The 72089-nt window shown below is 42.2% G+C and overlaps 1 protein-coding gene across 1 annotated transcript; it reads left to right on the top strand.

Annotated features, from left to right (window-relative positions):
• Positions 1-52036: 52036 nt before the first annotated feature.
• Positions 52037-54576, top strand: LOC18436499 (growth-regulating factor 7). Its single transcript, XM_006846517.4, has 4 exons — positions 52037-52551; positions 52733-52885; positions 53027-53462; positions 53543-54576. Exons 1-4 carry the CDS (start codon positions 52251-52253, stop codon positions 54333-54335), a joined length of 1683 nt encoding a protein of 560 aa, XP_006846580.1. The 5' UTR covers positions 52037-52250; the 3' UTR covers positions 54336-54576.
• Positions 54577-72089: the final 17513 nt, after the last annotated feature.

Genomic DNA, 72089 nt, shown 5'->3' with positions numbered 1-72089 from the left:
GATATAGGCGACATTGAGCATCACCGACTGTATTAGGAGAAGAGGAGAGAGAAGGATACAAGTGATGCTGAACATCATCGGCTGCATTAGGAAGAGAGAAGAGAGAAGGATACAGGCGGCGCTGAGCATCCCTAGTTAACATTAGGAAGAGAGGAGAGAGAAGAATACAAGTGGCACTGAGCATCACCGGCTATGTTAGGAAGAGAGGAGAGATATGGATGCAGGAGGTGCTGAGCATCGATGGATGTGTTAGGAAGAGAGGAGAGATAAGGATACAGGCAGTATTGAGCATCACCGGCTGCATTAGGATGAGAGGAGAGAGAGAGATAAAGACAAGAAGGGAAAAATAGATATGAGAGGAAGAGAGAGAAAGGGAGATGGAGATGAGAGAAAGAGAGATAGAGATGAGAAGAAGAGAGAGAAAGATAGAAGAAGAGAGAGAGATAGAGATGAGAAGAAGAGAGAGATAAATATGAGAAGAAGAGAGAGTGATAGAGATGAGAAGAAGAGAGAGAAAGAGAGATAGAGATGAGAAGAAGAGAGAGATGAAAAGAAGAGAGAGAAAGAGAGATAGAGACGAGAGAAAGAGGGGAGAGAGAAAGTTACTTTATCGAGGGATACCGGCCCTTTTCTTCTCTCTTCAAGACGCAACCACGAACTCAAGCAAAAATAGAAACTTTATTGATTGATTCAAGAAAATGAATCGAAGGCCCTTTTACAATGAAGGTTTGCATGTTTATATAGAATTGGGCCCAAACATGGGTGGACATCCAAAAACTACTTAGAATTGAAGATAATTACAATTTAATTGACTTAAAATAAATTCTAAAAATGGGTGCAAAAGGATTGTTTTGCCCCTGCCTAGCAATGTGTGGAATTTCACAACAGTCCTTGCTTTTGCCCAAGAACTTGCGTGACATGTCATGACTGATCCGAGGTTGCTCTGATGCCCGTTCGATCAAAAGATAATTTTTTTCTTGTAGGGCTCAGCATGGCGATCGATTTGATACCAATTTTGAGCCACGAATCATGTTTTTGAGCCATGATTATGAGACTTGAATTTTTTATTAATCTTGGAAACTTTGAATCTATAGTGCGCATGTTCCTCGATTTTTTCTTCTATTTTTTCATTGAACCACACTAAGTATGCTGTCACGATCATGTTGCAACAATCGCGGCTTGATTTCATGTCCAGATGAAGATTTTATCGTTTTGAAATCCGATGGCCATAATTTACAGCAGTTTCTATGCCTCTATGTGTGAAATCCATTCTCTCATTGTACGCGAGGTTTGGACCAGAGATAGCCTCAGGCCTTACGCACATAATGTAATTGGTTTCGTGTCGATCGGGTACGCGAGAGCCATGATTTGGCCGCTCGAGTGAGGCGTGCTGCTGCTGAATTTTTTGTAATTTTCTTCATAGATCAGCAACTTATTTCTAGTTTTTCTCCCTACTCAAGCATCATCAAGGTGCATACCACATATTAAAACACTCGTCTTGATGAGACAAACACGCTCACCAAATTTGAGAGTGATCTGACTCGAATCGAGTGAGATATAGGCCTCGAAAGTCACTATCCATGACTGTGAAAATGGCCACCTTTAATGGTGTTTTGGTGCAAGGTGGTCACACGGGAATAGTGTGTGGCCTATCCCTTTTCGGTATTTTACTCAACTTTATCCTGGAGTGCCTGATTAAGCCAAAACTTGACCCATGGGAGTTTTCAATCATTCTGGATCCAATGGCAATGCTCCCATAGCAATTTGACACACCAAAAATATAGCACTAGTTACAGGGTCCCTTTCAGGGTGCTAGATGCTAATGTTTTCGAAATTGTTTCTTTGTGTTCACTGCCTTAGATATGTCTGATTATGATGAAACTTGGTAGGTGCCTTTTGAAGTTATTATGAAGATCTTGACCTAGTCTAGGTCAATTCTGAGACGATTGAAATTTCCACTGTTTTGTATGCTTTATTGACCTGCTTCCTCCTTATTTCGCATCAGAGACCAAGGTGCCAAAAAATGCATTCATACAACTTGCCCCGCCGATTGTTGTGCTTTTAGAGAAGCGAGAAGGATGACATTCAAAAAATTTCCAACGGCTTTATTACTTTATTTCTTCCTAGCCACAAGACCACGTGAATGCCGGGGAGATTCATGCAATGGTGCAACCAGGATACTCAAACGTAGGGGATGCATTGTTCGCAGGTCCGTCCATGGAGACTTTAGGGGGAGAAGAAACACTTTTTAGGGATATTATCGAAGTCCTCACCCTCGTGTGTACTGTTTGCAATTCTGAAGCTGGGGATTTTGTACGGACCTCGTTAGTCAGAATCAGGCCCATCTGGCAATTGAGTGCCATGTTGAAAGGCATTGTTCCCATTTGGTCCAGGTTTCTTTGTCTTGGATAGACAAAAAAAGAGCATGTGGTTGATGCTCATCTGCGTCGTGCACCGGTTGTTCCTTGGCAGGTAGGGTACCTCAGTTTATCAAGGTGACCAACTTCGGGTATAACCCCTACCTACTGCTAGTAGGTCGTTACATAGCAGGTTCAAAGTCATGGATGACTTAGCCTTCTTGGGGTGTCTTTTGGTTTGTCGAAATGATTTCCTTGATGGTTTGTGTTTATATCATAGAATCAAGTGATCTAACAATGTAGATCTCTCATATCTAATGCTTTCAATTGATAAAAATAAATGAAAAAGTAATGGCAGAGAAAGTGGGAACAACCGAATTCAGATCTGAGATCAGATCTGCCTAGAAATGAGCAGATCTGCTCTCTAATCTGTAGCGGAGACAACATGATCCAAGGCATCAAAAACATGATTTTTTTAAGAAAACTAATCAAAATAAGACCAAAATAAAATTAAAAGCATGAAACAAAGGAAGAAAATGAGACCAAACTGGGCCGGATGGCCCGGGACTCCCGAGCCTTCGAGGGCTCGCCTGTATCAGCACCAGCATCCTCTTTACCTCTCTAATCCGGATGTTGAGTAGCATATTTGTGATGTCTAGGGTGGTTGTGCCCTAGAGATGGTTCAATAACTAGGGTTGTTGTGCCCTAGAGATTTAGGTTTACTCAGGCTTAAGATGAGGGTTAGGGTTTTCTCAGGGAAGGTCTCTCTACTCTCCAAGGGTTTCTCTTCCAGCCTAAAGTTTCTAAAAGTCTCGCCCCTCCTTTTTCTTTTTTCAACCCTCTCAGTTTTTATCCTTTTATAGTCACCCAAAGTGAGATGATCTGAACGAGGGATTTGTTGGGCAGAGTTATCCTGTAACCAACAAATCCCTTAGTCAAACCATTCTTTTATTTTTTATAATTCATATTTGACCAATGCGGATAGCATCACGTGGCCAAACCACCCAAAAGATAACCATAAAAACATGATAAAATGATAAAAACACAATTGGGGAAAAACGAGTCTGAGCGGCACGTCCCGTGTTTCCTGAGTAGCACGAGTTGTGTCGCCTGGGAAACATGTCCCGTGTTGCCAGGGCGGCACGAGTCGTGACGCCTAGGAGGCACGCCCCGTGTCGCTCAAGGCTGGGAGGCACGAGTCGTGTCTCCTGAGTAGCACACCCCATGTAGCACAAATACAAAATGCTCCAAATTGAAAATTTTATTTTTAGGTATGTTCCTTTGCCTCTTGTGAAGCTACCAAAAAACATTTGGGGTAAAACTGATTTTTTTTACTATTTTTAATGATTTATTTGATAAAATGGGGCATTTGCAATATGACTTCGGCGACACACCCCGTGTCGCCCAAACCAAAACTTGTCCAAATTGAGTTTTCCGATTTGGGTATCTTCCTTAGGCTCTTGTGAAGCTCTCAGAGAAACTTTGGGGAAAAATGGAGTCTTTTACTATTTTTAATGATTTTCTTTGTAAACAAGCACGTTTACTAGATTCCAAGTCAAAACAGGCATCTGCTTGGTTCTGGGCTAGCAGAATGGTTCCGGCTCATAGGGTAAATTGTGTGACCTATGGATTTTGGGTTTGCTAGGCCAATTTAATCCTAAGGATCTAAGAAAACCACATAACTTGCTAGATTTAAAGCGGGTGTCTGCAGTTGCCCCTCTTTAGCATTCCCTGTCCTACGAGGGACAGGAGAGTGGCAAAGAACTAGACACGCTGTCCTTCAAGGGGTAGGCGAGCGCACAATCCCTGTCCTTCGAGGGATAGGTAAGTAGCAAAAATAGACTCTCTGATGCTCCTTGTCCTTTGAGGGGCAGGAAAATGTCAAGGATGATTGTCATCCCGACGTCACCTGTGCAGATGGCACACCAACTATCCCTCCAAGTCATTGCACTCCCATGCTCACCCACCTAGGGAATTTTCATCCTAGGATTTTTTGCATGAGGTGCCGGCGAGTTACGCAAGCTTGAAACTCGAGGTGGATTTTACAGCCATGCCACTTGACCTTAGAGTTTTCTAAGTTTGAAAATTTTAACCCTGGCAATTTCTTTTATTTCCTTAGGAGTTTCCTAAGGTTATTTATAGGAAAAGGCTTTCTATAGGACAATAATTATCTGATCATTTCCTAATAGAGAGGCGAGGCAGCAACGTAGTAATCGGGGCAACATGGTGAAAATTTTGAAAGGCAAAGATATTTCGCAAAGCAATATTGGTTAGCAATTTCAACTCCTGCAACCATAAAGCCTTTTAAGCAGTTTAGCGTCATGCAGCGATGGATGATACACCCAACCTTTTACGTCATACGGGGATAGACAGTACCTGTCGCGGCTCTTTTACGTCGGTCGAGTTTGACGTTGAACTGGATAACTCAAACTTTTACGTCATACAGGGCTAGACGTTACCTGTCTCGGCACTTTTACGTCTCATGAATTTGATGTTGAACTGGATAACACGACCTTTTACGTCATACGGGGCTAGACATTACCTGTCTCAGATTTTTTATGTCGCACGAGTTTGACATATTAGCTAGGTTTTTTAACATTGCATGAGCTTGACGTGTTAGCTCAGCTTTTTAAGGTTGCACGAGTTTGACAATCTGAATCCTAGTTGGTAGTTTAGGCTCATGCCACCATGGAGCAAAATATTTTTCAGAAATTGGTTGCCAGTTTAGACTCATGTCACCGAGGAGTAAAAGATTTGGAAGCCGGTTGGCAGTTTAGGCTCATGCCACCGAGGAGAAAAAGATTTTGAAATCGGTTGGCAGTTTAGGTTCATGCCACCAAGGAATCTTTGGAAATCTTTGAATTTTTCTTGTTTTTTTATTTTGGAAATTGGTTGGCAGTTTAGGCTAATACCACCAAGGAGCGTAAAAAAATTTTCTTTTTATTTTTTTATTATTTTTTTGAAAAATTTGGAAAATTGGTCTGCAGTTTAGGCTCATGCCACCGAGGAGCAAATTATTCTTTTTTTTATTTTTTTCTCATTATTTTTTTGGAAATTTTATTTTTTTTGAAGAGTTGGTTTAGAAAAGGGGCATCTTAACCTTGCCCATATAATAGGGAGTTTGAAAACTTTCTTTTTTCTCTTTATTGCCCCTATTGGGGGGTTCTTGTTCAACTTGTACACGTGCAATTGATTAGTCAAAGTAGAGTAGAACACTTTCCTTGCATACAATTTTCAAACTGATTTTTTACAAATTCAGCTCCCTAATTGTAGGGTTTTTTTCTCAAATTTTTGGCTATTGGGTCATCATACGCATACATATGGATGAGCTTGCCTCATTTTGCCTCAAGGGATCCAATCGAGAGAAAAACACTCCCAGATTAGCCAATTTCGTCATTAGCGAGGTTCACCCATCTCCTATATGTGGTAGTTGGTAGTTATAGTCATACAACCATGGAGTGCCTGGCGTATTTCAAGCCTTCATAACAGGCGTAGGAAGTTGGCTTCGAGGACGAGGCCAGATGGACTAACAGTTTAACCTCTTTTAGTGATGGAGGAAGTCCCTTCTAAAAGAAGAAATCTTCTGAAAATGGATGATTTTAATAATCAAATTGAAACAATATTTTCAAAAGGGATGGTCCTTACAGTTTTGCCACATGTGACCCCCTTTGGTGGTCATTTTCTTTGTTATATGCTACCCAAAGATGATGAAAGGATTCCCTTGTGGGATCATGAGAACTCATAAATCACGAAGTTATCTTTTTACCATTGGAGCTTTCATCGTCTGCTTCGCGGATCCATGAAGAGTCCTCTGGATTCTTGTTGGGCTTTCATCTTGGAGGGTCTCGACGTTTTTCAGGGTTGATCGAAGTCACTTCGATTTTCCATTCATGTCACTCTCCTACATCTTTATGAGTTGGTTATGTTGGGAACCTACAGGGTTTAAGAGGAGTCTTCATCCTCAAGGTCTACTTGTACAGTATTATTGGAACTTGCAAGTACTTTTTTGTACTTGAGTGCTTTGCATCGAAAGCTCCTTCTTGGAGATCTATTTATTCCTTTTACCGGTGGTGCCTTTTCAGGTTTTCACCACGACCATTTTTTTGTTTTTTTTTATTTTTTTATTTTTCTTTGTGATGCCTTTTCATGTTTTCACCACGTTTTTAAGCCCGTTACAGGTAGTATTTTCTGAGATACATTGCCTTAATGCGGTCGTTGAGTTTGCATCCTTGATTTTTATCTTATAAGAATTGCCTGCATGCCCTTGGGTAACGACGAATGGTCCCTCCCAATTAGGTTTGAATTTGCTTAAAGGGTGTAGATTTGCAGGAGTGTGGAAGATTTTCTTGAGTACGATGTCTTCTTCTTTGAATTGTCGAGGACCAACTTTTCTTTGGTATGCCCTTTCATTTCTACGTTGGTAAGCAATGATGTGTTGTGTTGCTCGTAGTCATTTTTTGTCCAAAGCAACGAGGGCAGTGATTTGTGCTTTGAACTTTTGTTTCTCATATGCATTTTTGTGAATAAGCACTCGAAGGGACGGTATCTCAACCTCGATGGGTAGCACTGCTTCCATACCATACACCAATGAGTATGGGGTCATGTCAGTAGAAGTCTTCTCAATTGTCTAGTAGGCCCATAGGGTGTTGTTTAGCTTTTCGTGTCAATCTTCCCGCTTTCTATTATTTTGTCTATGATTCTGAGAAGTCCTTTATTTGTGGCTTCTGCATGCCCATTTCCTTGAGGGTAGTAAGGTGTGGAGAATTTCTGTGCTATCTCAAACCTTTTGCACACCTTAGTGACCTTTTCATTTTGAGATTGGATCCATTGTCAGTGATGATTGACTTAGGGACATTGAATCTGAATACGATATTATTCTTTATGAAACGGGCAACATGTTGGCCTTCAATTTTAACAAACGAGATGCGGCCTCTACCCATTTGGTGAAGTATTCTGTAGCCGTTAATATAAAACGGTGGTCGTTTGAGGCTTTTGGTGATATCATTCTGATGATATCAAGTCCCCACATGGCAAAGGGCCATACAGGTGGTGTTGAGTTGAGTGATACGGACGGTGCATGGATGAGGTCTCCATAGAGTTGACATTTGGGACACCTCTTAACCAAATTCCAGTAGTCTTCAACCATGGTGGTCCAGTAATAGCCTTGGCGCCTGATTTTCTAAGCTAAGGCTGCTGCCCCAGAATGACCTCCTTCATTATGCAACTCTGTTAGTTCTTAGTCAATTTCTGGCTGATCGAGGCACCGTAGAATGATGCCATCGAAGGACTTTTGGAATAGGAGATCACCTCATACTAAGAATCCCATAGAAAACCTTCAAAGGGCTTCTTTATCCCTTTTGGTGGCTGCTTCGGAGTATAACCCATCTTTTAGCAAGGACAGAACATCGTGGAATCGTGGTTTAGCCTTAACTAGCGCATCTAAAGCCACGAGAGACACTTCCCCATTGTTCTCAATCTCTTTCTCTATTTCTTTTTCATTCGTAGGTGGGGAAGGGTCATGTTTGTTCCTGATGTAGAACGGCAGCATGGTGATTTCAAGAGAAATATCAACCATTGAAGCAAGGGTTGCAAGGGTATTGGCGAACCAATTATTTTCCCTAATTACGTGCTGAAAGGTGATTTTCTTAAAATATGGAATCATCTTTTCCACCTTTCCTTGATAGGGTTTGATCTTTTCTTTTTTCACCCTCCAAATCCCTTGAACTTGGTTTATGACGAGTAAGGAGTCACCAATCACTTGTATTTGCCGAATTTAATTCCTATGGCATTCTCAAGCCTGCTATCAAGGCTTCGTATTCAGCAACGTTATTGGTACATGGGAAATTCAATCTGATGGCGGTTGGCATTAAAATCTTTTCGGGTGAGCATAGTATGACTCCTATACCTGACCCATATTCATTCTTCGCACTGTCGAAGTATATCTCCCAAATCGAGTCCTCAATTGTGAAGAGGTTCTCATCAGGGAGATCTGTGTTAACAGGAATATTGTCTGGTAGTGCGTGTTCAGCTAAGTGGTCAGCAATGGCTTGTCCTTTGACTGATTTTTGAGTGACATACTTGATCTCAAACTCTCTCAATAGTATTCTCTACTTCGCAAAACGTCCATTGAGGATTGGCCTCTCCAATAAGTTCTTGGGTGGGTCAATTTTTTATATGAGCTTGACTGAATGAGATAAGACATAATGTCTTAGTTTCTACATGGCCCACATAAGTGTTAAGCAGTGTTTCTCCACATCCGTGTATCTTGTCTCACAGTCGATCATGGTTTTGCTGATATAGTATATTGTTTGTTCTTTTTCATGGTCATTATATTGTCCTAACATGGTCGTTATACTGTCCTAACTTTGCCCCCATGGTCTTGTCTTTCACTGACATATATAGGAACAGGGGTTTATCTTGACTAGGAGGACTAAGGATGGGAGGTTTAGTGAGGTACTCCTTGATTTGATCGAACGCTTCTTGGTATTCATTGTCCCATATGAATGGGGTGTCCTTCTTAAGGAGTTTATTGAATGGTGTGTACTTATCCTCCAGTTGTGAAATGAAACGCCTTATGGCTTATATGCGACCTTGAAGCCCACGGATTTCTCTAATGTTCCAAGGAGGAGGAATTTCAGTGATAGCTCGTATTTTGGATGGGTTCACCTTGATGCCCCTTTGGCTCACTATAAAGCCTAGTAATTTGTCGGATTCAACTCCAAAGACACATATTTGTGGATTGAGTTTAAGTTGATTATTTCGAAGTCTTTTGAAAATGGTTCTCAGGTTGGTGAGATGATCAAACCTGGTCTTTGACCTGACCAAAATGTCATCGACATAGTCTTCCATAATGGTATAAATTAGATTATGGAAGATGCTAGTCATTGCCCATTGATACATTGCTCCTACATTTTTCAAGCCATAGGGCATGACTTTGTAGCAATAGGTTCCCCATTGCATTATGAATGACGTCTTAGTTTGGTTTTCTTCTGCCATGAGGATTTGGTTATAACTCGAGAAGCCGTCCATGAATGACAACATCTCGTGACCCGCAGTGTTATCGACTAAGGCATCTATGTTTGGTAATGGAAAAGTGTCTTTGGGACATGCCTTATTGAGGTCTCAATAGTCGACATACACTTCGATTCTCTCGTCTTTCTTGGGTACGATCACTATGTTAGCCAACCATTCCAAGTAATCGATGGGGGTGACGAACCTCGCCTTGAGTAGTTTGTCGATTTCTTCTTTGATTTTGAGCTCGAGGTGGGTCTTTTGAGGTTAGAGTTTCTATCTTACAGGCTTTGCCCATTTGTTGAATATTAGGTGATACCAATGTGGGATCTAGCCCTGGCAAATCATCGTATGACTAGGCGAAGACATCGTGATATTCCTTGAGAAAGGAAAACATATTTTCTTGCTCCTCAGAATATAAGGAGGTTCCAATCTTAGTTAACTTTGGGTCCTTCATCAATCGTCTCCTCGATGATAGCCGTTACGTCACCATCGAACCTCTTCTTGAATTGCTCAACATGGGAAGTAAGTTCCTCAGGTTTATAGATTTCTTCAAACTCTTTACTCTCTTGATTATCATCTTGGTCGTCCGATTCATCATCTTGGGTATTATGCACCGTTATTGGGCTATCTTGAGTGAGTGTTGTTTTTAAAATTATTTTTCATTACTATCAACTTTATCATGTTTTGAATTTTCACCGATTTTTGAAATGTCAGAAGAGGTGTCCCATATGGGACTCGCGAGAGAAATGTTGGGGACTGGATGCGCGTGGCGATTAGATGGCCACCCCACGCCAATCCACTTTTTGGCACCAGGACTTGGAGGTGCCACTGGTATGCTTCCAGCGATTCTTGAGATAGAGGAGTGATAGACCAATTCCGTTACTGAGTTTAGTAGTCGAATGAGCATGCTTGGTTGTGTTAGAGTCGATTGTGCATACTTTCAAATCCAGGTCAGTGAAAAGGTCTTCAATTCCCAGTTCTCGTGTGTGCTGAGATGTGGAAGAAGAGTTATTCCCTGTTGGAGAATCAAGGATCACCTTTGGCCGTTTTGAAGGACAGACATTGAGTGGATCGAGGCTTTGAATCCTCCAGATACAAAGCTCAGATAGCTTGAAGGATTCATCAGGCTTTGAAATAAAGTGAGAGACGAGTCCTCTTTTATCCCCTTTTCCAGTTTTGGTTTCAAGTGATGCAGAAATCACTTCCTTTACACCTTGCTCTTAACTTCCCAAATCATAGCCAGGTTGGAAGCCTTGGGAGAAGAAGAGCATGTGCTAGGCTTCGAGGGACTTAAAGCCATATCGATGTTGGCAATGGATGATCTCCTCCATCGATGCAGAATTTGCAAAATTTGAGGAACGAGGTCGCTAGCCTCTAGGTGTAAAGTAGCACAATCAGCTTGCTCGAAGCGAGCGAGAGGGATTTCTTCGAGCTCGACTACTACGGCCAATTTTCCGCTATGTATGCTAGAATTGGAATAGGAAGGGGGTTCAGCACATACCTTTGCGACACCATTTAATCAAAAACTTAAGGCATTGATGGAGTGTTGAGGTGACCATGAGGTTCTCATGTAGCCATGGTCTGCCTAGCAGCATGTGGAATGAAGGTTTTATGTCTAAGACATAAAACTTTATCACTTGGATAGTAGGACCGATCTTGAGTGTGAGAGGCAATATGCCTTCAGCTTGTCTCTTGGTCCCATCATATGCAGCGATGGTTAACTGATCCGGATGTTGACCAGCAGACCTGTGATGTCCAGGGCGGTTGTGCCCTGGATATGGTTTTATAACTAGGGTTGTTGTGCCCTAGAGATCTAGGTTTACTCAGGCTTAAGATGAGGCTTAGGGTTTTCTCAGGGAAGGTCTCTCTACTCTCTTAGGGTTTCTCTTCTAGCATAAAGTTTCTAAAAGTCTGGTCCCTCCTTTTTTTTTTTCAGCCCTCTCATTTTTTATCCTTTTATAGTCACCCAAAGTGAGTTGATCAGAACGAGGGATTTGTTGGGCAGAGTTATCCTGTAACCAACAAATCCCTTGGTCAAACCATTCTTTTATTTTTTACAATTCATATTTGACCAATGCAGATAGCATCACGCGGCCAGACCACCCAAACGATGACAATAAAGACACAGAAAAATGAAAAAAACATGTTTGGGGAGAAACGTGTCTGGGCGGCATGCCCCGTGTTGCCTAGGCGGCACGAGTCATGTTGCCTTGGCGGCACACCCCGTGTCGCCCAAGGCCGGTGGGCGGCACGAGTCATGTCGCTTGGGCAGCATGCCCCGTGTCACACAAACAAAAAATGTTCCAAATTAAAAATTTTTCTTTTTGAGTGTGTTCCTTAGCCTATTATGAAGCTACCAGAAAACATTTGGGTCAAAACGGATCTTTTAACTATTTTTAATGATTGTTTTGGTAAAATAGGGCATTTGCAAGATGACTTGGGGGACACACCTTGTGTCACTTGGGCGGCACGCCCCGTGTTGCCCAAATCAAAACTTTTCCAAATTGAGGTTTTTCAATTTGGGTGTCTTCCTTAGCCTCTTGTGAAGCTCTCAGAGAAATTTTGGATCAAAACATATTTTTTTACTATTTTTAATGATTCTTTTGGTAAAACAAGGCATTTACAGAAATCTGGGTCAAAACAGGGTTTCTAAGGCACACCGACTGGTTCCAGGTCAAAAGATTACTATGGATTTGGGTTTACTAGGTTAAGTGTGGTCTTAAGAGTTCAAGAAACCATAGAATTTGCCAGATTTTAAATGGGGTGTCTACACTAACGTAGCCAGTGATGCTCAGCGCTGCATGTATCCTTCTCTCTCCTCTCTTCCTAACGCAGCTGACGATGCTCAACGCTGCCTGTATCCTTCTCTTTCCTCTCTTCTTAATGCAGCCGACGATGCTCAGTGCAGCCTTTATCCTTCTCTCTCCTCTTTTCTTAATGCAGTCAGTAATGCTCAGCGCCGCCTATGTCCTTCTTTCTCCTCTTTTCCTAAACACAACCGACGATGCCCAACTCCAACTGTGTCCTCTCTTTCCTCTTCTCCTAACACAACCGGCGATGTCCAGCGCTGTCTGTGTCCTCTCTTTCATCTTTTCTTAAATATAGCCGGCGATGCCCAGCACCGCCTGTGTCATCTCTTTCCTCTTCTCCTAACACAGCCGACGATGCCCAACACCGCCTGTGTCCTCTCTTTCCTCTTTTCATAGATACAGCCGGTGATGCCCAGTGCCACCTATGTCCTCTCTTTCCTCTTCTCCTAACACAGCTGGCGATGCCCAGTATCGCCTGTGTCCTCTCTTTCCTCTTTCCTAAACACAGCCGGAGATGCGTAGAGCGGCCTGTGTCCTCTTTTTTCTCTTTTCCTAACACAGCCGGCAATGCCCAGTGTCGCCTGTGTCCTCTCTTTCCTTTTCTCCAAACACAACCGACGATACCCAGCGCCACCTATGTCCTTTCTCTCCTCTTCTTCTAACACATCCGGAGATGCTTAGCGCTGTTTGTGTCATCTCTCCCTTCCTTCTCTTTATCCTATTCTTTCTATTCTCTTCTTCTCTTATCTTATTTCTTATTCTCCCTCTATGGTCTTTATCTTTTCTTTTATTCTTTCCTTTGATTAAGAGGGGTCTAAACTTCCTTCCATGGTAGTCTTGTCGTCTAGCTGTAATGTTGTTGTGTCAGAATTACTGTGTCTGCTTTACTACCATGACAGACTAACCATGTCTAGCTAGTCAGTATCGGTATCGACGTCTAGTAGTAATTCTATCGATCCGGTCTGAGTTACTGAACTCGTTTTACTGCCACATCAGGTCAATTATCTACTAGCTTAGTCATTGTGTTGATCTCCCTGCCTGGTCAAATTCTTCTCTCCCCCATCTTTCTTCTCTCATTATTCTCTTCTTCTTTTTGAAATGTGCAAGCTTGTGTACGTTCACTCGAAGGCAAGGTGAGGTCTGTTGACCCACCTATTTTATAACATTGTAGAAAAAAGGAGAATACAGGCCAAGGGAGGCGATTTTAAACCATTTTTTTGACTGGGGGGCTTTCTTTGTGATCTAAGAGAGCACCCACGCGAGCCAGCCTGAGTAAGTCCCGAACCCACCTTAAATTCCTCTCTCATCGGTTGGTAATACTTGCCCCTGTTCTCAAACGAGGTTCCCGAGATAACAATCTCAAAGTCTTGGGTCTCCCTGGAACCTGAGACGCGTTCAGCCCGATCATCCTGATCGGGAGGGTGAGATCGAGGCACCTAACCAGCTTGGCGACTCCATTGGGGACTTACTACCACTTAGTCGAATCATACTTGTTTGGCTAAGTTTCTCTTATTATTTTCTGTGTCTGCACTTATGGTTGTTGGGTTCTGCAACCCATTCATCTGGATCGAGGATTTTCTTATCCCCGCATTCGTGAGTGTCCCTAGGAAACACGTTTCTCTAACTTCGTTCCCAACCCTTCTTTTGAGCAAAGACCCCAGGTCTAGTTCCCAGGTCTTAACCTTGATTGGCATGAGGAGGGACCTAAAAAATCCCTAACTCCCCATATCCTCACTCTGGTGGAAGGCAAGCCACTTGTCGGTCGTATTGCTGAGGTACGCCAGAAGGCTGCCAAGTCCCTCTATGCAAAAGGTAAACAAGTTGTCGTTGCTCTTGTGGGTCGTCGCAAGGCTACCCCCCACATTCCTGCACCACTATGAGTCTCTATCCCTAGAGGCTCAACACATCGAGGCAGAGACCTTGTGGCCTCCACCCCTCATACACACCATAAGGCTCATGGGTCACCCACTCGAGCCACATCTCGGGGCAACCCTTATGTTACCTCAAGTCTGCACTCAGGATCGGAACTTCCAAATCCAGGTCTTGTACATGCTGCTCATATGCATCTCACTGCTCTAGGCAACGCCATTTCTGCCCTAACCCGAGTACACAGAAGATGACCTTCTCGTCCTCCTACTCAGCACACACAAGCACACCCTGTAGGGGAAAGCCTCCACATGTTCTCTAGCAGACACTTGCTCGCAGTTCTCGGCCTCCTAAGGCCAGACCACTGGCTTGAACCCGGGCTGACCCCTAGGTCACCCGTGATCCTTCTTCAAGGGGCACACATGTGTCGCCATTTCAGACAACCCCTCGCCTTTGACTCAAGCGTTCTCATGAGTCAACCCTACTCTTGCTTGCTCCTCCTTCTTCGAGCAAGCACCTTCAACCATGATACTCAAAGACCTTCCCCATGAGCACCATCTTGAACCAGCCCTGTCATTTTAGTCGTGCCTTTGGAGCCCACAAGAGAGCTCGAGGCAAAGACCAGATGGAAGATCGAGTCCTTCATCCTCCCCGGCCCAAGATGACTCCAGTCTCTGATACTCATCCTTTGCCGCACTTGATGGAGACAACCTCTCTTATGCAAGAAGAGCTAACCAACCATAGGCCCGGTCACAGTTTTGGCACGAGGTCCATCAAAACCTCAAAGCTAAACACGATAGAGGTATGTAAGAATAGGCAGTCGGGGCAACCAGCTCTGATGACCCTCTTCGTCTAAACCCCTTCTACCCTCTTCAGATGACAAACCCTGAAGAAAAGCTCCATGAGCCCTGCACTATGGTTAGCATCGTAGAAGACGACCCAGCCCCTCAGCAGCCACGGTCCCAAGACTATCGAGAACCGGTCCTCACGTGATGGGCATACAAAAGTCGAGTTCAGTCAAGGCATGCTGGCCCCTTGCTGACCGATCTGCCGCGTGAGACCCGTCAAGTTTGTAAGCCCTCAACTGTAACTAAGGCTGACCTCCCTGGCAAAATAGTCAGCGTGATGGTTCTAAACGAACCTAACTCGCAGGAAGACCGCATGAACAAGTTTGAAGTTATGGTGCGCTCAATGATGGAGAAGATTGATCGTATAGACGCCTCACGACAATCAACTAACCATGAGGTCAATTCCCACCATTTAGATGGTGCACCTCCAAGGCAGCCCCTTCCCTTTGCCTCACAAGACAATTCTGTTTCTCATCCCGTCTCGCAGGCAAACATTGATGCTATGGTAACCCATAGCTTATAGAACATACAAATTTCAGGGATGCAGGCTATCAAAGGCTGTACCCTTCATATATTGACTAGATCCCGTTTCCCTCAGATTACAAAAAGGGGAAGTTTCTCCTATTCAATGGAACCACATCCCCCAACTAGCATATTGCCCACTTCCAGGCAGCATGTCGAGAAACAATGGCTAATGAGAGACGTCTTCTCCATCAGTTTGTTGAAACCCTTGACTGCCCAGCTTTTTAGTGGTATGCTCGACTTCCCCTTGAAAAGAAAAAACTCAAATGCGACAAGTTTTGGTTTGGGCGGAATGTGGGCGACACGACCCATGCCACCCAGACGACACACCCAGTGCCGCCCAGATCTGGGACCCTCAAACTTTAACTTTTTGACCAAGGATTTGCTTGTGCTTGTCCTTCTCAATGATTTTGGACCCCCATAAGACCTCTTTTTGTTTTCCTTTGAGGGGATCGAGACTTCAGAGAGAAAAAACCCTAGAGATAAAGATTGAAATCAGAGAGAGAACGAGAGAAACTCTAGAGAAAACCCTAGCTTCCTGAGACTCTAACTCCAAAGCAAAAGAAAACCTAAACCTAGGGTACAACCACCCTAGATCTACACTTAGGGCACAACCACTCTTCTTCAACCAGAGTCTTGCTAATGAATATCCGAATAAAAGAGGCAAAAGAGGACCGGTTCTAGTATGGGCTAGCCCTAGAAGGCTCGAGAGTCCCGGGCCATCCGGTTCAGTTCGATATCATCTTCTCTTTTATTTTATCTCTTTTGTTTTATTGTTATTATTTCGTTACTTTAATTTTATTTTGCTCTGTTTTGGTTAATCTGCTGAAAAATCGTATCTTGGATATTTTGGATCATGTTGGCTCTACCACAGATCTGAAGGTAAATCTTATCATTTTCTGGCAGATTTTGCCTCATATATGAATTCGATTTGTCCCACACTATTTACCATTTTATTTCCTTCATCTTCATCATTTTAAGGTGACAGATCTAAGAGATCTTCATTGTGAGATATGTCTGATTTTGCATCATAAACAGTTTGGTGCCCACCGTGGGGCAAATCGAGCATGATTCGAGCATCAAAATTTCGAAAATCTCAGAATCTTTTGAAACTTTGCAGGCACGTTCTAGTTACCATTTTGTGACCGTCCCAAAGTTTTAGGTCAAAATAAAATATTTAAAAACACAAAAAAACATATTTTTCTATTAGATCTACAGTCCCCTCCTGTCGCTTTATTTTAATTTATTTTCATCAAAACAAATTTTATTTGCTTAGTTGTCACTCAAGGTTGACCCCTAGAGTCAGGTTATGTCTACCCTAGGCCGTCGAGTCTAGATCTTACCCAAGCTTGATTCTAGAACCCTGCCAAGGGCAATCACCATGTCAGTCAAATAAGGAGATTATGATGACCGCTCTGCGGCTGACTCTAAACCGAATCTTCCCAAACCTGGGGACCAGTATGCCACAATCCCTTGGCTTACAGCCAGAACTCAGGCCAATCCATTATCCATCATCCAGGTCTTCAATAGAAGCCAAGTCCCAGGGATCCACTCCTAACCCTGAGCTCTATATGGTCCGAAAAGTTGGCTTTGCCTGAAAAGCATTGAACAGGCAGGGGGTCCGGCTGGGCACTGCCCTATAGGGAACCTTATGTAGCCACAGTAGGAGCCGTGTGACCTTAGGCAACCAAAGCAAGAGCCGTGCGAGGGAAAACGCTCACATTGTATCTAATGATGCCCAGAAGTGGCACCAAGATAACCCTGGGGCTCAACGGTCTCAAAATCAAGGACCACCTAGGTTGAGGGGGTCTAACCCAACTTCGAGCCACCGTAGTATAGCCCATAATGTCTTGAATACTGTATGTAGCCGAGGCATCAATCTAGACCAAACCTTTGGCGAGATAGCCATTCAGGCTGACCTCAAAAGTCTAGTTGACTTAGATTACACAGTTCATGCCTCAGTTCATGGGTCGGTCCAAAACCAACCTAATAGCATAGGTCGACCCCATAACACAACCGAGTCAGCCAATTCTTCAATCATTCCCTCTTGGGTATCTAGTTCAACCAACCGTGCAGTTTCCACAACCGATGGCAATGCCTGTGGGTCAGTACGCCCCTCAAGGACAAATGTGTCAAACCACCCCGGTAACTATGGCTCATCCATCGCAAGCTTAAGCAGGCCAACATCTACCCCAAGTCTCGACTCATCAGTCTATGCTTAGAAACCCACCGACCAGTGGGCCTACTCTAATGTCGAATACCTAACAAGAAGGCACCGTAAAAGCGATACAAGATATGCTTGTAAGGATGGGTATGCATGAAATCCTTACCCCAAAGGCCTATGTTCAAGAGATCCTTGGAGGCATGGAAGACCTTTCCCCTGGGTTTGTCATCCCAGAGTTTAAAAATAAATTCAATGGGAAGAGTGACCCAGAAATTCACGTCAACACGTACCTCTTATCCGTTCAAGCTTGCGATACAGGCCTAACCAGTTGAAGGCCCTGTTTTAACAAACTTTGACCAGTGAGGCTTTAAAATGGCATCAGAGAATAATGACCGCTCAACCACACATAACTCCAGATGAAATGCTCAACCAGTTCGTCTCTCATTAACATGGGTCGACACCAAGATCTCTTTCCCCGGGCGAGCTCAATGCAACCAAACAAAACGCAGGAGATGCCTTCGAGGATTCTATCGGTCGATTCTGTGAGGCGGGGATGTGGGTCATTGAATGTCCACTTACGGACCCAGCTAAAATCTTCATGGCCTTAGAAAATGCAGCTCTTGAATACAAGACCTTCTTCACCCAGGGACTTATCCCCCACTCTTTCGACTTCATGATCGAATGGGTGGCGCGACATGAGAGGGCAAGAGGGACACCCCTCAGTACTAGGTCCGATAACAAACCCATCACGACTCCCCAGAATAAAAATAAGAGCAACGACAAGGAGAAAGCTTCCGATCAGGTTAATGAAATTGTCGTTAACAGATCGGCTCAGGGTTCAGCCACCCAGCACAATAATAGGAATCAAAATCGAAGGGGTCAACCTAGACCTAATGTTCAAAATAACAATCGAATGCGAGAGGACAACTTCACTCCTCTCAAAGACCCGTTAGAGAAACTGCTGGAGTTACTCTTGAAAAAAAACATGGTTCAACTCCCGCCACCATCTGTACCACCATTTGAGATTAAGCATCAGAACAGAGGGTGCAAGTCCCATAGAAACCATGCCCATGATACCCAAAATTGTTTCTACTTGAAGCGGGTGATTCAAGGGTTGATTAATAGGGCGACATCACTGTCGGACCTAGAAATCAACCTGTTGAAGAACCTAATCAAAAGATGGGTATCTTCATAAACCCTCTCCCCAAAAATATGGCCACAACGACCAAAGAAACGGGAGCTCCGAGTAACTCAAAGGAGGATGTTGTCATTATTGAAAATGGAGATGAAGAAGATGATCCTAGACGATTCATATTTGCTTGTGATCATCATCTCCAAGAGGTTGAAGAAGATCTTTTGAGTCTTCTTAGAGGAAACTCTTCATCCTCGAAATCTGATGATCCTCCTAAGTTTGACCAGTATGACGAAGATGATGCCCTCCAAATTGACATGGTCAAAGCTGATGAAAAGGGATCATCTTCCAAACAAGGGGCCAACACCTCGAGGTCTCCCATTCCTCTCGCTAGGGCTGACCCTATGGAGCTCCAGGCTGGCGAAGTTGATTCCTTAACCCGAAGAGGTTGAGTGTTCTAATCCATCCAATTGATGGTAGACACTCTTGATGAAAGAATGGGAGCCACTTTAATAGCCAAACTACCAGCAGGGGATGCGGATCATGAACCTAAAAAAAAAACTCAAGGATCCACAACCACCTATGATCTACCGACTCATCTGAGGAAGATCCAGGCTCAAATCTTCATCTTGGAGCTGCTTGTGAATTCACCGACACATAGAGCACAAATTGAAAAGGTTCTTGTTAAGAGCCACATCCCAAGCAACACACAACCGGATGAGTTGTGCGGGATGATCAACCAAATAATGGCACCAACGCTAATCATATTCATGGAAGATGACATCCTGGTTAATGTCAATCGCTTTCACGTCCAGCCTCTTAATATCACTATTTTCATGGAAGGATATGAGACAAGGAGACTGCTGGTTGATAATGGGGCATCCCTGAATATACGTCGTATGAAAACGGTGAAACAGATAATCAAAAGGCCAGATGACTTCGAACCGTGTCAGTTAACCATTGCTTCATATGAAGGGACCAAGAGGCAGGCTGAGGGCATATTGCCTCTCACACTCAAGATTGGCCCCACCATTCAAATGGTAAAGTTTTATGTCTTGGACAAAAAACCTTCTTTGAACATGCTGCTAGGAAGACCTTGGCTCCATGAAAACTTTGTGGTCACCTCCACGCTACATCAATGCCTAAACATTCCAGCCAAAAATGGCATTGCAAAGGTTTGTGCTGACCCGCCTTCTTTTCTTAATTCTAACACACATAGTGAAAAGCTAGCCGTAGGGGTCGAGCTTGAAGAAATCCCGCTCGCTTCCTTCGGGCAAGCTAATTGTGCCACTTTACGCCTAGAGGCCAACGACCCCGCTCCTCAAATTTTTCAAACTTTTGCATCGATTGAGGAACTTATCCAATGCCAACATCGATAAGGCTTTGAGTCCCTCGAAGCCTGGCACATACTCTTCTCCCAAGGCTTCCAACCTGGTTATGGTTTGGAAAGTCAAGAGCAAGGCGTAAAGGAAGCTATTTTTGCATCACCTGAAGCCAAAATTGGAAAAGGCGATCGAAGAGGGCTCGAGTGTACTCTCACCCTATTTCAAAGATGGATAAAGCCTTCAAGCCCTCCATGCTTCATATCAGGGGGCATTCAAAGCCTCGATCCTCTCGATTCCCGTCCTCCAAAACGGTCGAAAGTGATCCTCGAATCCCCAACATGAGATAGTCCCTCTTTCACATCTCATCACACACAAGGACTAGGAATTGAAGACCTATTTGCTGACCTGGATCTAGAGGAGGTGTGCACAGTTGGCTCTAATACAGCCAATGGTGCTCATCCAGCAACACCAACCCATGGACAGAATTGGTCGATCATTCCTTTATCTCGAGAATCGCTAGAAGCATACCAGCGGCACCTTCAAGTCTCAGTGCTAAAAAACGGATAGGCGCGGGGTGGCAATCTAACCACCCTGGCGTCCAGTCCCCAACATTTATTTCACATGTCCCATAAGGGACACCTTTTCCAATATTTTAAAAACTAGTGAAAATTTAAAACATGATAAAGTTGATAATAATCAAAAAGAATTTTCCAAAACAGCGCTCACTCAAGATTGCCTAATAACGATGCATAATACCTAAGACGATGAATTGGACGACCAAGATGAAGATCAAGAGAGTCAAGAGTCTGAAGAAATCTCTCAACTTGAGGAACTTACTTCCCATGTTGAGCAATTCAAACCCAACGGCTATCACTTAATAGATGATTGTCGTAAACCTAAGAAGTGAGAAGGACCCAAGGTTAACCAAGACTGGAACCTCCTTATCTTCTGAGAGGGAAAATATGATTTCCTTTCTCAAGGAATATCGTGAAGTCTTCGCCTGGTCATACGATGATATGCCAGGGTTAGATCTCACTTATTCAACGAAAGGGCGAAGCCTGTAAGGTAAAACTCCGACGTCAAAAGACCCACCTTAAGCTCAAAATCAAAGAAGAAATCGAAAAACTGCTCAAGGCGAGGTTCATTACTCCCGTCGATTATTCAGAATGGTTGGCCAACATAGTGGTCATCCCCAAGAAAAGACAGGAGGACCCAAGTGTGTGTCGACTACCGAGACCTCAACAAGGCATGTCCAAAGGACAACTTCCCGTTATCAAGCATAGATGCATTGGTCGACAACGTTGCGGGGCATGAGATGCTATCATTCATGGATGGCTTCTCGAGCTACAACCAAATCCTCATGACAGAAGAAAACAAAACGAAGACTTCATTCATAACACAATGGGGAACCTATGGCTACAAAGTCATGCCCTTCGGTCTCAAAAATGCAGGAGCAACTTATCAATGGGCAATGACTAGCATCTTCCACGATCTAATGCATACCATTATGGAAGACTATGTCGACGACATTCTGGTCAAGTTAAAGACCATATCTGATCATCTCACCAACCTGAGAACCATTTTTAAAAGACTCTGGAAACATCAACTCAAACTCAATCCACAAACATGTCTTTGGAGTTGAATCCGGCAAATTACTAGGCTTTATAGTAAGCTAAAGAGGCGTTGAGGTGGACCCGTCCAAAATATGAGCCATCACTGAAATGCCTCCTCCTCGGAACATCAAAGAAGTTCGTAGGCTTCAAGGTCGCATACAAGCCATAAGGCATTTCATTTCACAACAGGCGGATAAGTGCACACCATTCAATAGACTCCTTAAGAACGACACCCCATTCATATGGGACAATGAATGCCAAGAAGTGTTCGATCAAATCGAGTACCTCACTAAACCTCCCATCCTTAGTCCTCCTTGTTCAGATAAACCCCTATTCCTATAGTTGTCAGTGAAAGACAAGACCATGGGGGTAATGTTAGGACAACATAACGACTATGGAGCTGTACTTCGACGGTGCAAAGAATGAATACAGGTCAGGTATAGGAATCATATTATGCTCACCCGAGAAGATTTAATGCCAACAACCATCAGGTTGAATTTCCCATGTACCAATAACGTTGTTGAATACGAAGCCATGATAGTCGGGCTTGAGAATGCCATGGGAATGAAAATCCAGCAAATATGAGTAATTAGTGACTCTTTACTAGCCATAAACCAAGTTTAAAGGATTTGGAAGGTGAAAGAAGAAAATCTCAAACCCTATTAAGAAAAGGTGGAAAAGATGATTCCATATTTTAAGAAAATCTCCTTTCAGCATATAACTAAGGAAAATAATCGGTTCGCCAATACCCTTGCAACCCTGCTTCGATGGTTGATATTCCTCCAGAAATTACCACATTGCCATTCTTTATCATGAACAAACATGACCCTTCCTCACCAAGGATCAAAAAGAAATAGAGTAAGGGAATGAGAACGATGGGGAAGTATCTCTTGTGGTTTCCGAGGCACTAGTTAAGGCAAAACCGTGGTTCCACGATGTTTGTCCTTGCTAAAAGATGGTTATTACCCCGAAGGAGCCGTCAAAAAGGATAAAGAAGCCCTTTGAAGGTTTTCTTTGGGATTCTTAGTAAGAGGTGATCTCCTATTCAAAAAGTTCTTCGATGGCATCATTTTACGGTGCCTCGATCAACCAGAAATTGACCAAGTATTAACAAAGTTGCACAATGAAGGAGGTCATTCTGGGGCAGCCGCCTTAGCTCGGAAAATCAGGCGCTAAGGCTATTTCTGAACCACCGTTGCTGAAGACTGCTGGAAGTTCGTTAAGAGGTGTCCCAAATGTCAACTCTATGGATACCTCATCCATGCACCGTTCGTATCACTCAACTCAACGCCGCCTGTATGGCCCTGCGCCATGTGGGGCCTTGATATCATTGGAGAAATATCACCAAAAGCCTCAAATAGCCACCGTTTTATATTAATGGCTACAGAATACTTCACCAAATGGGTAGAGGTCTCATCATTTGTTAAAATTGAAGGCCAACATGTTGCCCATTTCATAAAGAACAATATCGTATTCAAATTTGGTGTTCCTGAGTCAATCATCACTAAAAATGGATCCAATCTCAAAAATGAAAAGGTCATTACAGTGTGCAAAAGGTTTGGCATAGCACAGATTCTCCACACTTTACTACCCTCAAGGAAATGGACGAGCAGAAGCCACAAATAAAGGACTTCTCAGAATCATAGACAAAATAATAGAAGGCCAGAAAGATTGGCATGAAAAGCTAAATGACCCCATGGGTTTATCAGACAACTAAGAAGACTCCTACTGGCATGACCCCATACTCATTGGTGTATGGTATGGAAGCAGTGCTACCTACCAAGGTCGAGATATCATCTCTCCAACTCCTTATTCATAAAAATTCAGATGAGGAATAAAAGATCGAAGCACGAATCGCTGATGACAAGCGACTACGAGCAACACAGAATATCATTGCTTACGAGCATAGAATCGAGAGGGCATACCAAAGAAAAGTTGTTCCTCGACAATTCAGAGAAGGAGACATGGTACTCAATAAAATCTTCCACACTCCTACAAATTCAGAGAAGGAGACATGATACTTAATTGGGAGGGGCCATTCGTGGTTACCCGAGTGCATGCAGATAATTCTTATAAGATCAAAAATCATGAAGGGGTACGAACTCAACGACCCCATTAATGTAATGTATCTCAGAAAATACTACCAGTAACGTGCTCAAAAACATGGTGAAAACCTAAAAAGGCATCACAAAGAAAAATAAAACAACAGAAAAAAAAACAAAAAACTGATAAATGGATGTGGTAAAAACCTGAAAAGGCACAATAGGTAAAAGGAATAAAAAGATATCAAAGAAGGAGCTTTCGATGCAAAGCACTCAAGTACAAACAAGGACTTGCAAGTTCCAATAATACTGCACAAGCGGACCCTGAGGATGAAGACTCTGCAGGTTCCCTATAGAACCAACTCAGAAAGATGTAGGAGGGTGGTCTGAATGGAAAATCGAAGTGATTTCGACGAACCCTGGAAAACGTCTAGACCCTCCAGGAGGAAAGCTCAGCAAGAATCCAAAGGACTCTTCATGTATCTGCGAAGCAGAGGATAAAAGCTCTAAAGGTAAAAGGACAACTTCATGATTTCTGAGTTCTCACGATCTCATAAGGGAATCCTTTCATCATCTCTAGGCAAAATATAACAAAGAAAATCACCACCAAAGGGGCCACAGGTGGCAAATTTGTAAGGCCCATCCCTTTTGAAAATGTTGTTTTAATTTGATTGTTAAAATCATCCATTTTCAAAAGCTTTCTCCTTTTATAAAGGACTTCCTCCATCAGTACAAGAGGCTAAACTGTTAGTCAATTTGGCCTCGTTCTCGAAGCCAACTTCCTACGCCTGTTATGAAAGCTTAAAACTAGTCAGGCACTCCATGGTTGTACGAGTATAATTCCCAACTACCACATATCATAGATGGGTGAACCTCGCTAATGACCAAATTGGCTAGTCTAGGAGCATTTTTCTGTCGACTGGATCCCCTGAGGCAAAATGAGTCAAGCTCATCCCCGTGTGTGCGTACGATGTCCCAATAGCTGGAAATTCGAGATTAAGACCCTACAACTAGGGGGCTGAGTTTATAACAAATCTATTTGGAAAGTGTGTGCAAAGAAAATATTCTACTCTACTTCAACGAGTCAACTGCACATGTATAAGTTAAAAGACCCCCCAAACCTGGTAAAAAAAATAAAAATTTCGGGCATGGAGGCATGCCTCGTGTCCCCCCAGGCGACATGTCTTGTGCCGCTCCGGTGACATGGTCTGTGTCGCCCAACCTGATACCAAAAAAAAAAAAAATTTTTGCTTGGAGGCAAGTCTCGTGCAGCCCGAGCGACATGGCTCATGTCGCCCAACTTGATACCAAAAAACATGTCTCGTGTCGCCCAACCTGATACCAAAAAAAAAAGGTTTTTCTTGGTGGCACGTCTCGTGCTGCCCAGGCAACACGTCTTGTGTCGTTCAGGCGATACGATTCGTACCGTCCAATTAATCAAAAAAAAAAAAAACATTTATGGGCGACACTGCCCGTGTCACCCAACCATTGAGGGTGACACACCTCATGTTGCCCATACATTTTTGCCAAAATTTTTACTTTTATGTTTTCTAACAAAATACACTTAATAAAAAAAAAAGAGTTTTTTTTAAGTGGGCGACACCAGCCGTGTCGCCCAAACATTGGCGACACGACCAATGCCGCCAGGGTGACATGGCCAATGTCGCTCAAAACGTTTTCCCCGAAACTTTCCCCACTTAATTTTTGGGGACTTCCAAGGATCAAACATGGTTTTTTTTTATGATCATTTTTCAAACATTTTTATTAACTTTTAAAATAAAACTCTCCTTGGTGGCACGAGCCTAAACTGCCAACCAATTTCAAAAATAAAATTAAAAAAATTTGAAAAGAAATGTTCCTTGGCGGCATGAGCCTAAACTGTGAACCAACTTTTCAGAAAATAAAATAAAACGAAAAAAGAAAAAGAAATGTTCCATGGTGGCATGAGCCTAAACTGCCAACCAATTTTCAAAAATAACAATTTCAAAAAAAAAATTCAAAAAAAAAAAAAAACGCTCCATGGTGGCATGAGCCTAAACTGCTAACCAAGTTTCCAAAACATCAAAAAAATAAAGAATAAAATAAAAAAGAGGGAATACTCTTCTGTGGCATGAGCCTAAACTACCAACCAAAGTCTGATCCAGGGCATAACTACCCCGTTTCAATGGAAAAACGTCAAACTCGTGCGACGTTAAAGAGCTGAGACAGGAAAAACATCAAACTCGTGCGATGTTAAAGAGCCGAGACATGAAAAATGTCAAACTTGTGCGACGTTAAACAGCCGAGATAGGTAACGTCTAGTCCCGTACGACGTAAAATGTCGGATGTGTTCAGAGCACAACCACCTTGTTCAATGTGTTCAAGGCACAACCACCCTGTTCAAATGTCTAGCCCCGTATGACGCTAAAGGTCAGGTATATCCAGTTAAACATCAAACTTGTATGACATAAAAGTATCGAGAGAGGTATGATGTAAAATGTCGGATGTGTTCAGGGCACAACCACCCTATTCAATGTTGTTCAGGGCACACCCACCCTGTTCAATGTGTTCAAGGCACAACCACCTTATTCAAACGTCTATCCCCGTATGACGTAAAAGGGTCGGGTGTATGGTCCATCATTGCATGACGCTAAACTGCTTAGAGGGCTCTATGGTTGCAGGAGTTAAAACTGCTAACCAACCTTGTTTTCAAAACATCTTCCTCTTTTCAAACTTTCACTATACGTTTTGTGTTTTCAAAAAACTTTAATTTCTTTGTTAAAATCATCGCATGTTCCTGCTCCGGGTTCTATTTCAAATCTCCCCCTACTTTCAAAATTTCTAAAACAGTTTCTAAAATGAAAGAGCTTGGACACCGTATATGATGATTACCATGTTTGCAACAATTGCCGCGTTGCTGCCTCGTTTCTCACTTCAGATTTGACTAGACAAGTCTCTTCTTATAGAAAGCCTTTCCCTATAGACAGTCTTAAGAAACCCTAAGGAGATCAAAGAAAATGCTAGGGATAAAAATTTCAAATTGTGAAAACCCCTGAAGTTAAGTGGCATAGCCAGAAAATCAAAATCGAGTTTCAAGCTTGTGTAACTAACCGACAACACTGAAAACCCTAGGAGAAAAAATGCCCTAGGTGAGTGAGTTCGTTGAGAACAATGACTTGGAGGGATAGTTGGTGTGCCCTTTGACCACATGACGTCAGGACAAAATTTAAAATGTCTGCTTCATTTTTGACGTTCACCTTCCCCTCGAAGGATAGGGAACGCCAGAGTGTCTGCTTCTTTGCCACTCATCTGTCCGTCGAAGGACAAGGAGTGCCAAAGAGGGGCAACCGTAGACATCCCATTTTAAATCTAGCAAATTATATGATTTCTTGAACTCTAAGGACTACACTTAACCTAAACCCAAATCCATAGTTCACACAACCTATCTTGTGACTCGGAACCTGCCCAGATGCAAAAACACTGTTTTGACCCAGATTTTTCTAAATGCCCTATTTTACCAAAAAACTCATTAAAAATAGTAAACAAATATGTTTTGAGCCAAATTTTCTCTGAGACCTTCACAAGAGGCTAAGAACACACCTGAAAGTAAAACACTCAAAATTCGACAAGTTTTGGTTTGGGTGACACAGGGCGTGCCACCCAGACAACACTCCCCGTGCCACCCAGGCGACACGCCCCTTGCCACCCAAATCCGGGACCCTCAAACTTTGACTTTTTGACCGGTGATTTCTTGTTATGTAGGCTTATCCTTCCGACCAAGTTTGGACCCCCATAAGACCTCTTTTCATGGTCATTTGAGGGGATCGAGACTTTAGAGAGAAGAAACCCTAGAGATAGAGATTGAAACTAGAGAGAGAATGAGAGAAAACCCTAGCTTCCTGAGACTCTAACCCCAAAGCAAAAGAAAACCTAGACCTAGGGTACAACCACCCAAGATCTACCCTTAGGCCACAACCACCCTTCTTCAACCAGCTTCTTGCTAGTGAATATCCGAATAAAAGAGACAAAAGAGGGCCGGTTCTGATACGGGCGAGCCCCAAAAGGCTCGAGAGTCCAGGGCTATCCGGCCAGGTTCGGTATCATCTTATCTTCTATTTTGTCTCTTTTGTTTTATTGTTCTTATTTCGTTACTTTAGTTTTATTTTGCTCTGTTTTGGTTAATCGGCTTAAAAATCATATCGTGGATATTTTTGGATCATGCTGGCTCTACCACAGATATGAGGGTAGATCAGCCTGTTTTGGGGCGGATCTGGCCATTTGTCTCACATTCTTTACCATTTTATTTCCTTCATTTTTTATCCTTTAAGGTGACAGATCTTAGAGATCTTCATTGTGAGATCTGTCTGATTTTGCATCATAAACAATTTGAGAGAGATTGAAACTAGAGAGAGAACGAGAGAAACCCTAGACAAAACCCTAGCTTCCTCAAACTCTAACCCCAATGTAAAAGAAAACCTAAACCTAGGGTACAACCACCATTGATCTACCCTTAGGGCACAACCATCCTTCTTCAACCAGAGTCTTGCTGGTGAATATCTGAATCAAATAAGCAAAAGAGGACCGGTTCTGATACGGGCGAGCCCCAGAAGGCTAGAGAGTCCCGAGCCATCCGGCCCGGTTCCGTATCATCTTCTCTTCCATTTTATCTCTTTTGTTTTATTGTTTTTATTTTGTTACTTTAATTTTATTTTGCTCGGTTTTGGTTAATCTGCTTAAAAATCTATCTTGAATATTTTTTGGATCATGTCGACTCTACCACAGATCTGAGGGTAGATCTGCTCGTTTTTTGGCAGATCTGGCCTTAGATCTGATTTCGATTTGTCCCACGCTCTTTACCATTTTATTTCCTTCATATTTCATCATTTTAAGGTGACATATCCGAGAGATCTTCATTATGAGATCTGTCTGATTTTGCATCATAAACAGTTAGGAAGAGAGGAAGAGAAGGATACAGGCGGCTCTAAGCGTCGTCAGCTGCATTAGGAAGAGAGGAGAGAGAAGGATACAGGCGGCGGCACTGAGCATCGCCAACTACATTAGGAAGAGAGGAGAGAGACATCGAGCCAAGAAGGGGGAGATAGAGATGAGAGGAAGAGAGAGAAAGGGAGATAGAGACAAGAGAAAGAGAGAGATAGAGATAAAAAGAAGAGAGAAAGAGAAATAGAGATGAGAAGAAGAGAGAGAAAGATAGAGATGCGAAGAAGAGAGAGAGATAGAGATGAGAAGAAGAGAGAGATGAGAAGAAGAGAGAGAGATGAGAAGAAGAGAGAGAAAGAGAGAAAGAGGAGAGAAGAGAGCTAGAGGGGAGGAGAGAGAAAGAGGGGAGGAGAGAAAGTTACCTTAACGAGGTTAATCGACCCTTTTCTTCTCTCTTTTCTCTCTCTCTCCAAGACGAACCCAAGAACTCAAGCAAAAATCGAAACTTTATTGATTGATTCAAGAAAATGAATCGAAGGCCCTTTTATAATGCAGCTTTGCATGTTTATATAGAATTGGACCTAAACATGGGTGGACGCCCAAAAATTACCTAGAATTGAAGATAATTACAATTTAATTGAATTAAAAGAAATTATAAAAATGGGTGCAAAAGGACTATTTTGCCCCTACCGAACAATGTGTGAAATTTCATAACAGTCCCCACTGCTGCCCTAGAACTTGCATGATCTTCCATGACTGATATGGGGTTGCACTGATGCCCATTTGATCAAAAGATAATTGTTTTCTTGTAGGGCTCAGCATGGTGATCAATTTGACACAAATTTCGACCCATGAATCATGTTTTTGAGCCATGATCATGAGACTTCAATTTTGGATGAATCTTGAAAACTTTGGATCGATAGTGCGCTAGTTCCTCGATGTTTTCCTTTCGTTTCTTCACTGAACCACACCAAGCATGCCTTCACGATCACGTTGCAACAAGCAAGGCTCGATTTCGTGTCCTGATGAAGATTTTGTCGTCTTGTGTTTTTGGTCGGAATCTTGAAATCCGGCGACTGGAATTTACAGCACTTTCGATGCCTCCATGTGTGAAATCCAACCATTCGTCGTACACAAAGTTTGGACCAGATATAGCCTTCGACCTTACGCACATAATGCAATTGGTTTCGTGTCGATCCGTTACACGAGCACCATGATTTGGTCGCTCAAGTGAGGCGCGCTGCTGCTGATTTTTCTGCAATTTTCTTCACAAATCATCAACTTATTTCTAAGTTTTCTCCATGTTCGAGCATTGTCACGGAGCGTGCCATATATCAAAACATTTGTCTTGACGAGACGAACACGCTCACCAAATTTGAGTGCGATCCGACCCGGATCGAGTGAGATATATAGGCCCCAAAAGTCACTACTCGTGACCATGAAAACGGTCACCTTTAATGGTGTTTTGGTGCATGGTGGCCGCACAGGAATAGTGTGCAGCCTACTCCTTTTCAGTATTTTATCCATAACTTTGTTCTAGAGGGCCCGATTAAGCTGAAACTTGCCATGGGGTATTCGACCGTATCAGATCCAATGGTGGTGATCCCACAGCAATTTGACGCACCAAAAATATAGCTCTAATTATAGGGTCCATTGCAGGGTGCTAGAGGCCAATTTTTTTGAAATTATTTCTTTGTGCGCACTGCCTTAGATGTGTTTAGTTGCGATGAAACTTGGCAGGTGGCCTTTTGGGGTGTTGATGAAGATCTTGACCAATTCTGGGGTAATTCTGAGACGATTGAAATTTCCACTGTTTTGTATGCTTTATTGACCTACTTCCTTTTTATTATGCATTAGGGACCAAGGTGCTAAAAAATGGGTTCAAACACATATCTTTGAAAATGGTGGTCATTGCTGGCTTATAGGTGGCATCTGCATTCTTCAGTCCAAATGGCATCATTACATAGCTGAAGACTCCTTTAGCGGTCGGAAAGGCGGTGGCCTCCTCATCCTCTAGCGCCATCCTTATCTGGTTGTACCCTGAATATCCATCCATGAAGGAGAAAAAATGGCAATGGGTTGTGGAATCAATGAGCATTTTTGTGAATGGCAATCGAAAATCGTCCTTTGGACATGCATCATTTAAATCAGGGAAGTCGATACAGACTCTGATTTGCGTGTTCTTCTTCTTAACTGACACAATATTGGTGAGCCATTTCAGGTATTTGACTTTCCGAATAACATCTGCCTCCTTGAGCTTAGTCACCTCAGCATTCTATCTACATTTCAAGATCAGGCAGAAACCTTCTTGATTTTTGCTTCACAGGTTTGAAGGATGGGTCAATGCCAAGCCGATGTATTGTGACTTTGGGGTCAAGACCGAGCATCTCATGATAGTGCCAAGCGAAAATGTCTCGATTTGCCCACAGGAAAATAACATAACGCTTTTTTTCATTAGGCGACATGTTAGCTGAAATAAAAGTTAGCCTTGGGTCATTCTCGTCACCCAAGTTTACCTTCTCGAGATTTTGGCCGTCATTTGTTCACCTTCTTCCCACTCTTCAGAGGCTTCTTGAACCTCCATTTTGTCATCATTCGACGATCCAGAGGATCCCTCATTGATCTCGAATGCCCCGACCTCAAAGTTTGCAGATACCCATGCTCTTAACATCTCCACCTCAAATTGGGCTTCGGTTGTGTAGAGAACAGTAGCTACTTCTTCTGCTTGTTTACTTGAGGATGGGTCAGTTTCAAGGAGAGAGAGTGCATAAGATCGAGAAATTGAATTTTGAACCTCATGAGTCAACTGGGAAGAACTGGACTCAGGGGACATGAGAGGAAGATCGTGAGCTTCGGTGGTCATAGACACAGCCACTGCATCATTCTTATTTTTGTGATCACCATTTCCATATACTTTTGGATCCGTCACGGGTCTTGGTGAGACAGAAGGTTGTAAGGTAGGTTTAGATGATGAAGGTTAGTTTTGGGGTACCGGTTGTCTTTGTTGTACAACCGGTGTGGATTGAGGAGTTTGTGAGGGTTGAGCAGGTAAAGGTCATGCCACCAGACTCGGTGTCGACCGGCTAGGTCTAGCGAAGTCCGATGTGGGTTTGTTGGATTGGGTAATAAGAGTAGGTGTTGGTAAAATGGGTATTGACGGAGGCTTAGGGTTTGGAATCAAAGGTGATCCTGAGAACTTAAGAAGTGGTGGATTGGTTGGTGTGTTAGGATATAGGATGAGTGGCGGACTAAGGCACTTTAAGAGCCTTAGTTTCTGGGCAGGTAGCTGTAACTTGTTGCCTGATCTGAGACCGATCGGGTCAACATTGGTCACTGCTTCCGAAATCTGCACCATGTGGCATGCCTCATGAGAATAGAAGCTCTGCCTTCTTGATTCTCTCATCCTTTGCTCAAAGTCAGGCTCAGGAGGCCATTGAGGTTTCTTGGCCTTGCTACTCTTGCGTCGCTTGGGAAGCTATTCTGTAGTGGGAGGAAGCTTTGCATTGGCTCTAAATGCCAAGGCATCAGCAACTGTCAGGAAGCCGGCTACTTGGGCCACAGTCTTTTTCAGCTGCCTTCGATGTTGTTTGCTAGTGTTGCAACTTTTCAGCTCTTTGTTAAGAGCCTCAAAGTCTAGGCATTCGTGTGTTGGTCCTGCTAAAGATATGTTAGCAAAAGAAAGAGGTGCTAAAAGAGTCAGGGATAGAAGAAGGGGGAGAGCTTTTAAGGTCATCACTCAGATTGGACCGATCTGGGTAGCATTTAGCATCATCAATAAATTTGGACATGTGCAGGGGATCTTTTAGGTCTTCACCCTGCTCGGACCATTGGGGAATGCTTTTAATGTCGTCACCCTTATTGGGCATGGTGGGAGCCCGAGATGAGAAAGACTCGAGAATATCTTCTCGACAGGATTGTGGGTCGTGGTTAGTGACAACAACTGACTTAGGGAAGAAGTCTTGAAGAGTTGGGAAAGGAGGAAGAGGCTTGAGGAACTCGACCTCAGTCTGGGGTTGAGGGAGCTTTCTTCTTTGGCAAGTGGCTCTTGGTGCTCGTGTCTTTCTACCATTATTGGGAATGGGCAAAGGCGGACCAGCTTCATGAGGCTCAGCGGCTGGCCTTGTTTGGTGAATAGCCTCCCTCTTCATGGATTTCATCTTGCTTCACCCTTGATAGACCTGCCATTGCTGGGACGTTGGTGGTTCGTTAGAAGGTTCAGGTCGCGTATCAACACGGGGGATTTGTGTTTGGGTGACCTTCTGTGTTGATAGTTCAGTGGGTTGAGCATGATCCTCTAAAATAGAGAGAATAGAGCGTCCATCTCGTACTTTCTCTGACATTATAGCTTGAAAGCCAAAACATCTTCCCCAATCATGACCTCGAATCTAGTGATATGGATACTAGAGGTTCTCAATCCCTCGAGCAAGGTGCCTAGGCTGCCTGGACGGCTTTGGTGTGATGGTCCCAAATTGGAGCATCATGAAAAATAGTGCTTGAAGGTCTGGTGGTAACTCGTCGAGCCGATATGCTTGCTCAACTTGTTCTTGAACTGTTATCATGCAAGACGCTTCAACTAGCCCGAATGCTTTCTTGAGGCTATATCTATATCTACCCCTTTTGAAATAAACCCTCGATGTGGTCTTTTAGGGTGACACAGTCTTGAATAGGATTCCCCAACATTCTATGATATGTACAATACCTCTTGTGGTTGGTAAAGTCAACATCTTCTGGCCTTTTCACCTTAGGCAAGGTAATCATCTGTTGCTCAACCAACATTCGAAGTAGAGCCGGAACCCACTCCTTATCAAAACTGTATACCTTCTTATTCTGCTCCTCCCAGTAATCCTTCCCATAGAGATTCCGAGGTGGAGGCACCTAATTGTAGGACTGGGTTTTCTGACCTACCTGAGGTGTCCCTTGAAAATATGGAGGGTTCACCCCTTTAGAGAAATTCAGGGTTTAAGGCGAAGCCTTCTTGGGGTCTGACGTATTGCTAGCAGCACTGATCACACCTTTTTGTTGACTGCCTCGAGAATTGTTGCCACTATTGTTTGAACTCTGATTTTTTTCTCCACTTGATGCTGGAGTTTGAAGCTTGTCATGGTGCTTAAATAGACTCTTTTCAGGACTGCTTTGGAAATTAGTTCCGATATAGAGGTTGGGTTTGAAGCCTCAACATGCAAGGAGATTTTCGGCTGCATGTTGTGCACACATGTTTGGACTGTATCAATTTCCGGCATAGGGGTTGGTTGATGCACAGCTAGATCTCTCCATCTTATGATGAATTGATCGACCGACTCATCTTGATTATGGGTCATTGTGAGAAGTTCGATAGTTTGGACTTCCCTTTCAACTTCATAGAAGCGTTTGTAAAACAACTGCTCCATTTCTTCCCAGATCTGCACTGAATTTGGAGGAAGTCTTGCATACCACTTGCATGCTGACCAATCAAGGGTTTCAACAAACTGACGGAGAAGAAGTCTCCCATCAACTGTTGTCTCTTGACATGCCAAGTAAAAGTGGGCAATGTGCTGATGAGGCGAACTCGTGTCGTTGAAGATCGAAAGTTTCCCTTTTTAATAATTTGAGGGAAACGGGAGCTGGTCGATATAAGCTGGGTAGGACTTTTGATAAAGATTTGAAGATTGGATGCCCGGGATCTGTCTGCCTTGCAAACTACCGGTGACCATGGCATCAATGTCTGTTTGAGAGACCTGCGGAGAGAATGAATGATCATGGGTAGGAGATGATTGCCTCGGGATCGGATTAAACAAATGAGGAGAATTGGCTTCCTGGTGTGTTGAGTTCCCAAGAGGCCGACTACTCTCCATCAAGTCAATTTTCCCCATCATCTTACAAATCATCTCTTCAAATTGATTCATACGATCCTCCTGATCATCAGTGGGCTCGTTAACAACCATCATGCTGACGGTTTCCTCAGGAGAATTGGTCTCTTGTACTAACGAGGTCTGGCGCATATGTCTAACTGGGTGCGACAAGTTAGTCAATAGGGTTCAGCATGCCCTGACTGAGTTCGAGCCTTGTATGCTGACCTAGTCAGGACCGGTTCACGACAGTCTTGGGACTGAAAGTGCTGCACAATTGGGTTGTCCCCTAGGACGTTAACTACCATGCAAGACTCTTCTATCTCAAGTTCTACTGCAGCCTGTAGTGGATGAAAGGGATTCTCGGTCAAAGGGTCAGAAGGTTTGCTCGCCCCGTGTGTCGTGGCTTCTTCTCTTGGGACTATTCCTAGGCCTCGGTCATGTTTGGCTCTCAAGTTTTGGTGTACTTCCCTCAAGAACTGAGACTGGGACCGTGATTGTGAAAGGTTTGCTTTCTTCAAACACGAGCGAGCCATCTCCATGAGATGTGGCAGAGAATGTGAGCCAGGGACAAGAGTCAGCTCGGACTTCGGTCTTGGACTGGGGAGAGATGGGGGATGGAAGACTTCATCCCCCTAAAGAGCCTTACCCCGAGCTCTTTTGTGGGCACCGAGAATAGGGCCAGTGTGAAGATGGTTCCTCAAGATGGTACTCTTAGGAAAATCTTTCGAGTACCAAGTCTTGAGCGGTTTGTCAGGAGGAGCAAGGACGAACGAGGGAGGAGACATATATCAGTGACCGTCTAGTCAAGATCTTGGAATCATCCTTGGGGGTAGCACGTGTGTGCTACATGCAGAAGGGTTCCGGGTGACTTGAGGGTCAACCCGGGCATGAGTAATGGGTCGGGTCTTAGGTGGCCGAGGATTGCAAGCATGTGTTTGTCAGTGAGTGGCTTTGTGACCACCCCTCAAAGGATGAGCAGGCATGTGTTGAGAGGGACGACGAGGGGGTCGTTTCTCGTGTACTCGGCTAAGCACAATCCACGGACTACCCCAAGTAGTGCGGTATGTATGCATCAAATATACAAGACCAGGTCTAAGAGGACCCGAACCCGGACAGTGGTTTGAGCTAGCCTGAGGGTTGCCTCAAAGTGCGACTCGAGTGGGTGGACCACGAGCCTTAATGCGTGTATGGGAGGTGGTGGCCTTAGAACCTCCTTCTGTGTGTCAAGCCTCTTATTTTAGGGGCCTGACGTGGTAGATCGTGAGGGCCTTTCGGCGACCCACATAAGCATTAGCTGCTAAACTGCCATATGCAGGAAGGAATGAGACTGCCTTTAGGCTGCCTTGAGTAGTAGGACCGGCAAGTGACGTGCTGGTAGCATGGTGCATGCTATGTACGATGGCTAATGCGCCACCCATGCAAGATGCTTTGGTGGAGGGTTCACCAAGGCTAGGAAATGGGGGGCAAGGGACTTCTGGGTCCCTCCTCACATCAACCCAGGTCAAGACCTGGGAGCATGACATAAGGTCAATGCTCAGTAGAAAGGTTGGGAACGAGGTTCGTGGAACCTGCTCCCCAAGTGAGGTCACGAGTTCGGGGATTAGAAAATCCCCGACTTTGATGATAGGGTTAGGCAAACCCTAAGACATGCACGTGTAAAGTGAACAGAAAACAAAAGAAAGGCAAGCCAAACAAGGACGATCTAACTATGGGGTAGTGTGTCCTCAATGGAGTGGCCAAGCTGATTAGGTGCCTCGATCTCATCCTCAAGTCGAGATGACTTGGTGGCTTGGCTTCAGGTTCGAGATGAACTCGAGACCTAAGACCGCTCTCTTGTGAACTGTGTGAGGAAGACACGGGCAGGAATACCAACCGGTGAGAAAGGAATTACGGTGTGAGGTGGGACTTATCTCACCTGGGTCTGTGACGCACTAGGGCTAACTCGTGCGGGTTCGGGCAAGTGCCCTCTTAGGTCACCTTGGAATGCCCCCCGGACCAGTTCGAAATCGCCTTCTTTGGCTTATTTCTTCTTTCCTGCAATCACACACACACATTAGAATACATACAATGCCGTGCAAGACAGAAAGGAGAGAGAAGAAAGAGAAGGTCACGCTCGGCAGCACTCACTGCCTTGTGAGACAGAAAGGAGAGAGAAAAAAGAGAAGGTCACGCTCGGCAACACTCATTATTGTGCGAGACTGAAAGGAGATATAAGAAAGAGAGAGAAGAGAGAAAGAAGAGAGAGAGAAAGTAGAGAGAAAGAGAGAAGAGAGAAAGAGGAGAGAAAGAGAAAAGAGAAAGAGAGAGAAAGAAGTGAGATGAGAGAAAGAGAGAGGAAGAGAGAAGAGAGAGATGAGACAGAAAGAGGGAGGAAGAGAGAGAAAGAAGATGAGAGAATGAAGAGAGATGAAGATAAAAGAGAGAGAAAGAGAGATAAAGAAGAGAGTAGAGAGAGAGAGAAAAAAGAGATGAGAGAAATAAAGAAGTGAGAGAAAGAGAAGAAGAAGAGGGAGAAAGAAGAGAGAAGAGAAAAAGAGAGAAGAGAGAGGAAGAGAGAGAAAGTAGAGTAGAGAAAGAATAGAGATAAAGAAGACAGAGGAGAGAGAAGAGAGAAAGAGAGAGAAAGAAGAGGAGAGAGAAAATTATCTAGGGGTACCGTTTGAATTTTATCTTTCCTCTCTCTCTCTCCTAACCGTGATCCAATGCTCAAGCAAAAAAAAATCTTTTATTCATCCACAAAAGGGTTCTTTGTAATGAGATTGTACGTTCTTTATATAGAAGTGGGGCCCAAACATGCGTGGATGACTAAAACTTAACCTAATTGATGGAAATTAGGTATTAAAAGAATTAAAGGAAATCTAAGAAAATTGGGAAAAATAACGATTTTGCCCTTGCACCAACAATCTGAGTAATTCCAAATCAATCACTGTCATGACCGTTCAATCACGGGAATCTTCCATGATCGATTCGGGGCTTTTTCAGTCAACATTGGGTCGAAATATTATTGTTTTCTTGATGAGCTCGAGAAGATCGTCATTTTGGTTTCGAGCCATAGATCTTAGTTTTGAACCATGATCATGATGTGGTAAAAACATGGAAAGACGTGTAATCTTGATTTTAACATTCAGTGTGTTTCTCAATGTGTTTCATTGATTTCTTGATTGTAGCATGACAAACAAGTTGCCATGATTGTTCTGCAACAAGAACCGCTCAATTTGATGCCCGGATGACCGTTTTCCAAATTGGGAAACTTTGGTCGAAGTTTGAATTTTGGTGGCCAGAATAGCAACAACTCCGAACTCATCGTGGGTCAAATCTGACCATCCATCACATGAGGTTTGGCTTAGCGAAGCCTCTGACCTCATGCTCATAATGGATCTGATTTGAGGTCGATCCAACGTGCGAGAACTGTGATATGAGAGTTTGATCGGCGAGACGCGTGGCTGGAATTTATTTGCAACTTTTGGGTTTTACGGACAAACTTCTCTCTTCGATTTCTCTCGGCTCGGGCCATGTCACCATGCGAGCCATATGTCAAATCGACCGGGTCGACGAGACTAACGTGCTCCCAAAATTTGGGCTCGTTCTGACTCGGTTTAGGTAGTTTCTTTCTCTAAAATTTCAATATACTTTCTCTCTCTAAAGCTTAAAATTTGAGATAGTTTTTTTATCTAAATATTTTGAAATAGTTTCTCTCTCTAAAAGTTTCAAGTAATTTCTCTATTTAAAATTTCATATAGTTTCTCTCTCTAAAGTTTTAAGATATTTTCTCTCTCTAAAACTTAAACCTTGAGGTAGCTTCTCTCTCTAAAAATTTTCAAGTAGTTTATTTATCTAAAATTTGATATAGTTTCTATCTCTAAAATTTTAATAAACTCTCTCTCTTAAACTTAAAATTTGTGATAGTTTCTCTCTCTAAAAGTTTTGAGATATTTCTCTCTAAAAAATTTAAGTAATTCATCTCTCTATAATTTAATGTAGTTTCTCTCTCTAAATTTTTAATATACTTTCTCTCTCTAAAATTTAAGATTTGAGATACTTTCTCTCTCAAAAATTTTAAAATGTCATCTCTAAAACTTTAAATTTGAGATAGTCTCTCTCAAAAAAATTTCATGTATTTTCTCTCTCTAAATGTACTTTCTATTTCTAAAATTTGACTTTCTAAAATTTAGGCTTAAAATGAGCATTTAGAAATCCCACAGAAATTTCAATTGCGACAAAAATGTCAATTCTAAGCAAGCCAAACATGATTGGCTGGCCTTTTCCAAGAAAAATGACTCCTAGAAATCTGAATCCAAAGAGCCAACGGGGCCCTAAAATACTTATCCACTGGCAGCTCGAATAGATTATCCACTGGTTCCAAGCCAAGATAACCAATTTCTCGTTTCTTTTCTTTTTTAACAAAAGCCAAAAAAACATCGTGTTTACATGTTGGGACTCAAAATCTATTTTAGTCAATTTAAATCGAACTTATGAAGCAATAAAGATTTGGAATTGTATACAATGAGATCATTTACCTTTGGAATAGAGAGGTCGCAATTACTTACAACCATCCAATGTAAAATTTGATAGCTTGGGTGTATCATAAAATTTGAAAAAAATTCTTTTGAACTTTAAACTTGGTCAATGAAATAAATACAACCACCCAATTTCACATCTAATAGTCAAGATTTATTGTGACAACCTTTTACCAAAGGTAAATGATTGCATTATATACTTTCCCTAAATATTTTGAATTTGAGTCTCTCAAAAACCTAGTTTTAAGGTTATTCGATATGAGTTTCAATTCAATATGGGGGACTCAGACCACTTTTTCATTGGTTTCGACTTTCAAGACATTTTTGTCAATTTTTAAACCATAGAATTTACCTTTCAAAAAAAAAAAAAGAACAAAAAAAAAAAAAAGAAAGAAGAAGAAGAAGGAGGAGGAGGGTACCTCGTGAAACATCTACATGTTGCAGTACCATTTGTAACCAATCCTCCAATATCAACAACATAGCATAGAGCATTGTTTGAGTGATCAACTCGGACCGAGTACTCAGACTTGGGTAAATAATTGTAGGATTTCAATTAAAATGAGCCTCAGCCTTGGGCCTAGCTCTTGCCAAGCTAAAAAGTGCTAAAAAATAAAAAAGAATTTGAAAAATAGAAAATATGTTTAAAATAAATTTAGACAAAATCTATCTAAATGAGGTTAAAAAAAATAGTGAAAAATAGATTTGAAATCATTTTTGTGACGGAGAGTACCTTAGAAATACTTCTGAAGGAAAGGAAAATATCAAAATAAGTGTTCATGCCCAAAACACTTTCCAATCTTTGTCAAAATGATAATAAATAAATAAATAATTACTATATATAATTTTTTTATTTTTTTATTTATTTTTATAATTTCTTAAATTCTTGATAAGATCCCCAAGTTTAAATTTCTTACTCGAGAACTTTTGAGCTAGCTCGGCCTGAGTAATCGCACACTGGCATAGAGATAAATAGCTTCTCTGGTCAAGATGTTGAGAAACTTGACCGGAGAGAATGAGGTCCGTAACACACGGAGCATGCAAATAGTGTGCTACACTGAATAAAAAGTCCAAGGGACTTGTCCTCCCGAATTGTTGAACGCAACCCAAGTCAACCAGGTCTACTGCACCATGCAAGAGTCTTAGATACATTTAATGTAGGCCCTCTTTCTAATCCGGAGATAGGCATCCTAGCCAGTGAGGGGTCACCATCTTGAGCATTGAAGGCCCATGGACCACAGCTCAAGAACAAACAAGTGGGCAGTTGCCTAGTCCATTAAACCCTTGGATGGGCATGCCCACAAGACTCCATCTAACACATGCCTGGTTAGGAGGGTTCTATCATATCTACGCTCCAGATATTATCATTATCATGTGAACATGGGCTTACTCATTGTCCTTAAATCTCCGCTGTCTCAAGGGACTGTGTGACCCCTGTATATGATGGTTGGCCTCTAGAGATGATGTCCAAGGCCTCATCACTGAACTATCACATAGCATGTACATATAATAGTCATATCGGGAAGAGAATCAGCATTGAAGGTGATGCGTGTACATGTGCGAAAGATTACCCCTATGCACCATAGAGTTAGGGTTGCATCTAGTCTAGATGATCATGGATTCGTCTTTAGAGAAGAACCTGCAATCCATAGACGAGAATTATGTTTTATTGCCTATTTGCTGACTAGGGTATCCTAATCATGAATCTCTGCAGTAGTCTGTGGGTCATGGCTACTGTTGAGTCAGTTTGAGAAAGGAAATGTGGATTATAGTCCATAGTAAAAGATGGAGTGTTTCAGCAATATTATAAATTCCCAGACCTAGCCAGCTTTGTTTCCCATTAAAATTATTTGTTTTAATTATTTTGATGTATGATTTTTAGATTGATTGTTTGAATTTTTATGAGTATCTGGATATTTTATTTTTACAAAACAAGTTTATAAGTTAAGAGATATTCAATTTTCAATATTTAAATATTAAGAGGAAAATAAAATTTATTTTTCATATTCTAAAAGTCAATTTTATAATTTTAAAAATTATATTTAATATGGGGGCCCACATAAATCCTTTTGCAGAAGTGCGTGGAGACCACCCATGATGTACATGGGTGGCACACCTTAAGTGGTGAGTCTTTTTGTTTTGATATTCCTTGATGTGCAACACTGGGAAACATTAACATGATAAGTTTTATGGAATCTTTAGGAGATTGGACTTTAGAAAAGAATATGTATAAATAAAAAGATTTATACAAAGACAAATATTATTTAATATTTTTCATATTTTATATTTGATGGATAAAGGTTTAGGAAGCTAAAAGATAAGGTTCTACATCATCATTTGAATCATAATGACTGATATAAAGATTGAATGACTCAGAGCTATCATCTCATAAGTCTCATATGATCAATGGTCTAAATTTAATCTCCATAAAGATGACTAACCCTTAGAAACTCTATTAATAAGGACCTTCTCTTCCATAAATCTCTACACATCTCATCTCTCAAAGATCTCTCTCTCCCTTAGAAAAATGTTTCTTGAGTAAGAAATAGGGGTACGCCCCAAGCTAGGAGTAAAGAAGGGGCACGCCCCACATATACAAGGTATTGACGCCTTGTGGTTTTTGTGATGTTCCATATTGCTCTCATATTGATAAAAAGTTGTAGCAAAGGCATTTTCATGCTTCAAGTATCTGAAATAGACCATTGATCTCATGCGTCATGGGAGGAGGAGACCCGGTGTGGGGTATACTAAGTCTGGTTGGCATAATCTTTCGACATCTTACTTTGTAGTTTACAGTATTTTATATCTTATGTTTTCTTATTCTTATAAACAATGTGTTGGTTGTATTTATTGAATAAAAGAAATTGTAATTAGTGACAGTAAGTGGGAACTACTTTTGATTATTTACTTGTTTATTTCAAGTAAATTTTATTGTACTTGAACATTTTGTAAATGCTTTAGTCGGTGAGAAAAAGAAAAATTAAAAACGATAAACATCACGCTACTTCACTTTGTCCAACTTTCATTGGTATCAGAGTAAGGCTTTTGCTTCCATATCTCTTTTATTTCATTATTTTAGTAAGCTAAAAGTGAAAGATTTGAAAGATAATAGCATTGCGGTTGTATGGGAAACATCCAGAAATATTATTGGCATGATTCCTACACTGAAAAGGTACTCTACAAAATAGGGTACTTTGTGCTGTTTTGGCGCACTAATATGAATAAGAGGATAAGGTATTTCTATAATGTATACTTCAATGATATTTTGTGTTTTTTATAGTAGGATGTTTTTGTAAAATTTCAGTAGGAGATCATGAGGTAATTGAGAGTTATGGACTCATCATTGAGATATGTCAATTCTAAACTTGCAAAATCTAAGAACTATACATTGAGTTCTATAAATTTTTCCACCAAGCAAATAATTTTATTTTATAAGTAATATTTGGCTACAACTCATCAAATTGAGTCTACTTCAACTAAAAATAATTTTATAGAGAAAACCCTTGTAGTTTGAAAGATATAATCATTTTATTGAAGGGTATATAAATGTTGTTTTATGCAACAAAAATTGTTTTAGTGACATAAATGCCATGATTTTATTTCCATTCTTAACAGAATATTTTGAGGCCCACACTAAGTTCTTAAGCAGTCATTTTCAGTCTAGTTTCTAAAAACCATTATTTGAGAGAGAAATCTGCATAGGAAATAGATAAAAAAACTATTTATTGGAAAGGGGATTCATTAATTTATGTATTATCTTTTACGCTTCTTTGATTGGCTAGTTTTGTACATATATATGGAGTGTATGGACATTAGTTGATATGTGCTAAATTTTTTGAAAGAGCCAGCTTTTTAATATTGTTTTTGTGCCTTCGTGTGATTGTGTGAACTACTTAAGGTAATAAAATACATGGAGATGTGGTTTGACCAAGGTCTATGGACCTAAGTATCAAACACCATAGATGGGTATGGCTTATTCAAATATGTAGCACAAAAAGAGTATTATGATGGAACCCGGTCTTGGTAACCATTCTCTTAATAATGTCAACTGATATGGTGTGTTGTATATGACGAGGATCTCATGTTTAGGTCTCCAAATATTTTCCATGAAAATACGTATATTTTGGATACTTATCCAATTTTGATAACCACATTTTAGTCATATTTTATTTTGGATAAAATGTCTTTTATCTATACAATGGTTTTAAATACTCATAATTCTTGACTCATATTTTATGGTATCAATTATGTGTCATGTTAGTCAGTTCTTTGAAACTCACGATTACCTAAGATCATGAACCATAAAGAATATCATAGGAAGGCCGTCTTGGTAGGCCTCCTTGACATATGGTGTTAGAAAAGATAACTTGGTTTATATGAGTTTACTACTAAAAGATTAGTGTAGTTGAACCATTGTGGTTGAGTTATTTTTTGGCATGAGACTTGTTGTACTACCTCATGACATAGGCATAAACATGCTGAGAAATTAAATATTATATGTGTTATTTTTATGTCGGAGCTGCTACAAGCCCATGATTGTTTCAATTTCTTAGATATTCAGCTATACAGGTATTCCATACTGAGAGATCAATATTAACTCAACATTCCAATGGGAGTACCTGGTTGTGTTTGGCAGGTCAGCTGGAACAACATACTATGATGTTGTTCAACATGGAACCTGATGTGTGGCGTTAATCGTATGACTACAAAAGGGAGCAGCATGATTAGAGAACTCCCTTGAGTTGCTGAGATATGACCCCATACAATGAAGCTACGTGATGATCTTCAGTAACGATGAGTCCATGATTTTGTGATGTGACATGAAAGATGGACTACGACCATATTCAAGATGTGATCTAAACAGTAAAGAGAAAAAGGCTCCATGACTCCTGCAGAAGCTGCATCCATAAATCCTTTGTGAAAGGATTAATAGTGAAATAATTCGTTAGGATTAATGTAATGAGATAGAATAATTGAGAAATGCTTAAGAGAATAATTGTAATTAGGGGGATGACAATGTGAGGAAGAGAGATTGTAAGGCCTTTAAAGGCTAAGTGGGAGATGTTGGGTTTTTGTGACCATTAAAGGCCTTATGAGAACACGTAATCAATTTTTGATATAGGGAAACATAAACTCAGTGGGAGTGTGGTCATTTGAAGACCATAATAGGAAAATGTTATTTACCAATACTCAGACTTGGCTTGACGTGCTAGACCAGATGAGTTGGAAAACTTAATTGGGCATAGAATAAAATCAAGGACAATTTATAAGTTATCCGTTGGTGAGGTCGGAATTGTCCAGGAGAGTGAGCCAAGGGATTGTGTCACCCCCTTGTATATGATAGTTGGCCTTTAGAAATGAGAGTCAAAGCCTCGTCACTGAACCATCACATAATATGTACATATGATAATTGTATGGAAAATATGAACCACCATTGAGAGTGAAGTATGTATATGAGTGAGAGATTACCCATATGCATCATAGAGCTATGGTTGCATCTGATTTAGGTGATTATGAGTTTGTCTCTAGGGGAGAACCAGTATTCCACAGATTGAGATTGTGTCCCCTTACCTATTAGCTAACTTTGGTAAACCAATCATAAACCCCTGCAGTGGTTTGTGGATCATGAGAACTACTGAGTCAATTTAAGAAAGCAAGTGTGAATTATAGTTCAGAATATAAGATGAAGTGCTTCAGTGATATTATAAATTCCTAGACTTAGATGAATCTGACTCTCATCAAAATTATTTATTTGTAATTATTTTGATGTTATATGATTTTTAGATTGATTATTTAAATTTTTATGAGTCTCTCGATATTTTATTTTTATAAAACAAATTTATAAATGAAGATAGATTCAATTTTCGGTATTTAAATATTCATAGAAAATTTAAATTTTTTTTCATATTCTAAAAATAAATTTTATAATTTTAAAAATCATATCGAATATGGGAACCCATGGGGGGCCCACCGTAAATCCAAATATGAATGTGCATGGGGACCACCTATGGTCTATATGGATGGTACGCCCCACTTAAAGTGGGTAGTCATTTTGTTTTGATATGCCTTGATGAGTAAGGCATGGAAACAGTTAATATGATATGTTTTATGGAATCTGAAAGAGATTGGACTTCTAAAAGGATTATGTATAACTAAAGAGATTTACAGAAAGATAGATTTATTTGATATTTTTTATATTTTATATTTTATAGGATAAGTGTTTAGGAAGCTGAGGGATAAGGTTTTACATCATCATTTAAATCATGATGGTTGATCTAAGGATTTAATGACTCAGATATTTCATCCCACAGGTCTCTTATGATCAAACCCTAACCCTAGGGAAACCCTAACCCCTGAAAACTCAATAAATAAGGACCTCTCTCTCATAAATATCGATACCTCTCATCTCTTTCTTCTTTCTAAGATCTCTCTCTCTCTCTGTCCCTTAGAAAAATATTTCTTGAATTAAACATAGGCAAGCTAGGAGTAAAGAGGGGGCACGTCCCACAAACACAAAGGTATTGCAGCCTTGTAGTTTATAGAGAGAGAGAGAGAGAGTTAACAACCACTCAAAATACAAAGATTAATGATATAAGGGCTTGTGATGTGTGTATTTATCAAAAAGATCATTGTTTTTGTTTAAAAAGACTATTTTAAGATATAACTTAGCCACAAAGCAAAATAAAATTTGAAATTTTTGTAAAAGTACCATGGCATTTTGAAAGTTAGCGTTTTGGAACTTTATTGATATAGTGTCTTTGTCCTTTAGTAAAAATTTTAACTTTACCCCTTATGGAGATAATAAAAATACCCCTTATAGTAATATTTACAAATATACCCTTACTTAATGCGCAAGATATCACAAAAAGTAACTTTTTTTAAAAAATAAATTACAAAGTTAGTAAATACACCGTTCATAACTCATTCTATCATTACCCTTTGTAATTTGAAAGGTTGTGAACTTTAGATTATCCCATATATATATATATATATATATATATATATATATATATATATATATCTGGGATAATTTTTGTGGGGCAATTTTGTAAATATTATTACAAGACAGGTAATTTTTCCATGTCCATAAGAGGTAAAGTTGTAATTTTAACTAAAGGACAAATGCATTATACTAATAAAGTTTCAAGACACTAAGTTCCAAAATGGCATTGTATTTTTGTGAAAAATTCAAATTTGCCCTTGCTTGATGGTAAAGTTACCTAGTTAAATAATTTTTTAATAAAAAAGTAATGGTTGTTTTGATAAATACACCCTACTTAAGGGGATATAATAAATAGGTAATTTTACCATCAAGAATTTTTCACAAAAGTACAATGACATTTTGGAAGTTAGTGACATGAAATTTTATTTGTAAAGAGCATTTGTCCTTTAGTTAAAATTTCAACTTTATCCCTTATGGAGATGACAAAATTATCCATTGTCTTGTAATAATATTTACAAAATTGCCCCACAAAAGTATCTTTCTTTAAAAAAATATACTACAAAATTAATAAATCCACCCTTCACAACTCTCTCTATCTTAAACCTTTGTAATTTGAAGGGTTGTGAAGTTTAGATTATCCCTATATATATATATATATATATATATATATATATATATATATATATATATATATATATATATATATATATATAACAGTTTGTATAGAGCCTAGGCTCTATACAATGAAATTAGAGGCTACCTTCAAATAGTATCAAGAAACGTGGTTTCAATATGGGAATTCTTTGTGATATCCTTAAAATATATTTTCATATTTATTTATAAAGTTTAAAGCTTCAAAAATAGTGTATACAGGTAGATCTATGAAAACTTGAAAATCTTGAAAATTGACGGTCAAAAAATGCATTACAAAATACACAGTTTCCAAAACTTGAAATCTATGTTTTTTCTTATGTACATGCATCTTGATGTTGAGATGGTCAATTTGAAGATATTTCGACATCAAAACAACCTCTTCTGGTAAAATTCTTGAAGTGGGTTGTTTAGAGCCTCAGCTCTATATAAACTTTTACCTAGCTATATATATATATATATATATATATATATATATATATATATTAGTTTTTTCAAATCCATTTTTCCTCTACTATTTGAAGCTTATAGAGATTTTTAGTTTTATTTTACTCTTCATTAATTTTTTGCATTCTTATATTATTTTTCTAAAGCTATTTAACCCCTAACCGTACTTTTTTTTTTTTTTGAACAAAAGTTATCAAAGTATTATTGCAAGAGAGGAATTACAAAAGATTTACATCAACTGTCGATATAATGAAATCATAGGTAACTCGTTTTTTGGTAAGCTCATCCGCTAAGTGGAAGGATATGGTCAAACAACTAATCAAATTTATTATCTGAATTCATAGAGATCGGAGTTTTCGAAGGATATGCTACTTTTTGTTATAAATGATGACATTCATCGAATCCCTTTCCAACCTACAAAAAAAGTCTCAAATTTTTATGACGAAGACCATAAAACAAAGCTGATAATTCCGGGAAATTAGTTGTTGCAGAGCCAATTGGTACCCCTTACCATGCTTGGTCGAGTCCACTTGTAAACGAGTCACGTGGGTTGGACGACTTCCTAACCTTTGAAGGTTCCCAATTTATGGACGAGACAAAGAAATTTCAAAGTAACTTGAATATGTACAAAAACCCTATATCCCTTAAAACCTAGGGCTCTTGGGCCACCTTTTGGGGCCCAACACGTTTCTCCATCAACAGAAAAAAGAAGCCGGCAGATATATAGCATGCACTCACAAACTCAGGTTCCCGATTCGTAAGTTCCTTTCATATCTGGCCTATCCACACCGTCTACTTGATTTGACCAACGATAGATGTACTGTGTTTAGATACAAAGGACGCCAATCGGCTTCCCTCGCCAATAAACAAAAGTAAAAGGGCAAACCCAAAAAGGTGAGAGTGTCGGTCCCGATCAATAATGTGTTATGTTTCATTGGTGGGCGGATCTCCAAACCATCGATCTCGGTCCGGATCCCATATATTGCATATGAGAAAATATAAAAAAAGTTAAAAAGCAAAACAAAATAAAAGTTGCATGCACAATAGAATGCACGTAGATGGAAGACCAAACCAAGAATGAAAAAAAAAATATCAGGAGGTTTTTGGCAGGAACAGCCAGCTCCTATAATTGGCCAGATTTAGGGCAGGCAGTGCGCCGTGTGGCCCAGCACGGCCCGGTGGGTCCAACTCTAAAGTATGCCAGGGCCACAAACTGTGGCCCAAGGGTCGGATTAGACCCAGTGCTGGCATATATCTATCTTTATTTAGTTTTTTCCTTTTATATTTTTTCATTTGCTTTTAATCCGGCCAGACCGACCTCACCCTAATAGGGTCAGGCCGGATCTAGACCTAGGCTAAGCTTGAGCCAGCCTTTTGAGGACAAAGACCAAGCTAGGGCCAAGGCTAGCCTAGCCCAGGTTTGGCCTATTGCCACCCTTAGCCAAACAAAACCCGTCCTGGCCTCTTCAGTTAGTATTTTTTGTTTTGAAAAATACTAGTATGTATTTCAAATTAACAATACGATTTTGTATGGTTTTTCTAAGCTATATTTTATAGAGGGAGAGAGAAAGATGTGGGTTTTGTATGCTTTTTCTAAGCTATAATTTATAGAGGGAGAGAGAAAGATGTAGGTTTTATAGAGGGAGAGAGAAAGATGTGGGTTTTGTATGATTTTTCTAAGCTATATTTTATAAAAGGAGAGAGAAAGATGTGGGTTTTTAAGCGTAGAACATGTGGAACATCAGACGGTCACTAGCGGCTTGTAACGACAACCATCAAGATTAAAAGTGTGTATGAAACTTGTGACTGTTGGTGGTGCATGTAACTACTCTTACAGTAAATAAACAGCTTCTTGGAGCTCCATAAGAGGGGTCATTTTTCCATATGAATTACTATCTTCCAACACTTTTTCTCGTACCATTCTCTGCAAAATTCTAAAGGGCATAACAAAGCACTCATCCCCTTCTCTCTACTCATTTTTTTTATTTCCTCTCTTTTAGTAACACAAGACTGTGTTTACAATGGGCTTTTGGGTTATTGAACTTTTTTTTTTTTTTGAGAAATGGTAACATTTTTACTACATCCTTCCAACGTACCTCACAAAATTACAATTGCCAATTGGCTCAATTACAAGCAGAAAAAAAAACTAAAAACCAGTCCAAACAATTACTCAAACACAACCAATTACATAATTGTTAAACACTAAGCATTCACGCCATATTTAGCTAATTCATCCGCTTCCATGAACAAAGGAGCATTCAAGATCAGCGCAACAATCAACAATCAACCATCTCTTGAACAAAACTATGTAGTTTTCAGGGGTAATATGCTTCTCCCTTTAACAACTTCACAATATTCATGGAGTCCCTTTACACTATAACAGACTTATTGAACCTTTTGACCAACTTCCATCCTTGCAAAGCCTTGAAACATTGGAAATTAGACTTTTATGTTTTTTTGTATCCCAAAGATAAGTTGTCCGTTTTATACACACCTATTACAGTATCCAAGGAGGAAAAATATGACCTTAAAAAAGTGCTCCGCGTACCTGACGACGAATTTGATGCTTCTTGTTCTTATTTTTACCCTTTTTCACCAAACCAATTTTTCTAACTATCTTCTTTGTTTCTTTTATTATTATGATTATAATATTAATAATTTTAGTCTCTACTTTCAACAAACAACAATTACTGGTGTGCCCCAGCAAATCCCTAAAATCTCTCGAGTCACATGAGGAAGAAGGGGAAGAACCAAAGAAACGAAAGAACCCGGGGCGTGGTCCACGCCACTCCCAAACCGTCCAACCCTTGTGACCCACCCCTTTACCAAATGAGACGCGAAAAGACGACGACAAAGGGGTATGGAATGCGATGCGTGTTATTCGTGGCCCCATACTCATCAATCTTACCGCCACGTCAGCGCCTCAAACGGGGTCGTTGCTTGCTCCCCAAACGGGGGTAGCAATGGTAACCAACACCGTTATTCCCCTGTTGCTGAATTAGGGGACACCCCCACCCACCCCCTCCCTCCCTCCCTCCCTCCCTCGTGACTGTTTTTTCGAAGTTATTTGTCCATGACAATTGGAATGGTGTTCTTGCTAAGATTATTGCCACCTGCGTTTATGGTGTCCACTATTGTTGGTTTATTTTTGTAGGAATCTACTTAAATGCGATCTCTTTCCACTTTTTTTTAGAATGGAAAATGGTTTTATATCATAATAAGCAAAGTCTCCCCTCATAATTCACATAAAATTATAGTTCTCGTATCAGAAAGCTTTCAAATCGATTATCGCGATTTTGACCTTTATAGTTGTAAAAAAAATTAAGATTTCAAAGTCCAAAAATAGTCTATAATATAATGTATTATTTAGGCTGCTTATCTCACCCCAAAAATAAATTTTACAGATACAAATCTGTACTATTTTTTGAGCTTCAAAATTCATAGTCAATATTGAAAATTGATTGTAGACCCATTTTGAAAACTTTAGATGCCCAAAGTATTTTTCATATGAAGAAGATACAAGGAGAAGCTTTACTAAGTTAATTGCAATTACTATATTAATAGCAATTACTATGTTAGTTTGGAACTTCTGCTTGTTGAAAATCAAAATGAAAAGTTATTCAACATTTACAACTTTAGTGATCGCATTATCGCCTTGTGGAATCATTTAATGCAAAGCCCTTATCGAGGACGAGATACGAATCGTAAACATTGGTGAGATTCATTATAATAGTATGTCGTCCGTGTATGAGGTAGTTGATTACAATAACATTCATCTACCAATGCTCAAAAAACATGACACTAAAAGGGAACAAGCTGGGGCAAAGCAGTCACTATTTTTTTGACGCCGTGTTTGACGTTATACAACTCTTCTTGGGTGGAGAGCCACGTGGGACCCATTTAGAGGCGTGCTACAAGATGGGTCGTCCACGTGACACGCTAGCATGGTCCAGTGCGCGAGAATAAATAGAACACATATTTTTTTTACAGTCACAGGAGAGAGGCGGGCAATGGATTTGTGGGACCAGGAGGTGGGTTCGTAGTTCGAGACCCTCGTATGCAGACAGATGAGGGGAAGATGGTACATGCACATAGGGTTAGGGTTAGCTTAGAGAGAGAGAGGGAGAAGAGAGAGATTGAAGTGGAGTACAAGTCACGGTTCCATGAACCAGGTTTCAAGGCCTGATCGTGACTGCCCCATCGAGACAGCTGGTTCCGCGTCCTGCCCACCGCCAGCTAATCAATGCACCACCAACCTAGCCACGTCACTTTCACAACCCTAATAACCGCCTCATTGTATTAGGCCTTCATGGAGCCGACATTGCCAACAACAAATAACCACTACTCATTTCAAATCCATATAATAACTACACCTTAAGAGCTCCAATCTAAGGCTCCTAGTTATGCTATCCGGTGGAAAACGCCAAAATGAGGCTGATTTTTTTTATTTATTTTTGGGTGAAAATGAGACTGTTATTTTTTATATTATCACACACAGGAAAAGAAGGCTATAAACTTATTAGGTGGGTAGTAAAGTCGGAAGTGTAGTTAATAACGGGATTTGGGGGTTTTATTAATTGGACTGTGTGAAAGTACGACGCCAAAATCAAGTAATTTTGAATGTGGGAGATGTGGTTTAGGCAGAGACGATTAGTTAGCGCATCACGTCAGGCTTCTGGTAACGGGGTGGTGCTGCATTGCATCAGGCTACTCCGGTTCCGTCGAGTACGATTCCCTAGACCAGGAGGATAACGGCGGCCTGGGACGGAAAGCGACGGCCGTAATAACAGAGCTCGCCGGTCAAAGGCCAGTTAGTGAAGGGGAAGGAAGCATTGATTTATTTTTATTTTTTTTTAGGATTTCTTTATTTGGACTCGGTTTTCTCTCTTTAGGCTTTCTTCTTTAGTAGGCGTCTCCCCTATCTCTCTCTCCTTGAAAGGGCACTCTAGGTGTGCAAGAAAACGATAGATACCCACAATAATGACGGTTGAGGAAGCTTTACCAAATTGTCTGATAAGGGCGAATGTTGGGGCCTCGGGTAACAGGGGAACGAAGATGGTAACACTGAGGGCACAGCAGCCATGGGTTGAATGAATCTAAAGCTTCAGATATTCAGAGAGAGAGAGAGAGAGCGAGAGGTGGTTTTCAGTTTCACCCTTTTGAAGAGAGAGAGAGGTATTTTCCAAGAGGAAGGTTTGAGGGGCCAGTAAAGAGGTTTTGACGCATGGGAAGTGGGTCTTAAAGGGCGAAGGCAAGTATGGAGATGGATGGTGGTTTGAGGGGAGAGAAGAGAGCACAGAGAAGAGGGGAAGAGAAAGAGAGTTGGGTTCCTCAGAAGCTATCACGCTCTGATTCATTCCCATTCAGGATACCTCCGCCCTTTTCACGTTGCGAAGGTGATGGTCCCACTTTTTATAACTATGGCGATGGCAGGTCGAGCGATATATACGATGTTCCCGCAGGTGCAGTTCCAGTCTCAGTTGCAGGAGCAGGAGCAGGAGCAGGAGCAGCATCAGTAAGGACTATGCAGCCTTTTCCCAGTGCGTTGAAGTCCCCAGGTATTTTCGCCTCTTCACCCTCTAAATCTCTTTCCTCTCAGCAAAAAAATGTAGATCACTTGAGATTCTACGAATTTTATGCCCCCATATTTTCCTTTTTGTATCTGTGGGAGCAGAGCATTTCTGATCTGAAATGGTTATAAAAACTAAGTCGTTTCTGTTTGTGTTTTTATTGTTTCAGGGATGGCATCTCTGCGGTTTCCTTTTACTCCATCGCAGTGGCAGGAACTGGAACAACAGGCCCTGATTTTCAAGTACATGATGGCCTCTGTGCCCGTGCCTCAAGACCTTGTCAACCCTATTCGCAAGAGTCTCCCCCTCTCTCACCCTAACTGTAATCCCTTAATTTTTTTTCTCTCGAGAACCATTTCTTTCTTCTTTGGTGTGGGTTTGGGATTGGGGTGCTAATTGGTAAGAAGAATGATTTACATTTTGTTTTGTTTAATTGGTGGAGTTGATTGATGGGGTTTTGTAGTGGGTTGGGGTCCATTCAGTCTGAGGTTCGCCAACGCCACGGATCCTGAGCCGGGGCGGTGCCGCAGGACGGACGGCAAGAAGTGGCGCTGCTCAAGGGACGTGGCTCCCGACCAGAAGTACTGCGAGCGCCACATGCACAGGGGTCGCCCTCGTTCAAGAAAGCCTGTGGAACTTCAAATCCAGAATAACCAAACTCAACCTAATGATGCCACAACCTCCATTGCTGCAGCGGCTTCTTCTTCAACACTGACCCCTCATCCATCTCCTTGTTCTTCTTCACCAGCAACACTTTGTAGCTTGAACCCCTCTGCTTTATCGGTGAAGCCGTATCAGTCTAGTGGTTTCGTTGCCAACAAAGCATCATGCAGTAACTCTGAGTTCAAGGTGCCTTCCCCCAATTTGATTTCTGCTGTACAAGATAAGGATTCCTCAAGGTAAGGCACTTCCCTTGTTTGATTTTGATGATATTGGGTGTCTGGTCCACAGTGCTTCATTACTCTGTTATTTTCTTTAGGTTTTTAGATTGGATGAAGGGGGAGGCGGCGGGCGAGCAATGGCAGCTGATGCAGCAAAAAGGTGGGCGACTTCATCCACGGCTAAATAGCAGTGCCAATACCCATGTCTTCAACTACAATGATGAGCTTAATTTAGTCTCTGAGCCTGAAGACATTAGGGTTAGTAGCGCCCATTTCAGCCTTGGTAGTATGCAGAATAGCAACCAGAGCGGCTTCTTTTTCGGTTCTGATCTCACCACTTTAGAGCCCGAGAGGCAACCACGCCATTTTATAGATGCTTGGTCTCAAACCAGAGATTCGAGTTGGCCTCAAGGCACTGAAAAGCCCTTGTTGTCCTCTGCTTCAAAGCTTTCCCTCTCCTCCCTCACGCTTTCAATGTCTGGTAATGAAGAAGATATAGACCCAGTTCAGATGGGCTTGGGACTGAGTGATTCGGAGAGAGAGAGCAGCATAAAGAGGCAGCCACTTAGCTGGATGATGCCTGTTTCATGGCAATCTTCAACTCCTGGTGGTCCTTTAGCTGAGGTTTTGCAATCAAGCACACCAACAAATGCAGCCTCTCCCAATAATTGCAATGGAAAAAGCTCATCTGGTGGGCTCAATTTGATGACTGATGGTTGGGGAGAAGCAAATTCTAGAGACAGTCCTAAACAGGTCTCTTCACCAACTGGGGTCCTCCAAAAAACCCTAGCTTCTCTCTCAGATAGTAGCAGTGGAAGTAGCCCCACTTTTGCTGCGAAATCAGAGCTAGCTCTACAATGGCTTCACCAACAAAAATTGCCACCCACTTGATCTAAAAAAAACAAACACTTACCCAAACTTGCTTTTTCTTCTCTTTTTTTTATTTTTCTTTTCCGCTTGGTATTTGGATTCCTCTGCTTTTTTTCTCCGATTAGCAGAGACTGTAAACGAGCCACTGTGTTTCGAGGAGTTCATAGCCAAAACTGAGGCAGGTGTGCGTGTAATTTCTTTGTTCTCTTCTGTCAAACTGGATAAGGTCTTCTTTCGAGTTTTTAAGTTTTAACGATTTTGATACAGGGTCTTGGATCCTTGTCAGTTTTGTTCTGAGTTTTAAGGCTTTTGGGATCGTGAGTTTTATAGCTTCGGGTCACAGAGCTTATCATCTGGTTTCTTCTGGTGTGTCCCAAGTCTCTCTCTTTGTTCCCTTGACTGCAGAGGGAGGAACAGTAAAAAATGGGAATGGCCTTTCTGATTAAAACAGAAAGAGCAGAGATAAATCTGCATTGCCTTGGCAGAGAGCAGCAGGTGTCAATGGCCCCGACAATATTTTTTTTTTTTTTTTTTGAAGGCCTATATCAGACCTCTAGCAATTTTTATTAAAGAATCAAAAGTGGTATTGCGTGAATAATTCTTATGGCACGGGCAAGCTAGCAACATCGGATAAAAGTGAAGGCATTACAAAAATTAAGAAAACGCAGGCCTTGTCGTTTGTGCTCAATTTTTGAAGAACTTTTCGTCTTACCCTTCAATGTTTTTTCATTTACCATATCGGAAAGCGTTTGGCATTGCCAATACGATTATGAATAGCGCCTTGCGGAAAAAGATTACACAATACTTATACCTCCTTGAAAGATTTGGAATAATGACGTTGAAAGAAGTTTTGAGGTACATGATCTAAAAGCATCAGAGGTCCCAACTCCAGGGCCCCGGTTGGGTCACTAGAAAAAATATATGGGAATAGAGTGTCTTCGGTAGTACATCTCTTGCTGAAAATATTTGTTGTAAAATGAGTTTTTGCTGTTTGGATGACATCGGACCCTGATAGGAGACATTTTTACCATAAAAAGGAGTCAAATGCAATGAATCTCTAGGAAATAAAATATGGTAGAGCAAGACTTTTCAGTAGAGAGATTTTTGTCAATGGGGTGAGACAGTAAGAGATGAGAATCAAGGGTACGAGGATTTTGTGTATGTGAGAGAGAGGGGGAGAGGCCAGAAATGAGAAGAGATTGCCTTTATTTTTTCTGGGATTCAATTAGCCATCTGCTCTTTTTTGAAATTTTTCTATTGGACTCCTAGGAAATCCGACAACAAAATTAATTTGTTCGCTTGGGATAAACACAGTTTCTTCGTTTTAGGCTCAAAATAGCAAAAAAAGAATTGAATATCTCCCATAGATTTTGAATCCAAAATGTAGATATGCACAATCTCCCTTGAAAAACATTTCCTTCTTGTATTTTTCAGTGCATCCAATCAGATATAGGGCTATTTTGATCGACGGAATAAACTGCTTCGTGGAAAATCTATTTCCTGTGAAGTATATTTTTTAGAAAGAGTATTTCTTAGAAATGATATCTTCGTTATCTGGATAGCATGTGCAATCTGAGAAATATATTTTTACTGTTTTGATCTGGATCAAACATTTCTTAATCAATTTCCTTCCATTAGTTGTACTTATAATTATCCTCAAACTTATTTAATAGGTTATATTTTTTGTACTTTATCATGACATATGTAACATTTGTCATTTTTTTTTGTTATTTAATGGTTAATTTCATTTGGTTTTGTTCTTATTGCAATGTGATTTTTTTTCGTTGAACTTCATTTAGACTGTATGGGCACAATATTATGTCCGCCTAATGTTTGTTTTTTTTGTTTTTGTCCTTACATGCCACTTCTTTACACAACGTCTCTTCTCTCTCGTGCATGAACCTCTTTATTTGTATAGTACATAAAACCCCATCTAGCAACAAAGGTACGAAATGAAACTGTGAATCAGGAAATAGTAAAGGAACGCTTTCCCTGCTAAGGACTGAATTTAGTCAATTGAAGAAAATGCTGAGTAGACCTTATCTAGTGGTAACTATAGGCTCAACAATTATTAGGAACACTCAAAATCGTAAATAAGGATAAAATGAGCACTTAACTCCATGAGGTTGTTGAGGAACACAAACTGCTTTCATCAAATCATGGATGGAGTCCTAGGTGCACATTCATCAAATTATGGATGGAGTCCTAGTTGCACAGGAGCTCATCCACACCACCAGAAAACGAGCAAGGAAAGGAATTCAGTGTATATCGGATTTTGAAAAAGCTTATGATAAAGTAAAGTGAGACTACTTGGAGGAGATCATGATCATGATGGGGTTTGGGAGTCGATGGAGAATGTGGATCATAGGCTGTTTATCTTTCGCACATTTTTCAGTCTTGGTCCATGAAAAATATGCAGATACTTCTTCTGTGCTACCAGGGGGCTTCGACAAGGGGATCCACTATTTCTTTTTTTTATATACCCTAGTTGGTGACACACTCAGTTTGATGTTAAAAGGTGTGTCAAACAAAGGTTTGTTAAAGGGTTTACCAATCATAAATGATGGTTCGGTTGTTAACCACCTACAATATGCAAATGACACCCTTATCTCGTTTGAAGCCTCAAATGAACATATTTATAACTTTTGGCTGTACCTTAAATGCGATGAAGTAATCTCAGGGGCTAAAATCCATATGAGGAAAACTAAATTAATGGGGATAAACTGCTCAGATGTGGAACGCACAAGTTGGGCATCTTGATTACAATACACCCCTAAGACACTTCCTTCTAAAAACTTGGGGATTCTCTTAACTGATGGTAGACTACCTCCATCAGGCTTTGATCCAATTATCCAAAGTTTGCACTATAAGTTAGATGCTTGGAAAGGTCGATTTTTAATCCTTTGGGGCAAAGATAACCTTAATCAAAGCAACTTTTTCAAATATAACAGTGTATTACTTTTCTCTATACAAAGCACCCTTATTTTTAATCAAAATATTAAAGAATGATAAGGAATTTTTTATGGAGTGACTTAAGTGACAAGCTAAATTTAGTTTAGTCAGCTAGGCATAAATTGCTTACCAAAAAAGGAAGGAGGTCTTGGTATTCGAAAATTGAGAACAATGAATAAAGCGTTGTTGACAAAATGGTGGTGAAGGCTAAGCAGAGTGATTCACAAAATGGTGGTGTAGTCTAAACCAGAATAATTCACAACTATGGAAGCAAATAGTATTTGTAAAATATGGAGTGGACCAACACTTCCTCATTCCTAAAAATTTATCTCAAAATGGTTCTGCCTCTTCGATTTTGAAACGAATCAATTCAATAAGAAACCTATTTATCTCCCACGCCGGATTCTTGGTTGGTGACGGTCATAAGGCAAAATTTTGATCCTCAAAATGGCTTCAAAATTCTCCTCTAAAATTGTAATACCCTGATCTCTATGGCAGAGCTGTAACAAAAATCATACCCATCTGTGATATGGTGAAGGCAAAATAGCAATTTGGAATATAGCTCTCAATATCAAAAGGGTAGATGGTGTCATTGAACCCCAGTTTTTATCAATAATGGAATCTCTTCACTCCTATTTTTATTACCCAAGACGAGAGAAAATAAATTGGGAACTAAATCCCAAAGGCATATTCACTATTGAATCGTTATATGCTCTTCTAGCCATAAACATATATATCAACATCAGAAACATGAAAATCTGGTCAATCAAAACACCCATGAGAGTTAAGGCATTCCTATGGCTTTTGGAACATTATCAAACACTCTCAATTAAACATTTGAGGAGAAGGGGGGTAATAGTCACAAATGTATGTATACTTTGCAAATAAGATGTTGAAACAAATTCACATCACTTCCTTACCTGTCTTTATGTATCAACCATTTGGTAAAGGTGTAAGAATATGCCTTCTTGTCAATGGATATCACACAAAAGGATTCAGGATTTCTTCCACAGAGCCTCAACCCTCAATTTCCAAAATGTGGTAAGCATCTGTAGGGAATATTAGTGGCTGCGATCTGCTGGAATTTATTGAAAGAGAGAAATACAAGAATTTTTGACGATAAAGCTAGGTTTGTGCAACAAGTTATCAACTCTACCTTTGTCCATATTGGTCAATGGGAAAAAGCTTTGCAAAAATTTAGGGATACTCCTAAGGAATTCTTTTAGAATAATTTTCGAGATTTATTGCTGCGATTTAAAGCTAAAGCACTGAGCTCACAGCAGATCAGAAATGCATTATATTGGAAGGCGATTCGACTAATGTAATCATTTGGTGTAAGGAATCATCGACTATTCCGTGGGTTTTGACTACATTGATGAACCAAACTCCATGACTTGGAAGGGAAACATGAGGTGTATCAGTGTGTTAACCAAGAAAGGAACTCAGAAGCAAATGCGTTAGCAAAAGACGCTGTTTGAAGACATTTTTTAGTACCTTAGTCCCTGATGTGGAATAAAAAGAGAAGCCGGTCAATAAAGCCTAGACATACAATGGAATTCTCGACAGTCTTAGAATTGCCCTAGAATGAGTCAGAATGTTCTTAAGTATGCAAAATGCCACCTGTCATGTTTTATCGCAATCAGATATATCTAAGATACTGCAAATAAAAAAACAATTTCGGAAAAATCAGCCTCTAGCACCCTGAAACGGACCTTGTAACTAAAACTATGTTGCCGGCATGTTAAACAACTACGGGACCACTACCATTCGATCTGGCACAGTCGAAAACTCTAATGGGTCAAGTTTCAGCTTAATCGGGCACTCCAGGACAAAGTTATGGGTAAAAAACCTAAAAGGGGTAGGCCGCAAACTATTCCTGTGCGGCCTCTCCGCTTTAAATCACCATTAAAGGTGACTATTTTTGCAGCCTCGGACAGTAACTTTCGGGAGTCATATCTCATTTGCCCCTAGTCGGATCGCACTCAAATTTTGTGAACGTGTTCGTCTCATCAAGTCGAGCTTTTCCATATATGGCATGCCCCTGGACGACGCCCGAGCGGGGAGAAAAGCTAGAGAGAACTTGCTCAACTGTGAAGGAAGTTGAAGGAAAATCAGCAGTAATACATCTCGCTCGAGCGGCCAAATCACGGCGCTCGCGCATAGGATTGATGCAAGACTAGTTCTATCACGTGCGTAAGGTCTAAGGCTATCTCCAGTTCAAACACCATGTATGATGAATGGTCAGATTTTACACACAAAGCCAATAAAGTGACTGTAAATTTTGACGTTGAAATTTCAGATTCCGTCCAAAACTCCAAAGTTACGAAATCTTCGTCCGGGCACAAAATCAAGTTGCGTTTATTGCCACACGATCGTGATGGCATGCTCAGTGTGATCCAACAAAGAAATCATGAAAAACATCAAGAAACAAGCACACTATCAATCCGAAGTTTTCAAGATTCATCCAAATTTCAAGTCGCATGATCGTGGCTTAAAAATACAATCCATGGTTTGAAGTTGGTATCAAATCGATTGCCATGCTGAGCCCTATAAGAAAACAATCATATTTCAATCAAACATGCACCAACGCAACCCCGGATCATCTATGGAAGATCACATACGTTCTAAGGTAATAGCAGGGACTGTCATGAAATTCCAAGAATTGTTAAGTGGGGGCAAAATAATCATTTTGCACCCATTTTTAGAATTTATTTTAATTCAAAATAATTGTAATTATCATCAATTGAGATAGTTTTGAGGCATCCACCCATGTTTGGGCTCAATTCTATAAATACATGCTAAACATAATTGTAAAGGGTCTTCCTAATTCCCCCTCATTCAATTGACCAATAAAGTTCGTGCTTTTGCTTTGAGTTCGTGGGTGCATCTTGGAGAGAGGGAGAGGAGAGAAAAGGAAAGGGCCGGTAACCTTTAGTGAGGTAATTTTCTCTCTCCTCCTCTTGTCTATCTCTTTTTCTATCCTCCTCTCGTCTCTATCTCTTTCTCTCTCCTCTCGTGCAACATCGTTTCTCTCCTCTTTCCTTATTCTTCTCTCTCTTTCCTAATCTCTTTCTATCTCTTTCCTTCTTTCTTCTCTGACTCTTTCCCAATTTCTCTCCTCACTGTCCTTTGCTATCTCTTCTTTCCTTCTTCTCTCTCTACTTTCTTTTCCTTTTCCTCTTTCCTAAAATCCTCTGTTCCCCTTCCTATCTTCCTTGCCTTCACTTTGATTTCTTTTCTCTCTCCTCTCTAGTCATGCACGACGATGCTCATCACCGGGTATGACGTTCTTAGTCTTCCTTCATCTTTTGAAAACATGCACAGTGAGCCAGGCCTTAACCCGAGTGGTGGGCCGGGCCTTTGTCCAAATTTTCCCTTTCCCATGTGCACGACGATCCTCATCGCCGTGCACGACACTTTTTTCTCATTCCTGTCTCTTCTTTTATCATGGACGGCGGACGCCCATCGCCATCCATATTCTTTCTCTCTCATCTTCTCTCTATCATGAATGGTGAAAGTCCATCATCGTCCATGTTCTCATTCTCTTCCTTTCTCTCTCTTCTCTTCTTTTCTCGTCTCTCCTATTTCTCTCTTCTTCTCTCTTTCTTTCTCTCTCTACTTTTCTTATCCCTTGTCTCCTTCTTTCTTCTTCTTCTTCCTCTCTCATTTGATCAGGGGACAAGTCTAGCACTGCCAAGGTAGTCTCTTCATCAAGCAGTATTGCTGCTGTACCGGTCTGAGTCACCGTGCCCGTCTTGCTTCCACATCGAATTAACTATTGTGTCTGGATGGTGTTGATGTTTTATCGTTGGTGTTAATGTTTTGTCGTCGATTAGTATTGTCGCTGTGTCATTCCGTATTACCGTGCCCATCTTGCTACCATGTCAGGTCAATCATCATGCCAATCTAGCCACTGTGCTAGGCTAGTCTCCCAGTCAAATGTCTATTTCTTTTCTTCTTTTTCTCTCTCTTTCCTTCTCTCAACCCTCATCTCATCATTTCTTCTATTTTCTCCTTTGAATGTGCACGCCTTGTGTACATTCACCCAAAGACAAGGTGAAGTCCTTCGGCCCACTTGTCTTGTAAAATTAATCATGTGTGTATGATTGTAGAAATAGGAGAATACAGGTCAAGGAGGGCGATTCTAAACCAGTTATACAACTGGGGGGCTTTCTTCGTGATTTAAGAAAGCGCCCACACGAGCTAGCCCGAGTAAGTCCCGAACCAACCTTAAATTCCTCTCTCATTGGTTGACATACATGCCCTTGCTCCTGAGCGAGGTTCTCGAGAGAGCGATCTCAAAGTCCCAGGTTCTCTCGAAACCCGAGATACATGCTGCCAGATCATCCAGATCCGAAGGGAGAGATCGAGGCACCTAACCAGCTTGGCGACTCCACTAGAGACTTACTACCCCTTCGTCGGATTGTCCTTGTTTGGCTAGTTTCTCCTTTGTTTTTCTGTTTTCACACACCACATAGCTTCTGGGTTCTCTAACCCGTTTATCTGTATCGGGGATTTTCTGATCCCCGCATTTGCGAACTTCCCCCGAGAACAAGTTCCTTGAACTTCATTCCCATCCTTCCTTTTGAGCGAAGACCCAATGTCTAACTCCCAGGTCTTAACCTAGATAGGCGTGAGGAGGGACTTAAACATCCCTAACTTCCCATCTCTTCGCCCTGGTGGAACTTCCATCAAGGCGCCCTGCATTGGTAGCACGTCTTTTACCACTCACAGCATGCACCCTGTCACATGCAAGTCACTTGTCAGTCGCATTGCCGAGGTACGTCGGAAGGCTGCCCAGTCCATTTCTGTAAAAGGCAAGCAAATTTTCATTGCTCATGTGGGTCGCCGTAAGGCTACCCCCCACATTCCTTCACCACTATGAGTCTATATGTTTAGAGGCTCAACACATCGAGGCAGAGACCTTGGGGCCTCCACCACTCGTACACACACTAAGGCTCGTGGGTCATCCACTCGAGTCACACCTCGGGGTAGCCCTTGTGCTACCTTGAGTAAGCGTTCAAGATCAAGCCTCATTAAGCCAAAACCTGTGCGCATGCATATGCATCCCATTGCTCGGGGCAACGCCATTGCTGCGCCAACCCAAGCACACGGGAGACGACCCCGTCTTCCTACCACTCAGCACACACTTGCGCGCCCTGTAAGGGAAGGCTTCCACCTATTCCCTTACAGACACGTAGTCCTAGTTCTCGGCCTCCTAAGGCCAGACCACATATTTGAGCCAGGGCTGACCCCAGGTCAATCGTAATGCTTCTTCAAGGGCCATACACACGCCACCTTCCCAGGCCACACTACTTACTCTCGACCCAGACAGCATCGAGAGCCGATCCCCTCTTCTTCCGCCCTTTCTCCGTCCGATGGATATCTCAAGACATGGTACTCAAAAGTTTTCTCTAAGAGTACCATCCTCAGCCAGCCCCGTCAGGTCCGCTATGCCTTTGGAGCCCACAAAGGAGCTCGGGGAAAAGACTTGATGATTGATGAATTCCTTCAACTTCCAAGGCAGCAGCTCAATCTGACCCCCGTCCAAGGTCCACATTCGCTGCCCCATCTCATGGACACCGCCCTCTCATGCTTTAAGAAGCAGGTCAACCTCGACCCCAGTCTCAGTTCTGGAGAGAGTGCTATCGCAGTCTAAAGCTCAAGCAAGACAAAGCACTGCAAATTTTGACTAAGGAGCAGACTAGAAAAGTCATGGCACCCAAGTCCAAGGGTCTCCTCCCTCAAAATCCCTTCTACCCTCTTCGAATCACAGAGACTGAAGGAGAGGTGTGAGAATCCTGCACTGTGATCAGCGTCATAGAAGAGGACCCCTTTCTGACCGATCTACCACGTGCGACCCGTCAAGCTCGGAAGCTCTCAAATGCACCTAAGGTTGACCTCCATGGAGAAACAGTCAGCATAATGGTGGTAAATGATCCTGGTGACTCGCCGGAAGAGCTGATGAATAGGTTCGAAGACATGGTGCGCACAATAATGGAGAAGATTGATCACATAGATGCCGCGTGACACTCGGTTAACCATGAGGTCAAGTCCCATCACCCAGATGATGCACCTCTAAGGCAGCCTCCTCTTCCTGTCTCACAAGACAATTCCGTCCCTCACCCCGTCTCACAGGCAGACATCAATGCTATGGTGACTCATAGTCTAAAGGACAGACAAATCTCGATAATACAGGGTGCAATGCTTTACCAAAAACTGTACCTCTCTTACATTGACCGGGTGCCATTTCCCTCAGATTATAAGAAAGGGAAGTTTCCCCTGTTCAATGGTACCACATCCCCACACCAGCATATTGCCCACTTCCAAGCGGCATGTTGAGAGACGACAGCTGAAAGGAGACTCCTACTCCGTCAGTTCGTTGAAACCCTTGATTGCTCGGCTTTTCAGTGGTATGCTCGGCTTCCCCCAAACTCAATACATACTTGGGAGGAAATGGAGAAATTGTTCCACCAACACCTCTATGAGGTTGAGAGAGAGGTTTAAACCATCCATCTCCTCACCTTGACCCAAGAACATGACAAACCTGTGGACCAATTCATAGCAAGGTTGAAAGATTTGGGTGCTCGTCATCCCAATCACATGCCTGAGAAGGAAGCAATTCAAACCTATGTGCGAAACCTACGACTTGAGACCGCTCTACATGTTGAGGCGTCCAACCCGATCTCCATGTCAAAGCTGATCTCTAAGTCAGTTTTCATAGAGAGTCTGTCACGTCACGACGGTGGGTCACCACAACAGTCCTCAAACTTGGGAATCAACTGGGGCAATGGTAGTTCTCAAACAACGCTCGGGGCAACCAACAAAAAGGGGTAATCAATGAAGCTGTTATCGTCAATGATCCAAAGAAGGCTACCTCTCAGACTTTGGACCTCTCCAAAGGGGTAAGCACAACAAAGACAACACCTCAGACAGGCAATCAACATTCATCATACAACCGGGTAACCCCACCTGCAAACCTTAGCCGAGATGATTATTGGACAAGACAAGAGAACAAGGTTTATCCTTTTGGAAAGGAATGGACTACTGCTGGAACAAAACATGATTGAGCTGCCTGAGATCAAGTTTCCCGATCAAGCTGGTCACGATATGCACGCAAGATACTATGCTTTTCATCGAATGGTAAACCACTCCACAGAAGAATGTTACACACTTAAAGATCTCATTGAGGCTCTAATCCAAAAGGGTCAGATCAAGCTCGAAGAACTTAAGAAAGAATTTGGGGCAGTAGAAGCATCCCACACAGTGACAGTTCAAGAGGAAGATGAGGCACCCAGTATCCTTCGTGCCTTGTTTGACATGATGCTTCAAGAAGGCCTCATCTCGCCAAAACCAGTAAGACAACCCAAGCACCGAACTTAAGGAGCCGAGGGTCTCTGGTGTCCATATCATCAGATATAGGGGCATGACCTGAGCAAATGCTTTGGCTTCCATGAGCTATTAGCAAAGAAAATGCAGAGAGGCTAAGAAGTTGGTGACATTCCAGATAGGGATCTCCAAGTCTCTCCTCCATTGGTACAAGAAGACCCCTCGGCCCAAGACTCGGGAAATGATAATTTAGACCCCTTTCTAGCCCTATTTGAGGAGATGCTCCAACAAGGGCTCGTCACTCCTAAGCCAACAAGGCAGCCCAAACACCTTGCCCAAGGGATCAAGAATCACTGGTGCCCATACCATCAGATATGGGACCATGAGCTGAACGAATGTTATGGGTTCGAAGCTGTGGTTGCGGAAAAAGTCCAAGCAGGTCACATTGCTTATGTTGAATGCCCACAAGTCAATACTTCCACTCAAGAGGGTGTCTCAGTACAAGACTCCTGAAAGGATTCCTCTGATCTCGTGGAACCCTCGACTTCCTAGCCATGGAAAGTCCATCATGGGTAGAGCAGGCTAAGCGAGAAGAGATTCGTCAGGCTATGGCTGTTCACAAACCTAGCAAGACAGACAAAGCACCTCTAAAGGTGACAAGCACCAAGGGCTGCTCACCGAAAGAATAAGGTTCCTCAGCCACCGGTCGAGCCAAAATTCCTCAGGCCTCTTCCTCCCTTGTTGACTTTAAAATACTTCATCCCGGTCACCGCCGACCTCATTCCTTCATCTCATCAGGAGGATACCCTTGAGTCATCCCTTACTCAGGGCACGACCAATGAGGGTGATGACATTAAAAGCACTCCCCAATGGTCTAAGCAAGGGAAAGACCTAAAAGACCCCCTGCAAACGTCTAACTCTGGTGATGATGTAAAAAGCTACCCAGATGGGTCCAATGAGGTGAACGACCTTCAAAGTCCCTCACCTACTGACCCTTCTCCTTCTTCTGCTTATTCTTCTTCTTCTTACCCTTCCTCTTCTATGTCTCCTACAGGTACAACCTTGAAATGTCCAGACTTCGAGGCCCTTGACAAAGAGCTCGAAGGAACCAATATAAGCAAGACGCACCAGAGACGGCTGAAAAAAGACGTTAGCCCAAGTGGCTTGATTTTTAATAGTTTTTGACACCTTGGCGGCTTGAGCTAAGTCAGATTCATCCTCTTCTACCGAGAAGCGCAAGAAGTCAAAGGCAAAGAAACCTCAGTGGCCTCCTGAGCCTGACTTTGAGTAGAGACTGAGAGAATCAAGGGGGTAGCACTTCTATTCTCAGGAAACTTGCCACATGGTTCAAATCTTAGAAATATCACCTAGCACAGGACAAATGAGCCTAAGGTCAGGGAAAACGCTGCAACCTCTACCTCAGAAGCCAGGTATCCTGAAGTTCCTTGGTCCGCCACTTCTCCCTTACCCAAATGCTTCAAACAATTTACCCATCCTCCAACTCCCTGGGCTCCTTCCTCGCCCAATTACCCTGGGCAATCCACCCATCCTTTAATTCTCAGAGATGCCGTTAGTCCCATATACCGAACCATCTTCTAAGCCTCAACCTCAAATATCCACTCATATTACCCAAACCAAGCCGGCTGTGCAATCAAGCTAGCCAGTAGCCTAGAATAAATCTATTCCACTTAAACCTGCACTTCAACCCATTATACCACCCAAACCACTGACAGGACTGGGAGCACAAACGACTATCGAGGAAAAAGTGAAGTATGATGTGATAGGGCACCTGAGGAAGCTTCCAGCCCTTCTTAGCATCTATGACACCCTCATGCCCTCAAGGGATTACCGTATGGCTCTGGTTCAAGCTCTCTTTAATCCGGAGGTCTACGAGACCGAGGTGGAACCCATTAAGGTGGACCCAACAATCTTGAGTGGATGTATGTCAGTCACCTTCTCAGAGGATGATATGCAATTGAGAGAAAAAATTCACAATCGCCCTCTCTTTGTGACTGGTGAGCTACAAGCATGCCCCATCAACCGAATTATGTTGGATGGAGGGTCAACAGTCAACCTTATCCCAAGGAGGATCTTCACTCGATTGGGATTAGGGTATGAGGATCTCACTCCGAATCATATCACAGTTCAGTGGTTCAACCAGTCAGGAGAGAAGCCGGCTGTCACGGTCTGCCTTCGTCTCAAGATCAGTGAATTAAATGATTATGCCCAATTTCATGTGATTGATTGACACCGACACATCTTATAACATCCGTCTCGATCGCCCAGGGCTCCATGATTAGGAAGTGGTTCCATCCACATTACATCAGTGCTTCAAGTATAGCCAATATGGGAGACAATATACGGTCTATGCTGATAGAAGACCATTTCTTATAGCCGAAACTCACTATACTGATGCCAAGTACTACTTCATAGATTAGGTGTCACCCCAGAAGTCAAATAATGGTGATTCAGAGTTTGTAAGGAAGACAGAACCCTCGCCACATGAAGATGTCGAAGATATTAGGAGAACACTCGTGATCATCTTTAAAGAGGAAGAAAGATAAGGAAAGACTCTCCCTTTAACTCCCATTCATCCTAGTAGGCCATCACCCATCATCCCTGAGGAAACACCATCTTCCCCTGAAGATGAGGTTTCCCCCTATGCTTCCAATTCTGAACTACTTGTGCAAGAAGAAGAACCAGAAGTCATCCTTGAGATTGAGGAAGACACGAGGATAGATTTCTTGGTCCTAAGGGTCACCTACATACTAGACCATCAGAAAGTCCTGCATGTCCCCATCGCACTCTTGGAAGTAGAATTAACGCATTAGCCACCCTCAAAGGTTTTGCGTTTCCCTGATTCTATTGGGAAAGGGCAGTTAAGGAAAGGACAACCCTCTTGTCCTCAAGAGCAGAATCTTCTGGCAGAGTTAAGAAAAGAGGTGTGCAGTCTCCAAAACTAATTGGGGGTGATGCGTATCGCTTCAAAATACCTAAAGGAGTTCATACTTGAAACCAAGAGCTACGATGGGCTTGGAGTGAATGCGCCTTGAATAGAAGCCAAAGCTCCTCCTGATTGGACTATTTACAGTGATCAGGCCCATCACATTATGAGAACGATGAATTACAAGCCCATGTTCAATCAAACATTAAGGGGAGAAGAAGCAAATGCTTCCCCATTCAAGGTCCTTGAAGCTACAACGACTTGTCATAAAACAAAGCAAGGTGTAGGGTATCCCTCCACCCCCCATTCCACGAAGGGGCAGAAACAATGAACAAGAGCAAGAGGAATAGTGCAGAGAAGCAAATAAAAATAAAAAAATAAAAAAAGTCACGCATCACACTGAAGCAAAAGAGAGAATCTTATAAATAAAGGGGATATTACAAGTGTCAAAAAAAAAAAAAGGAGGAAAAAGAAAATAAGATGACATTGTCAAAATCAATCAATCACTTCATTGATCACCCCCCTATATGTTGCGGCTGATGCCCTAGCTTGCCCGATGCGTCCCTTCAACTCTGCCACCATCTCAGCCTCATGCTCCATTAAGGCAGTCCCTTCTTCCAAGGAGTATTTGAGAGTCAAAATATTATTGGCAAGCACCTTATCCTCTGATTCCCAAGCCCCAAGTCTCCTCCTCCAACTTGTCAAGCTTTTGCGTCAACTTTAATATCTCCGCTCTCAGGGTCATCACCTTGTGGTGGCGGGCGATGGCCTCCTCAGCAAGATCAGATTTTTGGGATATTGCAACATCCTTTTGCTGTAATTGAGCTTCTACAGTTTGTAATGGCGCATGAGTGAGGACTCCAAAGGGCGCAATTGCGAGCTCTCCAGCTGCTATGCAGTTGCTTCTTCATGCAAGGCCCTTATTCTCCACCCTTCCAGCTCGTTTACAGCACTGTCGAAATGTGGGAGGACCTCTGGTGCACCCCCTAGAAGGGCGATCTGCCTTAGCTTCTGGATTGCATTGTCAAGTTCAGTAAGAGCCCAGACAAAGCATATCCATGATTATGCAGGACATCCCACTGAAATTAGGCTTAAGAAATACTGTTGGGGCCGCTGCAATGAAAGGAGCATAAGCCTCAATGGTGGGGCTCGAAAGGATGATAGCCACGAGAGTTGCTGGCTCTTCTCGAACGATTTTGAAGCCGAAGGTCTCATCATTGGCATATTCAGCAGGGGCCCCGGTCTCAACCTGCTCGGCCCTCACAATATCAGCCTCCTCACTTGGCCTTTCAGCCTCACCATTAGTAGGCTTGGTCCCTTCAAGGCCAACCTCTTCTTCTTGCCCCTCATTTTTTAGAGCAGTCGCAATATGCTCCAAAATAGCCTCATCCCTTTCAAGGCCAACTTCTTCTCCCTGCTCCCTCTCTTCTTGAACTGCCATCTCTGCCTCACTAAGTTCGCTGCCTCTCCCCTCTTCTTCTTTGCCCTTGTCCTTTGGGGCAGCCATTTCAGCTACCGCTTCTTCTGCGGGGTCTGCTTCTGTGGCTATAAGGCCATCCACCCCTTCATCGCCCACTGGGGAGACTGTCTCTAGGCCCTCAAGCTACATCACCTGAAGCAGCAACTTCCTGCTTTCTCGGGTACCCCCTCTTTAGTGCCTGAGGCACCAACCTCCTCTATGACCACAAGCTCTCCTAGAGTTTCCCTTTCCATGACTGCACCCTCTACCTCGGTAAGCGTAATGACCTCTTGAGCCTCAGAGGCTTTCTCCGCCTTGACTGCCTCATCAAGGCTGGCCTCATTAGCCCCATTGATCTCCATCGAGACTGGGCCTTCCCCGTTAGCCTCGAATGTTACTTCCTGGTCCGAAGAAATGTCGATGGGTGCAGCGGGATCTGAGGCACCAGCCTGAGTCTCTGAAGAGCTAAAGAAGGGCTTAGGTGAAAGGGAAGATGAATCCTCAAGAGTAGAGGGCGATGTGGAAATAACAGGAGACACGTAGGAATTCGAGGAAGCAGATGGCGAAGTAGGCGAACTCCCAAACAACTGGAAGTCTGGGCCCTCTGCCCTTTCAAGCCCCTGCTGCAGTTTGAACCGGTACACGAGGTACGACTGGGGAAGTCCGCTTCCTCTTCTTACCGTTTGCTTGAGAAGGTGTAGTAGGCCTAGAAGCACCCCCTCGTGAAGAGCTTGTGGCAAGTCTACTGTACGGGCCTCTCCCTATCAACTCGTTTAGATCCTGGACTGGGTGCTCCTTGTACCGAGGAACCTTATGACCCTCCTTCCATTTGAAGATAGCAGATAGGTTTTCGAAAATGCTTCCTGTCTTCTTCTCCATAGAAAGAAACCGTGGCAGAGACTTGTCCACAACAATTTGTCAGGGCTTCCCATTGTCTCGCCAGTCCCAGGGACGTCCAGGATGAAAACGTCACCCAAAGGAGGGGTGCTCGCCATCTTCTCTTGCGGCATGTTCTGACACCAGTGGCAGTTTTCCCCTTTTTAGGGATGGTCCACCCCCCAGTATCCATGACTGGTGATCTTCCACCAGCATTCATGGGCCTCAATTGCTCCCACAGTTCTACAAAAGTGCGGCATCACGTACTTGCTAATCTCCATAAACTCTAAGCATGAGTCCCCAATTTTTCCTTCTTTCTACGGTTGATCTTGCTATAGCGCTTCTCAAAGAACATTGAGAAAGGGCAGCTTTGATCAAGCCCGTGCTGTCGAACAAATCTATGAGGGAAATACCCCTCGAGCTTGACACTATGGAAGGTCTAGTAAGGTAGAACTCCACCCCTGATGCTCAACATGAACATGAGCTCCTCATGAGTAGTGGGAGCACCATCCAAGTTCTTGCCTAGTTCATCGGCAAAGGCGCTGTTAGGAAGGCATCCAACCGGAAGGCGTCCTGGCTCATGTGGAGGTGGTCATTACTGAACAAGTTATGTGCATGGCTAGGAGTATGGAAGACCGCCTTCTTCCCAGCAATTTTCGAAAGAAACGGACACATTGTTTCCTTCAACACCCTAGTTCTGGTATAGGTGTTGGGAAAATAAGTCCCAAGGCAGCCATACACATAGTGGATGGGGAAAGGCGTCTTAAAATCCCCTGGGAAAGCTTCGCCGTCCACTATGGCATTTCCCCCTTCATCTCCCTGATAGGCTTCCTCCCTAGACACGACTCCCAGGCCGTAGTAGATGCTGCACAAGACTGGCTATGCAAGCGCAAACTCTCACCCCCTAGCCATGTCATAGGCCACATAGAACGTGCCTGGATGTATAGTGTTTGTTCCTCCTGAGAGAGCGAACTTGCACAAGAAGAGTGCTAAGTATGCCGTTAGGAAGATGTGGTCATTCCCACTTTCCAACTCAAATACCGGAGGGGTTCCCTTCATGGGTGCTTTTCCCTTTCTCCTTGGGCTCGGATCAACTTCATCAGTGCAGTCTCCGCAGAAGAATGCCACCCATTGGGTGAAGGAGATGCATCCATTCTTGGACTCGAAGCAAAGCAACTGGCAAATTCCAAACAGCTCCTGAAGTCCAGATGGTGGTTCTTCTTTCCCGACTCGTTCACCTCCAAAAATGACTGAGTTCGGAGGCACAAACTAGTCGTACATAGCACCGATGAGTGGGAGCCACCAATGAAGTACAGATTTAGCAGCGAAATCCTTGCCTCCTCATGACCAAGTAGCCATGTGTTACTGACATGGCTCCAAGTTTCCACTAATACCTTGACTGTGTTCGAGCAACGGTCATAGTAGCCTATTGAGCACTGGATGGTGGCTAGCAGGGAAGCACGCTTCAGAATGCCCCGGTATTGGCCCAACACTTTTATGGTCCATGAAGAATATCCTGTTAAATATTGGTGCTCCCCTTGCACTCGGAGACCAGCAGAGGACCACCTCAGGCCCAAGGTCTTCACCATCCACTTGCCTAAGGTAGGCAAGTCCTCACTTGAGTCTACAATCTTACACATATAGTGGAAGAGGCCTACCCCTTTTTCCATTCTTACATTCTCATCGTTGTCTTCTCTAACGTCAAAGTGGATGGGTTCACTAACAAAGGTGCACTCAAAGGCCACCTTGGTTCAGACAATGCATCGGTGAGCTAGATGGGCTCACCCCTCACCAAGCTTTCATCGGTAAACGTGTTGGTGCTAAGTTCCCCTACCCGTGGGAGGTTCTTCATGTCAGGAATGGTGCTTAAAGGCTGGACCATGAAGCAAAAAGCCAAGGTCTCGCTGCCGTGTCCAAATCATTGAGGGGGGGTGTTACTGCTGTGTGCAAAAGGCAAGGCTATCGCCGGCTGTGTAAATAAAGAGTGGCACCGGGTGTCCTGTCTACAAACATTAAGTCATTAAGTTAATGCCTTCTAAGTTCCCAAGGAGTAGCATCAGCTGTGTTCGCAAGGGTGTCTTGCCTGCTAGTTGCTCAAAGCTTAACTCCAGCTGCGTTTGTGGAGGCTATCGCCGTCTGCCTATTGAAGTAGTAGCATCGTGCGTCGACCAAGGCTCAACGTTGTCGCCCGACCAAGAGGCTATCACCGTTTGCT

The sequence above is a fragment of the Amborella trichopoda genome, chromosome 9, assembly GCF_054954075.1.
Source record: "Amborella trichopoda isolate Santa Cruz 75 chromosome 9, AtrichopodaSantaCruz75HAP2 v2.0, whole genome shotgun sequence".
In the NCBI taxonomy this organism is placed as follows: domain Eukaryota; kingdom Viridiplantae; phylum Streptophyta; class Magnoliopsida; order Amborellales; family Amborellaceae; genus Amborella; species Amborella trichopoda.
Note: the sequence above shows the minus strand (reverse complement) of the source record. Positions and strands in the feature narration are given on the sequence as shown.

What these genes read in the sequence shown, in the direction of transcription:
- LOC18436499 (XM_006846517.4), top strand. Translation starts at nt 52,251, where the DNA reads ATGGAGATGGATGGTGGTTTGAGGGGAGAGAAGAGAGCACAGAGAAGA. An exon ending in CAGTGCGTTGAAGTCCCCAG is followed by an intron (nt 52,552 to 52,732) that starts GTATTTTCGCCT and finishes TTATTGTTTCAG; the next exon opens with GGATGGCATCTCTGCGGTTT. An exon ending in CCCCCTCTCTCACCCTAACT is followed by an intron (nt 52,886 to 53,026) that starts GTAATCCCTTAA and finishes GGGGTTTTGTAG; the next exon opens with TGGGTTGGGGTCCATTCAGT.